The following is a 72089-nucleotide window of genomic DNA, read 5'->3' on the forward strand; positions in this document are numbered from 1 at the left end:
TATTATAAATGAAAACAAATTACATTTTTAAATGATATGTAGTAATAGAATACCATATAGACATGACATTTCAACTCTAGAATCAATCTGTATCTGTCTGTTACACAAACCCTGACAGTAAATGAGAAACTTCAAAAATAGAGAAGTTTTGCACAATGCTTCTTGTGTGGTATGGAAATACCAGCCCACTGAACTCTGTGACAACAGAAGGGTCAGGTGAATTCTCCATACAGCAGCTTAAATTATAATACACAAATTCAGCACCTTAAGCAAAAATCTGTATTTTACATAAGGTAGAATTGAATGGCAGTGGGTAGATGTCAGAAAACTAATAGGCCAAAGTATTAAGACATTAGGCTGCTTAATAAGGGTTGTCTTTCTCAATCCTCTTTTTCCTATTAGAAACAGTCATTGCCAGAATGGGATTCACTTTCAGATGCTTCTGGTTATGTTCAGCATTATGTTGCCTGTTAACTCACAGTGCTCTGATGTGAAACTATGTTCTCTGCAGGAGTTCTCTGTTTTTCCAAACCACAACTCTGTGTTGGTTTGTTGTTTTTTGTTTTGTTTTGGTTTTTTTTTTGTTTTGTTTTTTTTTTTTTTTTAATGCTGTAATGTTGCTTTATTTTAAAATAAATGCTATGTGTAGTGATCTTGGATGGGGAGTCAAAGGCTGCTTTATTCAAATGGCATTTTACCTACATGAAGCCCCAGAGAACTGATAGCTTTTGCAACTCAAGATTTGGGTGTGTGCTCAAAATGTTTTGCTAAGTAGATATGGAATAAAATAAATAATAATAAAGTTTCATTTGCACTGGAAACAGTGAAATATGTTGTTCTTTAAAGAGCTCCCTTCCATTACACAAAGGTGGGTGCTTTCTCAAAGATGTGCAATCAGCTGCACATCAAGAATGTGGAGTGAGGTGCCTCCTTTCCACTCCTTTACCCTTGAGGGGCGGAGAGGGTGAAATCATAGTGCATGTACTTTTCACACTTTTAAAAGTAATGGAGTCCTATCTCTTCTATAACTTCCTCTTAACTGAGAAATGAAGCGTTATCAGTCTCTGCAGTAACATCAGGACTTGTGACTTCAACAACCTGTGTGCTGCTGAAGAGGCTCCGCGTATGAGTGCTATAGCGTATGAGCAACCATGGGACTGTGCCAAATAACATTGAAAAACAAACTTAATGGCCTAGGAACTGTATTCTTTATTTGGACACTTAGGCTGCCTAAAAGCAATCATATCATGAAAATAGTTTTGGGGTTTATTTTAATTTTGATCAGCTCTTAATGTGGATTGTATCACTGGAAGTGTCTATAGTGAAAGACAAAGGGATACCATTCAGATTCTTTGTCTTAGAGCCTGCACTAACCATTGTTCATCCTGTCTTTACACAGGATTTAAAGCCAGTTGAGCATGTAGGAAAGAGCGACAGTGTTTTCCATGAGGTTACCTGGACTGAAATATCAGGGACTGTGGGGCATGAGTGAAAAATGCCTTTCATATAGTAAAGATATAAATATCTATGGATAGAAATCGATCATAGTAGGATGAAGTTCCTGATGGTCCTGACATGTAGAGTGCATTGATTTTATTGGGGGCTTTGTGCATGAAAGATCTGATTCTGGGAAATGACAAGCACTTAAAACTCAATGTGAAGCCAATAAGGGTTGTGAATGCTCAGTTGGCATTTCAAGCTATTCATTTCAGCTGCTCAGCACTGTAAGGTGAATACATGATCCTGAAAGTCTGTACACTAATGTGACTTCATTGATTTAAAAGCAACTGCTCTGAGTGAGTCAAATAGGATTTGTCTCTTAGTTCTTAATTTCACACTGTAGACAATACTCTGCACAATATTCTGCAAAACTAATCTTTGTAACACGTCTGTCTTTCTGATCCTCTTATCCTGCCATTTTTGGTTTTAAGTCAACAAAAGAAATGTCATCAGTACTCTTTTCTATATCTTTTTGTTACTTAGGTTGTGCTTCATTTTCATCCAAGTAACCATAAAACCAGAATGTACATTAAGCATTTTCCTTCAACTGGTGTTTGACCATCACAGTTTTCCTGAACTGATTCAACTGATTTTTAAAAAGAGCTTCCTCTTCCACAGTGGAGAAATGCTGGCTCTGTAGAGGGAAACTCTAAGAAATATTATCTTTTTCAATGGTAAAATGCAATTCAAGAGCCTCTGTAGTGACATAAAACTCTTGCCTGTCAAATGCAGCATCAGTGAAGCACTCTAGAACCTAAATGTTTTGCGATATTAGAGCTTTGTTACCTTTGAGTACACGTAGGAAGATTTTTTTAAATTATACTTTTTACTTAAAAGTAATCTTAAAAAAAATTTACTGAAGAATTAAATAAATTTTATCAATTTTATCTACAGATCTTATAGATTACATTTTTCAAATTCACCAGTGCAATTAAGCTGACAGTAAATGTTTCCGAGAGCTATAACATGAATGGCAGTTTCTCATATATACCCAGTGAATTTAATTGACATGTATTTCCACTGAAATGGCTGACAATATCAATTGCTATGCCTTATATATATACCACAGTGATTAGAAAATTAACATCATTATGTTATTTCTAGTGACACTCTGACTACCTCAAAAAGGATATATATGGAGCTCTTTTGCTTTCCATGGGAGTGTTCTAAAGTTATAAAAATTAATGGATATAGCATGCATATTTTTCAAATGTTCTAGGCTCTATGTTATCCTTAGGTATGGCCAACACAGATTGTAATATAAAAGTAGGTCTAAGAAGAATTCACAAACAAAGGGTACTGCAGTGGACAAAACAGCTAATACTATATCCTGTGAGTGCAATGCCACAACACCGAGATCCCTCACTAGTTGGATTTTGACTGTTCTAAGAAAACCCCAACCAACCAACCAATTAACTAAAATACGTAATGATAATTTGGAAAGCTGTCTATGGGCCCAGTCCAGATTCCAGTGTCTTAAATGAGTTTTAAAATACAAACATGTGGTGAGAGTTTTTAGCATTAGCAATTTGGAGAAACAGATCTTGAATGAGTGACGTGTACTCTTTGAATTAAGAGTGCACCTGTACAATAAAATTTTTGTGTGTATATTTTAAAAATTTAATAGATATTTTATGTGATTTGAGTTTTCCTTTACTTACAGTAACAGGAGGGAAAGAGTGACAAAGGTTGGCAGATTGAGCAGTTTAGTTGTGTGTTGGATTACATAGGTAAATGTATGGAAGTGAAACACCTCTCTCTGACCTGTGGGTTGTGGGTAGAACTTTTCACAAATCCTCCCCTAAAACTTTCAAATGCCTCATGTCACTGAGAATAAATTGTAAAGCACATTAACTGACTAATAGGTACAAATCCTGCTCTATTATGCCACTGTGACATGGGTTTTCAGACTCAGGGATTACAGGTTACAGGTTACCTCCCTACTGCTTTGCCCTAGGTCGCAGAGCTTTCCAAGTTTATGTACACTTTACCCTTACTGAGGCTTATGTTAGCAACTATCAAAATGGCTCACAAAGATAGGTGGAAAAACATCTTGTAAATCTTTACATACCTAGACAAATAAATATTTGAGGCACAGTCTCTATGGCTACATCTTATAAAATAAATTTTGGTTTTGTTCTTTGAAGCGCAGAGTCAGACAAAGCTCAGAGTCCTGTCTCTATACAATTAAACTCCCTTAACTATTGAAATAGGGTGTTTGAGTCAAAATGTCTACTGACAAAACAATCTTTGCTGATGCACTGATGCCTTGAAAGTACCTACAACTTGTCTGAGAGGCTTCTGATTGACAGACTAAAACCACACTGGGAAGATTTTAACATGATAACAGCATCTTTTTCAATTTACAAGTATGAGAACTATTTATAAGAACTTCCAGTATCCTATTCTTCAAGGTTTTAGCAAGGCTAATATAAAATAATTGAAAACAAAGACCATGCTTGCAGTATAACAGATAGTCTACATGCAACATCAGCTCAAATTTATTTTCATCTACCCAGTTCAGCTGACAGACCAGGCCTCTCTTCAAAGCACTCCTAGTTGAAAGCTCTGAAGCATTTTTGGAATAGACTATGAACCTAGGGAGACCTTAGTCCCATTGTGGTCCAAATCCATCTGTGTGATCAATCAGATTCAGTAACCTCTCACCACATTAATTACTATTTATTTATATAAATAACCTGGTTAGTCCTTCCTGAAAGTGCAGCTTTGTTTGTCCTATTCTGGTTTGGATATGCTGATGTCTTCTTGAAATTACTCAAACAGACAGTAGTTATCTTCCTGCTTGGCAAAGTCCTATCAGGTTCTTTACTGTGAAGCAAAATACTTTTTCTGTTTGAAAATAATCAAATTTTCACAAACTTGGAAAAACTGCTGCAAAAAAATGTAACTGGAATTACAGCATGTGGTTTATTGCTGAATCACTTGAAATCCAGCATAACCAATCATTCTGAAGTGGTAAGTAGCTAAAGAGCTGCTATACAACAAGTCTCTGATATCTTTAGAGATATACCATGATATCAGCCCATGTGAAGTTTGCATAGAATTACTTTTCCCAGTACAATAGAAGTAAGACGGCATTTCTGCAAAGCTATTCTAGTAACTCATCAGTAAAAAAAAGAGTTGTAAGTGATCTCAATATTGTGGTCTATGCCAGGGATTAAATGTCACCTACTAAGATTTTATTGACTCGTTTTCTGCCAACTCTGCTTAAAGGGATGACTTTCTAGGCAAGATTGAATGGACGGTTACTTGCAGGTTTCTCAATCTCTGAGGATTCTAACCATGGCATTTATCTTTCATAAAAAGTACTTACATAAAGTAATAGCCACAGGCAAGTTGTCTTTGTGTGCAAAATATGATCTTTATAGTTACATTCTTGCTGGAAATGACCCTATTCTTGGAAGGAATTATCAAATTCAGAGGTATGTTTTCTTTAGACTGCTTTTCAATTTTTTCCCCTATAAAGCTGTTTATCCTTGTGCTTTTACACAGTTAAAGGAGGGTTACTGTTAAGACTTACTTTAGTTCTTACTAATAACAGCTTCAACACTAAAATGTTTCTAGTAGATTTGGGCTCCTTTTAGTTATTATACTTCCAAATGTGTCTGAGGCTGTCTAACCTTCAGCCTTCTGGTTACATGTTACCTGCTGAGCATCTGAGGTATCTGACTTCTGAGATGTATTTATAGATCAACAGGCACTCAGACCCTGACCTTGAAAATATTCAGAGGTTAAATTCCACTAAGGAAGTTAAATGTTGAAGCACATAGATACTAAGCATGGTCTCAGAAAAACCTCACTTACTGAACTGGTATACACTTATTTTGAACTTTCTGAAATGTATGGTAAGCAGGCTTCAAATACCCTTTTGAGGAGACTCTGGCACAGTGTAGGGATAACCAACTTCATTGTCTTTAGCTGGCTGATTAGCATAAGATAGGCTGTCTTTGACATGGAAAAGAAGCACATTCATTGTCTTGGACAAAGTCAAGTTTCTCTAAGAGGCAAAGCAAGATACCTTAACTAAGACTCTGGTTGAAAATCACTCCTTAGAGGAGATCCTCTCTATTAGCTATGGCATGAAGCTAAGCAGAATGTCCTATCTACATTATGAATAGTTACCTAAATCATTGTTATGCTTTCACAGTTTTTATAGCAATAATAAATTACTGAATAAATTTTGATGAATTTCAGAAAGGAAAAAGTGTTTATATGGATAGATTACTTTCATGATAAATAAAATACTATATCTAACAATATGTTTGCAGCTTCAATCTGTCACAATAATGTAACTATCAGAACCATAAAAACAGGTATTGATGATATTGTCATGGCTTAGCATTGGACAAGGTAGTCTTGCTACTGATGTACACAGAGAAGCAGATCTGTGAACGTAGAAGTAATTTTGATACAATATTTAATTATGTCTTACCTCCACTGTAGTACACAATTTTCTATCCACAAAATACCACTCTTCCTTTGAACATGTTACAGAATTCAGTACTAAAGGTCTCAAGGGGGGTTATTAGCTTGGACTAGTACTTCACTAGTTATGTTTCCAAGCTTTCAGTTTGTTTCAGAGACAGCAGACCTGCATTTCTTTAAAGTGTAGATGGAGCATATTAGGTTCTCCTTTGCAAAACTGTATCTAGATAGAACCATAGATGATCACTGATTTAAGGCCATTTGTTAATTTTAAGGGCACCATTTGCAATTATATATGTGGAAAAGATAAGTACTGAGGAATCCAGATTTTTTAAGTTGATCTTCTTGTGCTCAGAACTTACTAAGGTTGCAGTCTAATTTTAGCCAAACTCAAGGTATTTGACAATCTGTGTATGATAAAGCCTAGAAGTAATTGGTAGATGAAGGAATTAATTTCAGCTCCAAGCCACTTATTTAATTTTGTGAGCCCATGCTGGTGTACTGCCATCACTTCTGCATCAGCATGATAAAGGCCTCAGGTAGACACAGAGGTAGAAAATACAGAAATCTCTGCGAACTGAATTAGATATGTGACTATAATAATTGTTTTCTGTCTTTTTTCTCAACCACAAAGACATCCCAGCTGACTGTAGAAACTGTGAATAACCATAGGAAAAGTTGAAATCTTCAAATTCCAGTAACTGGCTAAGTCTATTTTTCTTCATGAGGAAAATCACTAAATTATGCTTTTCATTTAAAAAAAAAAAAAAAAAAAAAAAAAAAAAAAAAAAAAGGAATTTTGATATTTTATCATATTTTGAGGTATTCTGTTGCAATCTAAAATGATTCAAATCTCACTAGGTGGCCACTACAAATTAAAATGTTAATATTTATTAGTGGATATTCAGTTTTTGAAATATATCAGCCATACAAAGTCAGTATTATAACAGATCAATACATACTATTTTGAAAGTGGAGTGTTTCATAAGTACATATATTCTTAGTCAAGATGGCTCAGCTGGAAGATAATGACTTGATAACTTTGGTTTATGCCACTACACCTCAGATAATGAAAGTCTAAAGATGAAACCTCACAAATATCAGACTGAAGACCAGTCTACTAAAATATGAACGCTAAAACCTAAAAATGTGTAACTTTTTTCATGGAACCATAGAATATTCTGAGTTGGAAGAGACCCACGATGATCATCAATTCCAACTCCTGACTTCATGCAGGACAACCAAAAAATTAAACCGTATATCTAAAGTTAAACCTTATATCTATTGTTGTTGCACTTCTTTAGACACATTCTAATATTTTCATATGTCTTACATCCTTTATATTTTTATATTTGTGAGCCCAAAACTGCACACAGTACTAGAGGTGAGGCTGCACCAATATTGAGTATAGTAGGACAATCACTTCTTTCAACTGCTTAGCTATACAGTGCTTAATGCACCTCAGGATATGTTTGGCCCTTTTGGCCACCAGGACACATTGTTGGGTCATATTGAGTTTACCATCAACCAAAACTCCCAGATCCCTTTCTGCAGCGCTGCATTCCAGCCTATTTTTTCCCCACTCTTCCTGTACATCCAGGATTACACAGTCCTGCATGCAAAATCCAGCATTTGTTCTTGTTAAATTTCACACGGTTGTGATTGTCTTCCTCTCTAATCTAACAGAATCTCTCAGTAAGGACTCTCTACCCTTGAAGGAATCAGTGGCTCCTCTTAATTTAGTATCATTGGCAAATGTCCTTACTGTGCACTCAACTCCTGTGTTCAGACATTTATATAAACATTGAAGAGATTTTCTTTTGCCTTTACAAAAGAACACAGTAGTAATTTGTCTTCAATGTGTCCATTCTTATATTTTTGCTTGCTTGACTCTAGCCTCCAGATCTCTCCCTCCAAAATATCTGTCAAAAGCCTAGATTCAAATATGCTTTAACTTCAAGAAAGTTCTTATACATATTTAAGCTCTTAGATTTATGTCACAGTGTGTGCTTCATCCCAGTTTGAAAGAATCAAAAGTAATGGGTAGAGAGAAGTTCTTTAAAAAGCATATTAGTACTGAGCTGCAAAGGGAGAGATGGCCAGGAGGCACAGGAGAGGGAGACTTTAGAAGGGGTGTGAATAAAGTAAAAGAGCAAAGAAAGAGTTATGGGTTTTTTTGCATCCTTTTCAATTAGATAGTGCTTTTTACAGCTGGAACTCATATCTAGTTATAGTAACAAAATCTCTGATGCAGAAAGGGACCTCTAGAGACCACTTAGTCCAAAACACTTGCTTAAGCAGGGTCAGCCAGAGCAGGCTGTCAAGGACTGTGTCCAGTTCTACAAATATGATACAAACTTAATGAGAAATTGATTATGGATCATCCCCATCACATATAGGGGTTATTTTTTTTGAACATCCTAAACAGATAACTATTATGAATGTGTGAATATATATTTCTCCTGAAGCCTATCTGAATCCGAAAATCATCTAGGTTGGAAAAGACCTTGAAGGTCATCTAGTCCAACCATTAACCTAACACTGACTGTTCTCAACTATACAATACCCTTAAGTACTATGTCAACCTGACTCTTAAACACCTCCAGAGATGGGAATTCACCACCCCCCTCGGCAGCCCATTCCAACACCTAACAACCCCTTCTGGAAAGAAATGCTTCCTAATATCTAGTCTAAACCTTCCCTGGCACAACTGGAGGACATTACCTCTTGTCCTATCACTTGTTACTTGGTTAAATAGACTCATCCCCGCTCTCTGCACCCTCCTTTCAGGGAGCTGTAGAGGGCGATGAGGTCTCCCCTCAGCCTCCACTTCTCCAGACTAAACACCCCCAGTTCCCTCAGCCGCTCCCCGTACGACCTGTGCTCCAGACCCTGCACCAGCTCCGTTGCCCTTCTCTGGACACGCTCGAGTCATTCAATGTCCTTTTTGTAGTGAGGGGCCCAAAACTGAACACAGGAATTGAGGTGCGGCCTCACCAGTGCTGAGTCCAGGGGTCAGATCCCTTCCCTGTCCCTGCTGGCCACGCTATTGCTGACACAAGCCAGGATGCCATTGGCCTTCTTGGCCCCCTGGGCACACTGCTGGCTCCTGTTCAGCCGGCTGTCAATCAACCCCCCCAGGTTCCTCTCTGACTGGCAGCTCTCCAGCCACTCTTCCCCAAGCCTGTAGGATTGTTATGGTCTAAAGCAGATAGCTTGCCATTACTAGCTTACTTCATTTTACACATAATAAAAATAAAGCAACTTACTCTGCAGATACTATATATAGGTACTTGTACTGATTTTGGTTAGAATAAGTTTTCTTTATAGTAGCTCATACAGCATTATATTTTGGATATGTGGTGAAAACAGGTTTGATAATACACCTGTGCTATCTCTGTTGCTGAGCAGTGCTTACACAGTGTAAAGTCTTCTTCTGCTTCTCACACCACCTGGTGGTTACTGGGTGGTGCACAAGAATTTGTGAGAGGTCACAGCTGGGAGAGTTGACCCCAACTGACCAAAGGGATATCCCATACCATATGATGTTGTGCTCAGGAATAAAAGCTGGAGGAAAAAGGGAAGGGTGGAGGGACACATTCAGAGTGATGGCATTTGTCTTCCCAAGTCACCGTTATGTGTAATGGAGCCCTGCTTTCCTGGAGATGGCTGAACATCTGCCTGCCGATGGGAAATAGTGAATGAATTCCTCTTCTTGCTTTGCTTGCACATTCAACTTTTGCTTTACCCATTAAACTATATTTACCTGAATCCCTGAGTTTTCTCACTTATACCCTTCCAATTCTCTCCCCATCTCACTGTGGTGGAAGTGAGTGAGGAGTTGGGTGGGGCTGATCTGCCTATGGGTGTTGACCCACAACAGTACAGTGTATGGTACACATGCAAGTATGTGTACCTAATGTTGTAATTACTATTGCAATCAAATGTCATTCTCTTTCAGCCCTAAAAGAAGAGAAAATGCTTCAGCAAGTTCTTACTTGGCCAAGGATGTGGCAAATTACATTCAATTACCTGCTTTATGACAGTCTGTCTACATGATGCTGCTCTAGTCATCAGGAGCCTCACTGAATATTTCTCTCAAAGGCTGTAATAAGGATAACAAGATGCTATTGTAAAGATGTTCCAAGAAAGCAACGATACCCAAGCTCTCATTTGTGTGAACTAATTGGTGCGATGCAAGCAATAATGTAGGCAACTGCCACTGTACAACACTGTACCTGAGCCAAAAATCCTTACTGAGAGGCAAATTGTTGTAACTTGGTCCTAAAACAATATTTATGTAGTGCCAGGTGAACTCCCAGGTGAGCTTCTAGCTAGTTCTGCTGTGTCTCTACTTTTGTGTATATATGTACCCAAAGACTTTTCTTCTCAATTACTTACCTTTAAAGAGCAATGATAGCACATTTTAGTAAATATCACTTTGTTTCCCTTGCATTTGTTCTTTTTACATTTCTTCACAACTTTGTTTCTCCTTTTCTTTTTAAAGTGATAATTTTCCAATTCTCCCCCATTTTCCATTGCCTTGCAGTTTCCAGTTTCTCCTGCTTTCCCTCAGTTGATTTGTCCTTTTTTTTTTTTTTTTTTTTTTTTTTTTTTACAAATTATAGATGGCTGTTCATTTTCTCCCTCACCAATTATACCCCAGCAGCTGTCTTTAAAAGAAAAATGACGTTAGTCACTTCCCTGTCTGTACTGAACTGTGGGCAAAAGACTGAACTTGGTGCAGGGAGGAACTGACTAATCAGCCTTCCTTTACACTCAGATTCATGTTTAAAAGAATTCAGAAAAATGAATCATTCCAAAAGCTGATAATACATTGCTTTGCACCTTGGGGGAAGTCATTTCAGACTCTGGCAGATGAGCTCTGGCATCAGCAATTTAAGACAAAATTGTGCCCAACTTTCTGCCCACCCACAGATTAACCTTCTGTAGCAGTGTGCAGAGGTTGTGTGTCACCATGCTTTACTGCTCCCACTCATTAGCTGGCTGCTCAGATTAAGTGAGACTTGAGCCTGGGGAACAGAACAACTTAAATGTGAATACGCTGTTCTTTCTCTATTGTAGATGTTATTTTTATGCCTCTGTTCCTTCTTTAAATTGTGATTATAACCTCGAACAGATGAAATTTTTGGTGAGGGTTGAGACATAAGCATATTTCTGTACACTTGGACACAACCAGGTCTTAAACGTTTCCTTTTTTTAGTTAATTAAGATCGATTTAGATTCATACTAATGACAAACACAGAGAGCAGAGGGGCAACTGATGATCTGAGAGAAAGGAACGGGGAAGAACAACCTGAGAGGAAGAAGTGAATTGTGAAGTTGTGGCGAAAATAAAATAATTTCAGTTATCTCCCTGTTTGATTGGACATATGTAGGTCTGCATATATCTTATAGAGTTCTGTAAGGTAATTGCTAATGACTTGATGATCTCATTAGTCATCGTTTATCACTCCAGATGATTTGAAAACATCTAACTCATATAAGTACACTCTATCTGTTTTTTAACTACTGTGATCTGAGGTTTTATTCTTACATCACTGTTTGTAATTGTTTCAACCATCTGACAGCAACAGTCGAGCATTTTAATGAAAACTAATGCAAAATGTCATTAAATACTTCAGCTTTCTCAGTACCATTAACCAACAATTTTCCTTTGCTGGGAAGAAGAAACATGATCCTCTATTTCTTTTCTGTCTACAATATACACTGAGAATATTTTATTACATATTTTTTACATCTTTTGCTGATGACATCTTGAACAGAGTGCCTTGACTTTCTTGATTTTGTTAATGTAAATTTATGCTGAATTTCTGTCCTCATCCTTCCTAATCTCCCCTGTTTTATATGAAGAAAATGAAGATAATTTACGCATTAGCCAAGTTCATCTCTTGCTATTCTTTCTATCTTTCTTTCTTAATTGAATTAATTGCATTTGAACCTTCTGGAACTGGCATTTCCTTAAAGAAACAATGTTGTCATCATCATCAACATCATCATCATCTTCTTCTTCACTAATATTTTCTCTTGAAGCAGCTTCCCAGAAACCCTCATCAGCCAGTTTTCTAAGGCAAATGATTTTTCCTAAATTCATTATTTTACTTTTTGTTCCTTCTCCTTATTGTCCTAAAAGTTTTGAGGACTGTTCTCATCCTTTTAGAGGGGCAGCAAGAGATCCTTCTGTACAGCACCTAAAATGCTAAATTCAGTGGCTGTGGTTAGGCATTGAATTCCACCCTGGGTCCCACAACATCTCCCTCCAAATAGATGTTTTGATTTACCTTTATGTTGAAGCCTCTGCTCTGAATGGCTTTGCATTTGTGTGTGAAATGCCCAATCCATCTGATACCTAAGTCTGGCTATGTAGGGTATTATCAGATATTTTCAGTCTCCCTCTGTGATGTACCTGAGAAGAAGTGTATACATCTCTGAAGCAGCAATTTCTTTATTCCTCCCTCTCCTTCCTGAGCAAGATATTCCATTTTTGAATTATCCTTTCTGCCTTCAATGTACCAATTTATATTTCAGGTCATGAATTAAAATTTCAAGATCCTCCTTCACTTTCCTATACTTGTATTCTATTTGGGGGACAGAGAAGACTGACATAAACACATACACTGTTTGATAAGAGTATAAAATTAGAACTGCTTTTCTTCAGTTTTTTTCCATGACCTTATATTTTCTGAAGATAAATACCTTTAGTTTGTGTATTGTCTACTGCTGATTTATGAATAAAGCAGGGCTATTGCAAATGGACTTTCTTCCTCATGAAAGAAGCAGACATAGTCTTCCTTGCTGGAAGTTTCTCTTGCTGAAATTTCTTTCAGCTACCTCTGCTGTAGATTAAAGATTCTTAATGGCACACACACACAAACATTTATAGTAATAAATATAAATTAATAAACAGGTTGAACTATAAGGAATTAGAACTTAGTAATCACTGAGGAAACCACCTGATGCATAATAAACTTTAAAAGAAAAACTGTTAAGAATATGCATAAATAATACAAATGGGAGTATGCTGACAAGACTAAATAAATTAAGGAGTCACGCTTCACAGTAAAAAAAAAAAAAAAAAAAAAAAAAAAAAAAAAAAAAAAAAAAAACACTTCAGTTTCTTTGGAAGCTATTACGTTTCAGCTGTACAAAACTGCTTTTAACTTCTGAATCTGTTTTAAATTCTGAAATTTTTAACTGGCTTTATGCCTAATACGTTAAAGTTATTATCTATAAAATCTGAAATTTCAGAAGAAGCCGAGTCCTATTAGAATGCTTTCCTTTCTTATTTCAAGAATTATCAGAAGTCTCCTATGTTATTTCCTTAATATTACATACTTTCCCTTCATCCTTATTTTCCTAATTTCTTTCCTTATTGTTTTCCTTTTTATCTTTTTCCCGCCTTATTATTTTCATTTTTTCTTTCCTTATTTCTTTTTTTTTTTCCTTATTGTAAAAGAATTTCACAGTCGAGACCAAGATTGTTGCCTCTTTCACCTTTTCTTAATAGGGCTTGCAGGGAATAATGGAATAAGTGAAGGGGAAAACAGCAAATGAAATCCAGAGGAAATCCCCCCCATCTTGAATAGCATAAAAAGAAACGTATCATGGCTCAGAATAAACTCAACCTGTTTGTGTCTGAAATCAGATGTCTAAGACTTACCATAGAGCTAAGATGAACTGAGAACATACCCTTCCCTTGCATTATGATCAATAATCCCTTGAAAAATTAATTTGATGGATTGCTTGCATTTAAAAGACTACCTTTCAAACCTGTCACAGAGTAATAGAACATCTTCACAGAATCACCACCCTTTTTCTCCTTAGGGATATCTGAAGAGGTGCTGGTTTCTGACTTCTCATTTAAGCAGCTATCATAGAAAGAAAAATTTCAAGTTAAAATATGTTTTCCTGAAAATTATATGGGGTTTTAACACATAAACAAACTGTAAGACAACTGTGTTGCAGCTCAACTCTTTCTGAAGCCTCCAAAGCAACCATAATGTATTATTCTGTATTTGACCACATCTAAATTTTATCTTTGGGATTTCTGTCCCAGCTTATTGTAGGCCCGCCACTCACTCAAAGCCAGGACATGTGCTCATCCTGGTTTCGTCCAGGATAGAGTTAACTTTCCTTGGGCTGAGAGGGAGCACAGCTAGAGAGCTGGGCCCTATTGGGAATTGGAATATTCTGTATCATGTGACGTCATGCTCAGTATATAGACGGCCACATGCTCTCTCATTTCCATTTTTCCATTGGTGTGGTGGCATTTCTGGTGCAGTCGGGATCTCTGCTGTGGGTAGGCTGTGTACTCATCGTTGGTTGGTGAGCAACTACTGTATATTACCTGTTTGGAATTACTATTTTTACTGTTGTTTTGTTACTATTACTAATTTTTTTAATTCAAAATTTATCTTTTTTCTCCCTCCCCTGTTTCACCGGGGAGGGGGTGGAGGGCGGAAAGTAAATGGCTGGCCACGTGGTGATTGGCTACCCACTGAGTTTAAATCACGACAGTGTTTTTCCAGATTTACTCCCAGTAACTGTCCTTTTCCCTGGTCACTACAGCAAAACACATTTTTTTCAGTTTCTAGTCTAAAATCCGTGGTTTTCTTTCCTTCAGTCCCATGGACATAGCTGACTGTGCTGATGCCAGGCAGCATAAAGACCGCACTTAGCTGATTGCATCCATTTCCATCCTTTCATATTTGGAGCAGGGTTGGCAGCTTGTGAAGGATCACAGCCTCTATCATCAAGTGAGAGAATATGTATTAACAAGATAGAGTTTGCTTAATATCAAAATGTAAAAATTAATTTAAATTAAAGTCTGGAGGAATAGAAGTAGACAATCTGATCTGGGTAGGATGCAAACCTTACATAAATACCTCAAATTTAAAACTTTTCAGCTCTACTTAATCTTGAGTAAGATCCAAAGTTTATCATAATATCTCTTGATAAATATTCATTTTTATTTATTCTGAAAAACCGTGAACCAATACTAACTTTTCCTCGATAGGACACAAGACAAGACCACAAAACTTATTTGTGGGCTTTGCATATAGTGGGAGTTTAGATTGGCTCTTCAGAAAGAGAATGAAAGCAGGGATCTAATCCATCAGTCACATGAATATTCCACTTTTGCATCCTTTAACAGATGTGTCATTGAGAACTTGTGCAAAATGATAGGGTATAACTATAAAAAGAAACAGCAATACAAAACTGTATTGAATGTAGTGTTAAAATTTACATCCCAAAAGAAGAACAGTCATCATGATAACCACCCAAGAAATTTATACTTCTCTTGAATTTATTCTATCTCTACTTCTACGGATTCCTAAGAGTCAGTTTACTTAGCAGAGGGGGATTAAAAGTAGCCACAGTATATGCCTTTTTCTGTGCATATGTAAATCATTCTAGGCTTAATGGAGGTTCTGCAGACATACCAAAAAAATACACAGTGTCTTATGCCAGAAAGCTTGGAGCAAAACATAAGTGTATTAGTAAAATGTACAGTAAAATGAGCCGATTTATTACAAGCTTAATCTTAACTGCAATCATTTATTAACAATCATGAAATTTAAAAGTGGCAGAACTAAAGCCACCCTAACATTCACACATTAAAAAAAGTTCAAAAACAGAGATAAGGATGAATATAAACTTTGAGACAATAAAGCAAATAACAATTAATTGAACTTGTGAGACACATGTGGACCATGAGCAATCCATAAAAGTTTAGATCTGAGCAGATCACAAAATAATACTAAGGACCAAACTTACTGTCTTGCTCAGTTTCATGTGACTATGAGGGCTGACTTGTGAACTGACCTAGAAGTTGGTAAGTGGTGACTTAGAGAGAAGACCCAAAATTCAAAATGGCTTTTTTTGTCTGCTTGAAAACATATCACTGACTCGCTTTTCAAGAAGTACTGAAAGTCTGCATTTTCCATTAAATTCATAGCTATGTGAAGACATAGACCAGCTGACTGCAGACACAGCCACTTTTCCTTCTTAACAGGTCACTTATTTCTTCTACACACCAGCCTCTTAGGGTTGAAATTAACTCTAAATAATGTAGAATTCTATAGTCACTGAGTCTCCTCAGATTTAAGTATTAAGATTTCTCCCAAGATTAGTGTCTTATTCACTCCTTCCCTCTGGTATACTATAAAATTCTCCCAGCATGTGATAATTCCTCAAATATGTCCTAGAATTTCCTTAACCAAAGAGAGTGACAGGAAACATAGGTTTTTTTTCTTAGTGGATCATGAGAAGGAAATATACAGTTTTTCCTCTCTCAGAAAACATTGTTTCATTTTTTCTTAAACATCTCAAATACTTCTACATCAACCACACCTCCAAAAAAAAACCCAAAGCCAAACCCAAATGTCTGAAAAAAATATAATGAAGCCTCAAAAAAAGGTCAGTGCTGTGATTCTATTTTTTGGGGTATTCTTTCCTAAGTATTGTATCTTCTGAAGTATTTTTTCTCTTTATGACAACCTGAAGGCATTACATATCCCTACACTTTGCTTATTTGCAGTAATAGCTGAACATTTTGATCTGCATTAGAATGGATTCTATAGGCTCAGGCATGTGATGATGCTATTTCATTTGCTACAGTGGAATATGTTTTAAAACTAATCTGGTTAGATTAAATTTTTAAGAATTTACAATTCTCAATGTATTTGAAATTACCTCAGAAAACCCCCTACCTTAAATAAGAAAAACATACCTGCAGTTGTCCTTACATCAGCTAGTAGCACCTCAGTGAATGAGGTGAATATGGATCAAATAAAGTAGATACTCTTTTACCATTCTAGTACTTGAGAGATTACCAGGGAAAATAAATGTTTCTCAAACTTATGGTGCTTAAATGTATTCACATATTAAAAAAAAAAAAAAAAAAAAATCAGGCAAACTGGCCTAGAATATTAATAAAAAGAGGTATAAATTTGATAACAGCTCTTGAAATTCATCATATCTCTGTCTATTTCTTTGCAATTTAGCAAGCTACTAAATGAAAAGCTCTCACTGCAGCCTTTTGGGGATATACTGAAAAGTAGTGATTTTATCTTCATAGATAAATGCTCTGTAAACGGCACTGACATCTTCTTGCAGCTAAACACAAAATTAAGCAAGGGTGGTGTTGGTAGTAGTGGTGGAAGGGGACAAAAGCAAAATAACTCAAACTCTCAACCCATTATTGAAATCTGTATGCCTCTGGGTCCAGTATTTATAAAGAATCTTTGGCTGATCCAGTAGAAATGTTCTTAAATGAAGGCTGCATGGGGCAGTTGTCTTCTTTATATCATTATAACCAGTATTACAAGAAAAAGAACAAAACATAGATAGTGAGATATATACAGAAATCACAATTTGGAAATAAATCTTCTCCATCTGCCCTCAGAGTACTTAGAAATTTAATCTGAATACCAAATTCTCTTGCCTTTGTGGCAGAATTGGAATTTCTGCTACTTCATCCTGTTCCTGAATATTCTGTGAAAAAGTTGCACATAATGACATTATTTGTAAGCTATGCCACAAAAATCACCTTATAAACCCCATTTCTGACAATATTTATATGTAACCCTCTGTCTGGCAATTTATCCCTAACATAACATATTATTTATATAGCACCAATAGCCTGCAGGATTTATTACAGGCATGCAGGAAGACATATGGGTAGATTCTTCTCTCATTTATTCTAGCATAAATCAGAACTACTACTACTGAAGTCACTGGAGTTCCACTTGTTTAAAAACACTCAGAACCAACTCCAAACTTACCAGTATGTTTTCTTCCTTAATGGGGGTCATGTCAAGCAGGTTCCATTGTTTAAACTCATGCTTTTACCCAGCCTCAGTAGGGTTATTTAAACGTTTTAAACAGCAGCAAGGCTTTGTGCCATTGTCTTGCCATCTTTGGCTCAGCCATTATCCAAATTTCTCCCTTGAAGCCATACTTATGTCTTTGGAGTAGTGCCAAAGAGTATTCATTGTGTCATTTTTTTGAATTTAGGGACAATATTTAAAAACCTTGAAATATTTATGGCACTTGCACATTACTTAGTACCACAGTTTGGATGTAGTCGCATCTGTTCAGAACTTTAGATGTTCAAGGACATTTTAGAAACTGAAAAGCTGCCATTGTGATAGCATTCGGTAGGATGTAGTAGGTTGATAATATAGAGCTATGTCACAGCTGTTCACTAACACATTTGATTCACAGAAATAAGGAATACAGGCCTTCCAAGAACTTCAGTTCAGAAATGGTTAATACAAAATAATATTTATCAAAATTATTAAAAACTAAAATGACATACAAGCTCAGCATATCAATTTATTATTTGAACCTATAAGGTCTCTGTCCTGTAAAGTATTTTTTGTGCCTATGTGTTACCCAGGAAGTAATTATAGTTACGTGTTCAACAGGGAGACTTGAATCATTGGCTTGTACTAACCAGAAGGTGAACAGGTGCTCCTCACATATCCCCACTTAACTCAAAAATTAATTTCTAATCTGCATTATCCTGTTCTGTCACTTTTTTTTTCCAAATCAAACCATGGCTTTAGTGAAGGAAACCTATCACAAAGGCTCTATGCCTGCTTCACTGGTTACTAATACTGCAAGATGAAAGAGGATCTGGCCTCAGAGGTTTGTAGCATTTTAAGGTGACACCTTTCTTATAGTGGCTAAAAATTATTTATTTTTTTTTTTTCAGAAATTCTTTACTAAGGAAGAGGGAGGGAAAAAAAGTAATCTCCCCAGTCTCAAAAAAAGATGTAAAAACCAGGCAAATCCTGAGCTGTTTTAGCCTCTGTTCTTGTGCTTTCTGAAAGAAAGAAAAGAAAGGATAATGTTAATAGCAGTAAGTATTTCAAGACCTCATTCAGTATTTTTGAGCTATCATTGTGTACTCATCTATGAGTTAAGTATATAGGTATTCATTACCTTGATAAATGCATACATGTAAAGATGGAATGGATACTTAATCTTAACAGCTAGATTGTTTCTTTTGGATCTGCTGACTGAACAGCAGTGGTGAGTGACAAATGACTGGATGGATGTAAGTGGAGACTGAATAGAGGGGGCAAGAAAAGGCCACTTGATTTCCAAGAGCCCCACTGACCTCAGTGGAGTTTTGATCTGCTTCTGTAGTGAATCTTCACACAGAGAATAACAAGTTCTTACATTTAGTGACAGTAAGAACTGAAATAGAATGGAATTCATTTTATAATTACAAGACTGAAAATCCTACATATGCTTAAATAACATTGAACAGGACATAGAAATGAGAAACGTATTTAAAACAAATTAACCTGTTGAGAGCTTGGTTGTCTTATATAACTGCTACATTTCGCACACCTCCATGTCTGGCATTTATGCAAATTTTTTTCAGGAAACAATTTGCATAATTGACTAATTTGCATATGCTCACCTTAAGCAGAAGGATAGACTTCATGCTGGAGAATGTGTCAACCAATTTGACAGCTTGGAAGCATGAAGCCTACAGGCTAGCAAGACTGTAAGCTTATGAAAGGGCTCAAACAAATGAATTTCTGACAATCATTGATTAAGACTGAACTGTGATGCATGAAAGCTTTGCTTGTGTTTTGCTTTGTTTGTTTCCCAAGGACTCCTTAACTGTTTCCCTAAGCCTCTTTGTCTGTTTAGACAAGAGTAAAATGTTCCCTATGTAAATCACTGATAGCAGCCTCCAAGCCTTCAGTGGGCACTCGGGCAACTACTAGAATGGGCAAACTAAGATAAGGGGGACTTGAACAAAAGGACACAGAGATCCTACCTAGGGAGTATGATTTTGCTGTTTTAGAAAAACAGCACCCAGACTTTACTTCACAGCCATGCTCTGGAAAGAAGGTCAACTAGCGAACACCAAGAAGACTACTTACTTGTTCCCTTCACCACTGAAGACCCTCACTCTATTTTTACTACATATGCTCAGATTATGTAAATGAATTCCTGGAACATATTATTGTAAGACACATCTTTCCAGGAATTCTAATGGATATGTATGATCTGTGTGTATGTAAACTGATGTCCCTTGCTAGTTCTTGGAAGTCCTTATGATAGAGAATCCCCAGGGTAACCCCAGCACTGCTAATAAATATACCTGCTTAACAGTAAAAAAACCTTTACTGTTGAGTCAATGTCTTTGTTTCACTTGTGTTCATTGTGCCTTTCACCATTTCTCATTGTATTTGTAATGATGAAAAGGGGATAGCAAGGCAATGTGAACCTGAAAGCACAGGGAATCTGGAAATCTATTTTGATTTCTGTTCCCTCTCTGTGATAATTGTAGGTGCTGCTTTTTCACATTCCTTAAATATTCTCTCTTCCTCATACTTGTCCTTATGAACAGTTGTCACCCTGTTCTTCACAACTTAGTTACCATGCACAATATTAGTTAGCTCAGTCAAAAATCATTCTAACAATCAAGCTGGCATGGATTACTAAATATTTGAAGTGTATAGAGCAGCTTTTCCTCTTTGCACTCTGAACAAAATTTGCCCCTCACAGAAGATCCAGGAAATGGCCTTGCATTAGTTTTGGGTCTCATATTTAAAAGGTACTTGCAGTGAACCAAGACACTGTGTTGGCCTTCAGCACAGTTATGAAGTCTTATCTTAGTATTACCTTAGAATTTGATGCTCCTGGTAAAAATGAAATAAGCATTATTACTTATGTAAAAGTGGGTATGAGCTAATAGACATCGATTCACACCATGAATTCTCATTTTTGGATACCAACATTTGTGCTATAATCCATTAAATTTTCACTACATTTAGAATAAAATTTGAGATCAATGTACCCTTGCAAGTATAGAGAGATGTAGACTGTTCATGGGGACTTTCCTTCATGCCACCCATCCCATACTGGAGAAAAAAAAGTAATCCCAAGATTCCTTGTCATTCTACATATCCAACAGAAATCCATAGGAGGATCTTGCATAGAAGGATCTTGCAGGGCCCAAAGAATTGTGATGAAAGGAACTAAATCCAGTTGGCGGCCGGTCACAAGTGGTGTCCCCCAGGGCTGGGTTTTGAGGCCACTCATGTTTAACATCTCTATTGATGATCTGGATGAGGGGATCGAGTGCACCCTCAGTCAGTTTGCAGATGACCCCAAGTTGGGTGGGAGTGTTGATCTGCTCGAGGGTAGGGAGGCTCTGCAGAGAGACCTGGACAGGCTGGAGCCATGGGCTGAGCCCAACTGCAGGAGTTTCCATAAGGCTAAATGCCGGGGGCTGCCCTTGGGCCACAACAACCCCCATCAGGGCTACAGGCTTGGGGAGGAGTGGCTGGAGAGCTGCCAGTCAGAGAGGGACCTGGGGGTGCTGACTGACAGCCGGCTGAACAGGAGCCAGCAGTGTGCCCAGGGGGCCAAGAAGGCCAATGGCATCCTGGCTTGTGTCAGCAATAGCGTGGCCAGCAGGGACAGGGAAGGGATCTGACCCCTGGACTCGGCACTGGTGAGTCCACATCTCGATTCCTGTGTTCAGTTTTGGGCCCCTCACTACAAAAAGGACATTGAATGACTCGAGCGTGTCCAGAGAAGGGCAAAGGAGCTGGTGCAGGGTCTGGAGCACAGGTCGTACAGGGAGCGGCTGAGGGAACTGGGGGTGTTTAGTCTGGAGAAGAGGAGGCTGAGGGGAGACCTCATTGCCCTCTACAGCTCCCTGAGAGGAGGGTGCAGAGAGCTGGGGATGAGCCTCTTTAACCAAGTAGTAAGTGACAGTACAAGAGTTAATAGCCTCCAGTTGTGCCAGGGAAGGTTTAGACTGGATATTGGGAAGCATTTCTTTCCAGAGGGCATTGTTAGGCGTTGGAATGGGCTGCCCAGGGAGGTGGTGGAGTCCCCATCCCTGGAGGTGTTTGAGTTGAGTCGACATAGCACTGAAGGATATGGTGTACTTTAGGGATATGGTGTAGTTGGAAACTGTCAGTGTTAAGTTAATGGTCAGACTGGATGATCTTCAAGGTCTTTTCCAACCTAGGCGATTGTCTGATTCTGTAATAAGTGTGTGGATGCAGTGGACAAAATATACACTATCTTTAGGTTTTATTTTACTGAATTGTACTGTCATGCTTTCACTGGTATTTTTGATCAAATTGTCTGAGAACAAAACATTGAAACCACTAACATGGCAGGAGGTTCAAATACAAATTATTAGATGCATTTCACTGTTTCTTGTACAGCTGGATTCTAGTATTTTGTAGCAGTTTGAATTTTGTTCAGAAGTTACTAAGCTTCTGAACCTTGAAAATTTCATGAATAGCAGAAAAGGAAGTTGCTAGTCTTTATTATTCATTTTTGCAGTATTCCAGCTGTGCCATTAATGAAAACAATTATTACAAAACAAAGAACTGTGCTGCAAGTATTCTTACACTTAATCATTTAAATTTCAGTGGTGCAGAATGGAAACCTAAACATCAGTGTCTACCTTTAGATGCTCCAACCTTATTGTTTCCTTTTACAGTCATTGTCATGGTGCAATTCCTCCAGGCCTCCTGCACCTCTCCGTGATTAGTGTGATTCCAACCCCATCCTGGGACACATACCAACCTGCAGAGGTAAGTACTGCTAATGGCTGTAAACAGAGAGTTAAGGCACCCCTTTGACTAGCCTGGCTCTTCCCTCTCTATCACTTGGAAAAAATTATAACAGCACATCACCTCCTAACAGCCTGGTATACTTGTATCTGGGATGTGGTCGAGGGAGAACAATAAAAGAATTGCACATCCATAGAGTTCTTGCACAATTGATGGAATATACCAGAATACTTTATTGTTTGAGGCCTGAGCGAGCACCTGACAAAAGTCACCTTATCTTGGACTGTAAATATTAACTGCAAGTGAGTCTCTCTGAACTCTCCTGGATCACAGTGGGCCTGTGACCAGCATCTACCCTGAAATGGGAATGCCTCTGAGGTTAATATTTCCATCCACAACAATCATACATACCAAATCTAGGAAGTTTCTGCTGCTTATTTCAAAAGCCTAACAATGTCCCCAGAAATATTTATGCTTTCGTTTTTTGGGACTCTTTCCTGGGAAATCATATTGAAGGTTGGCAAAAACGTATCTATATTAAGAAAAAAGAAAAAAGAAAAAAATATCTCTACTTTTGATGATTCTAAAGCATATGCCTAGAAAACGTGTTTTTCTAAGTCTTTCATATTTTTAATAGCATCTCAGTGTTTCACTGACTGAAACAACTTGCTGTCTGAATAGTGTTCAGACCACTTTAATTTTTTACACTGTAAATCTTGCTATTTTTTAAAATTCTGTAGAAATGCACTGACTTTTTTTTTTTTCTGTTGAAGTATCATCTCCTTAAAAAAGAAATAAAAGAGCAAGAAACATAGTAAAACCCCACCATTTTTATTCTGTGCTCATAAAGAAATTTTCAGAGCCAATTATAGCTTTGGACAGAAGCATGTGAATCACAATTGTTTTGTTTTATTTAATCCAATTAATACCATTTCAGTCACTGTAACATGCACTCAGCTTTAAACACATATCTCTGCCAACAATCAAAGACAGGTTACTAGTTAAGCTGTGTTCCCTGTCTTGTATGGAATCAATGAAACTGTTCCTATACCCCAGGAAGTTCTGCAACACAATACAAATTGTCTGTCTCTGGGAACAAAGTTATCCCATGTGTGTTAGTTCTTGCCCAGATTAGAAAATCTTTCTCTGACAAACGAATCATTAGCCACTGTCAACAAACTGGAAATTTTCTCAACACCAGCAAGGCCAGGGTGAGGATGGACTGCAAGAAATGTTGACTTACGCTGCTGTGCAAAGAGAAAGACAGAGGACAGGCAAGAATACACAATGCAAAAACACCGCAGTGCATGCCTACAGTTATTCTTATGAACTTTAATCAACTGTATACAAGTAAATGACAACCTACACCCCAAAAAATACCTTTAAAATTTTTCCAAGATTTAATCTTGACAATTGTTGATAACAATGATGATATATAGAATATTTCTGCCTAAGAATGCTCATTTTTTTTCTGAGACTGGAAAAGCAAACAGCTTTCCTCCAGGGAGGTATGGCCTTTGTCTTAACTTGAATTAGATCAAAGATAGAGTCCAAATTGAAACTAAGAACAATTATCTTGGAAGTTCAAGATGAATTTGGCTGAGATAAAAAAGGAATGTTATCTGGGAGATAGGTAATTATGATGTGAAATAAGTAATTAAATGTTTCTTCTAGCCTGACCCAGAATAAAACACTTCCTACAGGAAAGTCATAGTTAATTTAGGTGAAACAGGTCACCTGTTTTAAATACTTAAATTAGTGAATTTTTAATGTATTCCTCTTTTATCCACCCTTTAAATTTCTAATGTTAAATCTGAATCAAGACATATGACTGTCTTCATACTGTAATGATTTAAAAGTAAAATGGAAGTGCTGTAGGAACTTAAAAGTCAAGTCCTGAAATAATTTGATGAGATAGACATGATGAGAAGATTCAGATAACATTATCTGTTGAAAGACTCTTAAACCAAATAATTACATTAAAAATATTAGCCTTTCAACCAGATCTGTAAAACATACGTGAAGGCATGCATCAGAGTAACTAAAAGAACAGACTTCAACACGGTCTTCTCAGGTGCTAGCTAAGAAAATGGTCTTGACTCAGGACTGCTTTCATAAACTGCCGTGGGATGCTAGTGTACACTAATAGCATGCATTCAGTGGTCCCCTCAGCTGGGCAAGAAACCTGCCATGTAGAACCAGGGGTTCTGAGAGGCGGAGGTGCTCTGTCCTGCTAGAAGGCTCACCACCTCAAGTTGGGAGGCAGCATTACACATGAAATGGTGAATCTTGCTCCCACTGAGCATGTAGAGTGTACTCAAGAGCTAAGTGAGGTATAAGAATGACACTTGGGTTTCTTCTAGAGTTTTACTTGTGGTTTAACTGTCTCTTTGGGCTTGTGTGCACACTTGCTGCTCTTAAGCTGCGGTTAACCCTCTGAGTGAACAAGCAGCTCCCCAGCTACTTGTACGCACAGCCAACATAACAGGCCTGGTTTGAAAGAGAGGACCGACTTGAAACTGCATGATAGCATGAGCTTCCAGCACCTTAAATGTGCTGGTCAACGCCCTTGGTGGAGTGAGCTGGAGAGTTCTAGACAGTTCTTGTCATGGAAATGTTAAAATTGTAAATAGTTAAGATATTTATATCAGGTGCGCGGGTCTGCCGGGGGGTGCCGCGGGGCGGGAGTGCGGGGAGGCCGGGGCTGCCCCGTGCCGGACACAGCCGGTTCCAGCCGGCTCCGACCGACCCAGCGCAGGGCGCGGCTGAGCCCCGCGGGCACGATGGCGGCGCCTCGGGGAAAGCCTGGGGAAGGGACCGCAAAGCGCTGCCCTGCAGCCAGCGCTGAGAAAAAAAACAGCCCAGTGAGCACCAAGGTGGAAGAAGGATGGCAGGAGGTGCTCCAGGCACCCCAACCGGGATTCTCTGCAGCCCCTGGAGAGAACACAGTGCAGCAGATATGCACACTGCAACCTGTGGATGTGCTCTGAAGGAAGCTGCAGCCTGTGGAGAAACCACACTGGAGCAGGTTTATCCTGAATGACTACAGCCTGTGGGAAGACTCGGGCTGGAGCAGAGGAAAAGTGTGAGAATGAAGGAGTGTTGGAGAGAAGCTGTTATGGGCTGAATATAACTCCTGCTCCCCATCTCCCTGCCCCGATTGGCAGGGACAGGCAAGGTAGAGGAGTGAAATTAAACCTGGGACAAAGGAGCTTTCTGTCTCTTAATTTTTGTCTTTCTTTCTCACCATCCAACACGATTCTAACTGGCAATAAATTAAATTAATTTTTTCAAGTCAAGACTGATTGCCCATGACAATAATTGGTAGGTGATCTCCCTGTCCTTACCTCAAACCATGTGGATTTTAATCTTGGTTTCCCTCCATCCCGTCCTGTTGAGGAGGGGGAGTGAGAGAGCACCTGTGCAGACATGTGCCACAATGAACAGTAGAAATGATTCGGGCAGATGCAGAAATGGTTGCAGATAATTTTCTTATGTGCACAGCTGAGATACGTAAGAGATATTTTAAATGTAAGATAATTAAGAGATGGATAGTACATGTACTGGGGTGCTTAATAGGACCATGGTCAACTGGAGAATAAGAGGAAAACAGCAGGTTTGGAGAGTCTTAGGCAATCGAGATGAAGATGCTGTAGTCATAATAGGAGACACCCATCTCCACTGAACAGTGAGTGACCGTCCTGTTCAGATTAGACTCCCCATGTGACCATTATCCTATGCTAAAATCTCAATAAATTGATCTACCTTTTTAACAAACACTCTGTCCCCAAGGGTCCATGCAGTGAGAATTATTATCTACAGCACTAAAGGAGCCTACAGAAGCCTAAATGTTTTTTTTTCCTAATCAGCATCTGAGGTTAAAATAATCACTTCTGTCAATGTTTAGAGAGGGAATGTACAGAACTGAAATAGCATACCCTAGCTGATCCTCTGCTCTGTATTTTTTTGTTTTGTTTTACTGATTTACTTCCATTTTTCTGATGTGTATAAAATGAAGGAGTTCACTGACTTATTTTACATTTTTTCAGTTATAATTACTGAGTGGTAAATTTTTGTTAAAAACACAACAAAACAACCTACCACACCACTACCAGCATGTACTATTCTACCATTAAGCAAATATTTTTAAAATGTTCTGGAAATACCAGAGAGTGTTTCATTGTCTACTTTACCTATCTTTCCATTCTCAGATTTTTATTTTATTTTTTTTTTTTTTTAATTGAGAAAACATAATGCAAGGTGTGGAGAAGTAAATTGAACTTCTCCAGGGAACTTGGCAGAATCTCTCAGTATTACCAGGTACTGGACACTGCATGATCTGTGGGAAGATCAATTAATTTTTCTTGGTCTTTTGCTCCTATGCCCTCCCCTGCCCATAATCTGTCTCACATTAAAACTATAGGCTAAGAGAGAACTATCCCATACATGTTAAATGCTTAGCAGAGGGAAGCTGTAATTTAAGACAGAACCTAAAAGCTTAACTGTAATAAACATTTATCTAAAATTGTAGCGATTCATGTCCTACACAACCCTTGCTGTGTAATGTATCAATATAATGTTTAGATATTGACAGAAAACATGTTTGCATTTCTCCTGATATTTACTTTTAAAATAGATCAATAGTTTCTTAGAATATTTCTTTTTAATGTTTGGAATTAAGAATACAGATATAAAAGTCTTACTTTGAAAGCAAAGAGTTTAATATTCATTATTTTGTATGAAATTCCAAAGAAAGAATTTTCCTACTAATTCTATATTCTAAAGTATTCTTCTAGTATTGGCAGCAGTTTAATAAAAAGCAAAATATAATTTGAAGAAGCACAAAGGGTTTGAGGTTTTTTGATGAAAAACAGGGGTAGTGGAGGATATGGAGAAATAATTATATGGTAAGAAAATATAAAGACTGCAGGTTTGTGTGTCTTCATCTAACTCTACTGAGTATGAGATCTGATGTTTGTTAATTAAAGACTTTTCTATTTCCACTAGATGGCTGCTTCTGAAAGACTAGCTCCTTAGCATAAAATTAATTAACCTTCAGAAGACAGTTCGAGGTACTTCAGTGACCCCACTGCTGCCAAAAAATAAATCACATTACAGGATCTTTCACAAATCTTTTAAAGGCTTTCTGCGATATGTGTGGTGAAAGAGTATAAAATATTAGATACCCTTTTATTTTACATTATGTTCTAGAAGAACACAGAAGGCAATTATTTCTGCACCATATATCAGAACAGTGTCTCTTCTCACATTTTAAGAGGTATGGGGACATTAGGAAGACACATGTAAAGGATATCATATCAGTTTCACTCTCCTTTTTCTTTATCCTATACATCTAATGTTCAACTTTCTGACCTCCTTCCCCTCCCACCAGAAAAAATGTATTATTCAGGTTCTAAATATCACTAACCATTGGAGCAGGCCTGTTTTTAATTCATATCTGAAAACCATCGTAACTTTGGTTCACATTTCAAGTAATCTGAAAATATGTTATTTGCATCCTCATTTTGAAAACAAGGAAAGTGAAAGATGCATCCTAATATGGTACCAAAGCTGAAAGAAGGGAAAAGATTTAATTTCTAAATCCTCCTGCATTTTGACCAGGAACTTTTTGGATGGTTAAAGAAAAACACTGAACATCACCAATAACCCTGTTGAAATGCCATTTTAGAAACTGTTTTTATTTAAACAGCCTTAGTGAATTAATTTAGGAATGAAGTATCTTCTCAAACAATAGAATTTATCATGGTTATTGATGCGAAGTTACTCAGTTGTCTGACCTACATGCATCAGATTTTTTATCATATACTTTAGAGTACTATAGAGCCCTTAAGTGTAGGTAATTGTGCATTGAAGTATGAGCTTCCCTGCAGCCTCTGTGCTTCATTTCCTCTATGACTTTTGATAAATTATTCTGGCTCTGTGATTTTAGTTTCCCCATCTGTAAACTGAGAATAACAATGTTGCTTCTCCTAAAAAAAAAAAATAAAAAAAATCTTAAGAACAGAATATTTAAAAGTAGGCTGTATTATTGTACTACATGTGCTATATAAAGAAAATCACATGCTTACATGAAGGAAAAGATATTTCCATATGTACTGCACTTAACATTGTCATACTCTAGTTCTACATCTGTTGCTGCCAGACATTTTCAAGCTTTCTAAGATGTTGCTACTTAAACTCAGATGAAAGAAAAATGGAAAGCAGAGAATGATGGGATTTGATCAAGTCTTGTGTGCCAAGGCTAGTCCTTTTTTGTCTAGTGCCAAGTCTAATAAACAACAGTAGCTACCTCTTGTAAAATTCAAAAATTCTTGAACTATTTTAACATTCCTTATGATAAGAGAAAGACCCATTTGCTTGTTCTATCCTTACTATATTTTGGTTTTAATGGAAACTTTTAATGTTTTTTTGATAAAGCTAACCGATTTAACTATAATGAATTTCATGGTGAGGGCGCCTGCATAGCCCTTTCCTTCCTGAATCACTGTAATTTCTTCTCACCCAAACAGGGAATTCTGCATCTGTCTTTCAAGGATCCAAGGCCCAGTACTGATGCTGTGGCTCAGAGATCAGAAAAATTTGCTTACATTTTAAGAAAGAGCAGTGAGAAAGTCTGGGTAGTGGGGCCATGCAAGACAAGAAATGTAGACAGAAATAGAACCTACAGAGATAAAGATTATTAGTACCTCAAAACTTCAAGGTGGAAAACCAATGAAATTGACAGGTTTAAAACTCTGAAGGAAACATGGAGATAAGTGTTAGTGTCAGAGAATTTGCAAGACAGCAAACTGCCAACACTGAGGACTCATTCTTGCCTGATTGGTGCCTCACTGGCCAGCAAAGGCTCTTCATATGTCTTACTGCGCTGCTGAGCTCACTTCTGCTTAGTCTAGCAGTTCCTTAAATCTTTGTGATCTTGTGTGTATATTAGCCAATACGTAATTGCCTTATACCTTTATTTATTTGTATGTGTGTGTGTGTATGTGTATGCACATATATAAACATAGATGTATGCATGTATCTATTGATACTCTACTTGAAAAGACTCTTCCTGCTCCGCTGAGACATGACCAATTACAGTGACCGCAAAAGAGAGAGAAATATCAGTAAACATTCAAAATATTTAAAAAATAAAATGTAAATCTAAGAGGTCACACAGTCTCTTTTTAAATATTACAAAGTAGGACATTTAACACCATTAATATAAAATCACATCTATTCAAGTAAGTAAATACTATGCTTCTCAGCTCCCCTGGGGAGACTTATTGAAACTCCGGGACAGTTTAAAATAAACATAATTAATAGTTCTCCATCTATTCTCAGTCATTCTGACACTCTAAAATTTCAATATGAAAGGCTGACTTTGCTGAAGGATAATGCTGGTATTCTAAGTCACCAATTAGGATGCAAACCTGAATGCTACCTATTGCTAAAATAGAGTCCATTTACATACAAAAATGAGAGTCAGACAAATAAGAATGTTGCTTCTGGAATCTAAAGTAACTGAGACATAAACCCGGCTTTAAGCCAAGAAAATAATATTAAAAAAAAAAAAAAAAAAAGGACGTGAGAAAATTTTCATATTCAATGAAATAAAGTCTTTCATAATATCAGGTCAATCCCTAGATTTTTGTATCCCAAACTGAAAATTTATTTCATAGACCTTATTTCATTATAAGAATCACAGAATTTAAATAAAAAACCCCAAGCAAACCCCAACATAGTTGGTGACTTAGAGTGATCTAACTGTATTTTGAGTCTCTTATACCAAAACTTCTGTCAGCAGCCATCTAAAGCCAGAAGAGTTTACAGGGCTCAAATCACCTCAATTCTTTTCTCTTAAAAGTAATTCAATTTATTATTATTAAAATTATTGTTCTCTGCCTTGTAACAATAAGATATGCAGATAACAGAAGCATAAATACAGTCAAGATCTAAAAGCTGAGTTTTGTTTACAGTTATCCTTAAGATAAAAAAATAATTGGTGAATCTGTGTTCCATAAACAGTTTCCCAGATTTTTATATCATCCCAGCAGAGTACTCTAGTCACCACTTTCTGTGTTGTAAATCATACATGGGCGGAAGTAGCTCACCTGTAGGTATTGAATCTACTGAATTTCCTGTCATTGTTTTAAGCATCTTTAGCTAAGCAAAACCAATGTTTTCCAATCGAACCCTACTCTACTTTTGAAGTGTCTGAAATAAACTCCTTCTGGAGTTCACAAGTGAGAGGAAAACGCCATAGTGGCATGCCACATCTACATGTTTATACAAACAAAGTTATTAATAAAATACTGGTGCTGCAAATACAAGCACTACAAAGTAGGAAATGACAGAGATAAATTTATTATCTGTGACTAACATTCCTTTTCATGACGTGTTCATTACGATATAGGATCTAATTACATAATCATATAATACTTTTAAGTTTCCTCCTGAAATCTGTATAGGTTACTTGAGAAATAATTTGCAATGATAATAAAACAGAGGGAAAAAAGACTTTTGTCGCATGTCATTCAGACAAATCACCTCAAAAATCAAAACTGTACTCCTAAATGGACTGATTAAAGTAAATGCAGTAAGTATATTTATTCTGCTGAAATGATATGACTGTCTTCTGTATAAATGCAATTGTTGGGGTTTTTTTGTTACTTAAGTGAAAAAAGAAATTTAGTTATTTCTCAAGGATTTCCAGTCATATATGATGGTCAAACATGCACTTGGATACGTCTTTGCTAACACTGAAAAAGATAGACTGAGATCCTGTGGGTGGTTCAAAATCCAGTAATGAGATTTACCTCTCCCCTAAGCATTTAAAATCCTGCTCCTAGCTTGCTTCAGTTTATGTCAGCAAGTAACAGCCCTTAATTGCAAAATTAGATATAAATTACATGAAGAAAAGAAAGAAGGATCCTTCTTTGCAACATTTAGCATGATGAAACCAAAACATGGTGGGGTTTGTTTTTTGTTTTGTTTTTTTGTTTTTTTTTTTTTTCTCAGTAGCTGTTTGGCATACTATATATATCTGATTCCACATTCAGAGACTCAATTCTGTTCCATGCCCTGTGTGATAGCTGTTAGAGAAAAGAAAAATCTTTCCTGTCACAGTCAGCAAACACATCGATTTTAGCACTTTCCAAAGGGTTCAATTTGATTCTTCCTCCCTTATCTGCTCCAAAATTAGTATTCTTGAATTCCGGACTCTTAAATTCCTCCAGGCACAACCAAATGTCCTCTTGGTTTTGTAAATCCTAACAACCCTAAGGATGATTGTATGCTCTCTCTTGGACTTGTTAAACTATTACTGAATTGACTGCTTACTGAAAAGTAAAACCACAAAGATGATGGGAGGTTCTCAGTGTAAAATTTTTCTCTGATTTTTTTTTTTTTATTTTATATTAATAATTATAGGGACAATCATTAAGTAATGCATGTAGGTACATGGGATTGGTACATGTTTGATTTTGACCAAGTTCTTAACTGGATCTCAATTAAGAGCCCCAGAAATCACAGTGCAACTCAGTCTCACGTCTATTTTTGATCACTGTGCAATCAGAAAAGTATTTAAAGAAGAATTTTTATAGTAGATATAGCACCAAAAGAAAATAATGTATAGAACAAAGGAACTAGAAAGACTGAGAGGAAACAAGCTCGACTGGATAATTATAAACTAAAACTTGATTAGCTATTCTTTACAAGACCTTCTTCTACCACTGGTTATTTCATCTGAGTAGACTTCAGAAACCCTATTCACTGTTAGTATTTATGAATATAGCCATTTGCTTCTGGGACACAATTGATTAGGCTAGGGTTTCCTAAACCCAGCAATCAAGCTCACAGTGTTTCCCAACAATTATTATTTTCTGAGAAATAATAATACAAACTTCAAATCAGAAGGCAGGCAGAGGATATAATTTTCTAAATTGGTTTTGAATATTTAGCAAATCATAGACTGACCTTGGTTCTTATATTGGTATTAACCTTTATGGCCTTTAAAACCCCCTCTTTCTTCAATACTTTAGAAAACACAGCAAAATGCATGTCCTACATTCATGTGGGCACATAGTGAATGAAATGAGGGAAAAAAGACATCTATTTAATGCAGAATTAGTACCTAAAGCTAGATGAAAAGTATATAATCTGATGGAATTCTTTAAAATTTAAATAAAGTTCTCCTGGAGTCTGCAAAGGAATAGAGTATAACTTGCCAATTTATAGATCAGTAAAAGGTCTGCCTGAAACATCAGAGACTTTCTTCAAAGATGTTTTTCAGCCAATGAAGAGGTAATGTCCTTTTGCACTTGTCCAAAGAGGCATTAAAAGTAGTAAATATTTCTTTATTGTAATTGATTTCTACTAGAGTAACAGTTACTTTCAAGCAATGTACTAATATCATCATGGTGGCTTGACCCTGGCTGGATGCCAGGTGCCCACCAAAGCCACTCTGTCACTCCCCTTCCTCAGCTGGACAGAGGAGAGAATAAAATGAAAGGCTTGTCGGTTGAGATAAGGACAGGGGGAGATCACTCACCAGTTACTGTCATGGGCAAACCAGACTTGACTTAGGGAAATTAGTTTAATTTATTACCAATGAAATCAAAGTAGGGTAATGCAAAATAAAACAAATCTTAAAATAACTTCCCCCCACCCCTCACTTCTTCCTGGGCTCAATTTCCTTCACAATTTCTCTACTTCCCCCCGCAACAGTGGCACGGGGGGAGGCAGGGGATGGGGGTTGTTGTCAGTTCATCACCCATTGTTTCTGCCACAACTTCCTCCTCAGGGGGGGACTCCTCACAGTCTTCCCCTGTTCCAGTGTGGGGTCCCTCCATGGGAGACAGACCTCCACAAATTTCAACATGAGTCCTTCCCATGGGCTGCAGCTCTTCATGAACTGCTCCATTGTGCTTCTGTCCTTCTGTGGGGTGCAGTCCTTCAGGAACAGACTGCTCCAGTGCAGGGCACAGCTGCCTCACCACGGGCTGCACCACGGGCTGCAGGGGAATCTCTGCTCCAGCACCTGGAGCACCTCCTCCCCTCCTTCCTCACTGACCTTGGTGTCAGTTTCTCCCACACATTCTCACTCCTCTCTTTGGCTACAATTACCATCATGCAGCAACTTTTTCCCCTTCTTAAATATGTTATCCCAGAGGCACTACCACCATCACTGTTGGTCTCGGCCTTGGCCAGCGGTGGGTCCATCATGTAGCCGGGTGGCATTGGCTCTGTCGAACTTGGGGGAAGCTTCCAGTAGCTTCCTACAAAAGCCACCCGTGTGCTGGCACGTAAGTTTTGGACACGACTTATATGATCAATGTGATCAAGTTAATGCCACTTTATTAAAAGATACACAGAAATTTATAGACTAGCGTAAAGCACACACGTGGCTACTTGATTGCTAATAGGCAAAAACTACTTGTCCATGTGCCCTTATGCCCTCTATGATTGGTCCCATTGTGGTGTCCATGTGCAGTTCTTCTGTTAGGCAAACATCTTGTTTTCCACAGTCCAGCTTGCTTATCTTTTTGCAACCCGTACAGTTTCTCAGCCCCTTGGCCATGCAGGTGTTCTTCACAACAGCTACAGCCTGATTACAGTGGGGCCACTCAGTCTGGATCGCTCATAACGTGTCCGTTGTTTCCCAGCCATTCCACATCCCTGTAAATCCCACACTACCAAAACCTTGTCATGAAAACCCAGTGCAATCATAAACTTAATCAGCTTTTCCCTCAACTTCTTAACCTTCAGAAATCTTAGTGTTAACTGGTAAAATGTCATTTTCTTTTCTACTAATTTCTAACTCATATTTCCTTCACTAACATTTCATTCAGCCCACTACACTTTAACAACTCTTAGTAAAGCAAAAAGAGTTTCATATGAAAACAAATATTGTAATACATATTCGACTTACATATTGTGCTGGTTTAGGCCCTGTCGGGACCTGAGAGCACATTGCTGTTGCCCCTCCCCCACCCTCAGCCGGTCGGGCTGGAAGTTAAGCACAGACCCGGGCTGAAATAAGAAGAAATTTAATACAACAGTGTGATGAACAATCTGAACAACAGTGGCAATGGTAACAACAATAAACAGCAATAACAGTGAACAAGACAAAAGATATACAGAGAAATATCGCAAAATGGTCATGGAACAATCCCGCCGCATGAGTCACAACCCCCAAAACCAAAAGTGAAAGTAAAAAGGCTCTGCCCCTGGACCTGATGTCAGCATGGTATGAATAACCCGGTTGGAGTTCCCTTCCCCCTCTCTCTCTACTGGGGAAAACTTGACCCTATCCTAGTTGAACCAGAACATAATCTACCCCTTTATTCTATACCATCTACGTCATGTCTAGCAGCCATTTAGCAGTTAACAATAACAAAGTAATAATTTACAAAGGCACAGCATCATTCACGGCATGTTCTCACCCAGAATCAAGTCCCCCTGTGGTACGCATCGGACCTCTCCATTGTCCTGCATCACTCACCAGGTGCACCCAGGTCCTTGGGCAAAAGCAATCCCGTGGATGGGTTTGCCTTTGCCTTTGCCTGGCGCAGGACTAAACCAGACCATTTTCCCCAATATATTCCTCATGCGCTCCACAGGGACTTTATCCCCATCTCCAGCACGTGGAGGTCTCGACTGAGGCAGGCCAGCTCGACTGGCAGATCCTCTCGTGTTGACTAGCCAGGTGGCCTTTGCTAGATGCATGTCCCAGTGTTTGAAGGTCCCACCTCCCAGTGCTTTCAATGTGGTTTTTACCAGTCCATTGTAGCGCTCAATCTTCCCAGAGGCTGGTGCGTGGTAGGGGGTATGGTAGACCCACTGGATGCCGTGTTCTCCTGCCCAGGCATTTATGAGGTTGTTTCGGAAGCGGGTCCTGTTGTCTGACTCAATTCTCTCTGGGGTGCCGTGTCGCCACAGGACTTGTGTCTCAAGGCCCAGGATGGTGTTCCGGGCGGTGGCGTGGGGCGCTGGGTAAGCTTCCAGCCACCCAGTGGTTACTTCCACCATTGTGAGCACGTGGTGCTTCCTGTGGCGGGTCTGTGGCAGTGTGATGTAGTCGATCTGCCAGGCCTCTCCATATCTATATTTCAGCCATCGCTCTCCATTTCACTGGGGCTTCACCCGCTTGGCATGTTTGATTGCAGCACACGTCTCACATCCGTGGATGATCTCTGCAATGGTGTCAATGGTGAGGTCCACCCCTCGATCTCGAGCCCACTGATATGTTGCATTCCGACCTTGGTGGCCCGAGGTCTCATGGGCCCACCGGGCTATGAACAGTTCACTTTGCGCTGCCAGTCCAAGTCCACCTGAGCCACTCTGATCTTAGCAGCTTGGTCTGCCTGCTGGTTGTGTCGATGTTCATCAGTGGCCCGACTCTTGGGTACATGGGCATCCACATGGCGCACCTTCACAACGAGGTTTTCCACACTGGCTGCAATGTCCTGCCATACTTCAGCAGCCCAGACGGTTTTACCCTTACATTGCCAGTTGTTCTGCTTCCGTGGCTGCAACCATTTCTACAGGGTATTCGCCACTGCCCACGAGTCGGTGTAGAGGTAGAGCCTTGGCCACTTTTCCAGCTCAGCAATATCCAAAGCAAGCTGGATGGCTTTCACCTCTGCGAACTGGCTCGATTCACCCTGCCCCTCAGCAGCTTCAGTGACCCGTCGTGTGGGACTCCACACAGCAGCCTTCCACCATCGATGTTTTCCCACAATGCGAGAAGACCCATCAGTGAACAGGGCATATCGCTTCTCCTCATCCGGCAGCTCGTTATATGGTGGGGCCTCCTCAGCACGTGTCACCTCCTGTTCTGGTGACATCCCAGAATCTTTGCTCTCTGGCCAGTTCGTAATCAACTCTAGTATCCCTGGGTGGCCAGGGTTCCCTATTCGAGCCCGTTGTGTTATCAGCACAACCCATTTACTCCACATGGCATCGGTTGCATGATGCATGGAGAAGGCCCTTCCTTTGAGCATCCACCCCAGCACCGGCAGTCAGGGTGCCAGGAGGAGCTGTGTTTCAGTGCCGACCACTTCTGAGGCAGCCCGAACTCCTTCGTACGCTGCCAGTATCTCCTTCTCAGTTGGTGTGTAATTAGCTTCAGAGCCTTTGTATCCCCGGCTCCAAAAGCCCAGAGGTCGGCCTCGGGTCTCCCCAGGTGCTCTCTGCCAGAGGCTCCAGGTAGGGCCATTCTCCCCGGCTGCGGTGTAGAGCATGTTCTTAACCTCCTGCCCTTCCTGGACTGGCCCGAGGGCTACTGCTTGGGCAATCTCTTGTTTAATCTGTTCAAAGGATTGTTGTTGCTCAGGGCCCCATTCAAAATTGTTCTTCTGACGGGTTACGTGGTAGAGAGGGCTCACAATCAGGCTGTAGTTCGGGATGTGCATCCTCCAGAACCCCACGGTGCCCAGGAAAGACTGAGTCTCCTTTTTAGAGGTTGGTGGGGCCATGGCTGTGATCTTGTTTATCACCTCCATTGGGATGTGGCGACACCCATCTTGCCATTTTATCCCTAGGAATTGAATTTCCCTTGCAGGCCCCTTGACTTTCTTCTGCTTAATGGCAAAGCCGGCCTTCAGGAGATCCCTTCCCCCTCTCACTCTGCTGGGGAAAACTTGACCCTATCCTAGTTGAACCAGAACACATATGCATCAATAAAATAAAATTAATCCAACCTTTCATCAGATTTTATTTAGTCTTTTTCACCTACTTAGTCTGTCTCGTTTAACACATTGTACTATTATATCCAGTGAGCCTTAACATACATACAGACGGCGTAGCTACAATGCCAGATTGCTCTTTCCTTGGTGTCTGAAAATTGTCTAAATGTGCCTTTTCTGAACTATTTTAAAATTTGGTGATATAGCACTGGACAGCTGTTTGGTCCTGTAACATTTTTATTACTTCTTGCACATTTCCAAGTGTCTCAGTTCTTTCCTTGCATTTAATGTCCATAAATTTGGCTATTTTTGTAGTGCCAGGTCATGACTCTTTTAGTTATTATTAAAAATTGTCTCTTTTTTTTTTTTTTTTTTTTTTTTTTTTTTTTTGTGGGTAACATAATTAGAGACTGAGAATCACTGTCAACAGCCATCTATTGGAAATGCTGACTGCCACAGTGAGATAAAAGACCCCTAATTCGATTTGATGAGTGATCAAAATGCCTTAAATAACTACATACAGTGGTGAAACTATGAAATATTGATCAGTTCTTTCAAGTAATTCTGAAATATCTCACTTAAAACCTTAGAGATACAAAAGGTTTTTATCTTAATCATCTAAAACTGCTAAAATTTTTTTTTTTGTTAATTACTGAATTGATTAATCAATATTTGCGAAAAAAAAATCTTAATATTTTTGATACTTAATTAGTAAGCTATTTATTTCCAAGACTACAAAGATACTTGAAGGAGTTTTAGGTTAATTAGATAGCCAATATTTTTTTTTTTAATATATTTTCTTTCTTCTGAATATCAGGAAGATTAAATAAAATTACTGATCTGCCTTTTTATTAAAAATACAGCTCTTTTTATTACCAATTACCATAATAATACTACTTAGCCTTCATAATACACATATCATGTTCAAAAGACAGTAGCAAGGTTAAGTAATTAATCCTTCCCAGCCTGTTTGTGAATGAAGGGAAAAAACATTGTCAACTTGATTTAATGTTGATGATGCAGAGGTGAACAAGTGGAATGGTTTGCCCAAGACAATGCAAAGGGGAAGGCATAGCACCAACATTATGAACTGAGGCCACTTTTATTCCAAAATTACACTTTCTTCCCATGATAAACTAATTTTTACATATACTAAACCAATGTCTCTCTTCCTCCACCCCAATTTTAACGGATCATCCCTTAACAAAAATGTTTCCATCTATAGCAATATCTTCCTGCAACGATTTTGCTCAAGGTTACATTTCATTATTGTAAATCATATAATAATTTTTTAATTTCACCCCTATAACATTTTCTGTATCTTTTCCTGTAAAGCCCATCATCCCACAGGAACAATGGAAACAATTTCACCTACTGCCTTTGAAAACAATGTTTTTGTGCTTAGCTATGTACTGTGTAGTTCTGTATTCATGCACCTCGACGCATAGTATCAACGCTGACTGTCACTTGGGAATACATGACACCATTTTTGGACTGTTTGTACACTCCAGAGCAGTTATGCTGGATTTTAGAAGGCTGTGAATTCTCTATGTTTTTCCCCCTTATGCCATAGTATAGGATCACAAAGAGTGAGAATCAGCTCATCACTGAGGTCACTGGATCCCTAATATCATCTTTCCACCTCTGCAGCCCTTGGTGCCCACCTGGAACTGGTACTAGCCTACTGTATTCATATTTTTATATCCCATCTGTCACCTTAGCTTCTCACAGTCTTACTTTCTTGTCATGCTGTAAACTGTACTCTCAGTTACAGGAATGATTAAAACATGGAAAAGCTGATGAAACAAGCTACCTGATTTGTATACTATTTGTTGTTTTGTGATACTCATATGGCAAATACTGACAAATCCTCAACTGCATGGAAAGAACCCTTACTTATTGAGTAATACTGCAAGAGATCAAATAGCCCAGCTTTTCTACTGAGTAGCTCCATAACTTTGGTATATTCATACAGTAAAAGTGAGTCACCATACAACCACATGATAGACATTAATTCTAGTTTAAGTGGAGTTTTGATAGAGGATGACATTGGAAAGAAAAAAAAAATACAAAAGAAAAAAAAAAGAGCTTTAAACCTTAATTTTTGTCTGGTTTGTAATTGCAAGAAATTACAAATAGAAGTAGTTTGCACCAGTGTCTGCATGGTGTCAACATAAGAGGCCGACATACAGAGCAGAGGAAAACTTGTTTTCTTAGCTTCTATGTGCTATGGCTGAAAAGGAGGTAACATCAACTTTGCAAGGTTATTATTTGTCCTCAGCCAGATATGAGTTGTATATGCTGACAATATCAGTCTATAATGTTTAATATCTTGAAATGGCTTGCAAGGTTGATAAAAATTCATGATTCATTTTTTAAATCTCTAAATATGCAGAATTAAGATGAGACATTTATATATGATAAATTACCTCACATCCACTTGCTGCATGATTCTTTCCTTTTATGTAAAATATTTGGTTACTATTGGTTACACTTGGAGATAGGATAGATAATTCAGAAGATAGACTTTTATTCAGTATAGCAAATACTATTTTTATAATGCATAGTGCAGTAGTTAGGATTCCTGAAATGAAAGCTGTTAAAATAATTTTTTTTTTTTTTGGGGGGGGTGGGGTTGGGGGAAGGGCTTCCATCACACACAAAATTTAAAGTAAGTTTAATTCCATTGATTTCAGTGTAATTTTTTTTTTTTTTTTTTTTAGAATTATGTGATTAAGTATTTTAAGTCTGGTCTGATCATGTATCTTCTATGGTGCCATGACATTCCTACCAAATCTGTATCAATGAGGAGGGAAATTATCCTTTCACTTACATCCATGTAAACCTGTTATCTTGTAAGTTAAAAGAAAGCACTGAAAAATATACACCTAAATTTTGTGACAGGATGATAACATAGATACAGTAACTACTATTACAAAGCCAACCCAAAAGCTGACTGTGCTGAAGCTGAAAGGGAACCGATTACATCCCTACTGCAAATCAGAATCTGAAAAAAGTTCTTTCACATCAACGTCAAGGCTTTTTCACTAGTATAGAAGATAAATAGAAGCAGATTTGTTGTACAAATTTCCATTGTACTTCTTTGTTGTTTCAGTATTGACATGTGTAGTTCTTAGGTGTAGTATCATTGCCGTGTAGAAGGCTTAACAGGAAAGATAAGGATGCTTTTGTGACTAAGAGTCACAAAAAACCAAGGGTTTTGCTTGACAGGGAGTAATACATCTTATTTTGCATGGGAAACAACAAAAGTTGTATTGGTTTCAGTTTAAGATAAACAGTCAGAACGTCTATATATGGAAGGAATACTTCATAGTATTAGTGCATTATCTCTGCTTCGGAGACAGAATGGTCTCAGTTAATAAAGTGTAATTATTTTCTAGTAGTTTAATTGGAGTTTATGTGATATTTAACAACAGAAGGGTAGACTCTCTATGTGAACAAGATAGACTTAGTTCAGTTCCAATGAAGTGATCCACTTTAAACCAAGTGAAGTGATTGATAGTATACCAAATGCAACTTTACATATCACTTCAGAAAATTATTTTGAGATCCTCTGCTAAAAGACTACTAGAACACATAATTCTAACTTTCATGACAGGAAATAAAGCAGTTAGGTTTAAAACCTCTGAAACAGTTTTGTTTTACTCACTTGCCATTACAGATTAAATCCTTGCTTTTTTTTTTTTTTTCTCTGACGTGGTCATAATCAGTAAAGGTAATCCAGAGGAAATGAGGATTTTAAAATTATTTTAAATAACCACATCATTAATTTGAATCATGGTTTATCCAGATTTAAACAAAACAAACCAAAACAAAACAACAAAAAACCCAAACAAAATGAAAACCAACAACAACAAAATAAAAAACACCCCCAGGAAGAAAATTGGACTAAACCAGCATTAATAATTTCACCAAGAAAAGCTGTAGGCTGGATTTAGGGTTGCATGCCCCAAGTGCCCATTGTAGTTTGGGGACTTCATTTCTCTCTGGACTTCAAATAGAATAAGTATGTTGAATATGGGTAACATTACACAGGAGACAGAATGCTGCAGTTCTCTCTTAAAGTATTAGAAGTTATCCATAGCAGACATCTGATATCTTTTTGCAAAATCATACTGTTAGCATACTTTCACCCTGTCTGCCCTATGGGCTTTGAAGAGACCTGGAGTTAACCAGAGCTTTGAGGTAGATCTGCCTAGCCTGTCTCCTATTCTAATTTTCCCAAATAAGAACAAAGATGACCTTTAAAATACCTCTCCCTCCCTCTCCTCTTCCCCAAACACCCAACCCAACCCAATCCAAAATCCCACACAATAAAAAGGACGGGTTCTATCAGACTACATACCAATGCAGCTTCATTTTTTTAAGTAGACCCAAGTGAAAATGACGAGGTCAGACACAGTGGAAACAATATTACTATTATCTCCAATTCCAGGCCAGCTGCTCTCTCTTTTTCTCAGCTAAGTATCCTGATACTCCCAGCTCCCCCAGCATTTTACTGGCTCTTCTGCCTGGTATATCTTATATTCTGTGAAATCTGTCTCCCCTGAGCATGGCAAATAGCTCCCTGAGGAAAGCACATTCTCACTCATGTGAGAAACATGACTTCCAGCATGCTATGAAAAAAAACATTACTTTTTTATCAGATGATCCATACACCATGATATTGCATCATATTTGTAGAAAAATAATTATCCAGTAATTTAGTATATTCACACCTGACACTTAGCATACATAGTGACATATTTTCAGCAGATTATGTTTATAATTTCATAGTGCACAGAGGTTTCACACTGCTCCACTCCCTTAATGGAACATAACATAAAGAGATAGCAAATAAAATACATGATGTCTGTCTAGCACAATGAAGCATCCCAGAAATATATCTAAGTGCTTACATCTATCTAGCCTTCTATAATATAACAAAGGAAGAAAGTATGCATAGTTGCATTATAGGAAAAGGTCCATCCAAAGTATTAACTCAAGAGTTAAGACGTAATATGTATGTAAATATGTAAATAGATCTGAGTGAGAGAGATTCTTTTTACTGACTGTAAGACAAGATCCTCCCCTGTGTTAGAGACAGAAGTTTAAACAGAGTATAACAAGACCAGAATTCCACAGTTAAGTGTAAGACTTATTTATAAATTGACCAATTTAGCCTAGTGATGGTAAGATTTATCATCCCTAGTAGGGAATGATCCATCCCCATCATTCACATTATGAACTATCTTGTTTACACAGTACAGAAGATTAAGTCATATTTCCAAGCTTTCTTTCTCTCCTAGAAACACAGTATAATTATTTGCAGCATTTTGAGAAGTCACAAGCAAAAATTGCATTAATTTAACCTGGATCAGAAGAGGACTCTATCACTTCATGATCAAAAGATATAAAGACTGATAATTTATTTTTCAAAGGTTCATGTTCATCTAATATTTATTCAATTTTCATAAAAATAGTAATAAACACATTGTTTAATAACAATCAAAGAAATGCAAATTCTTATTTTGAGAAAAGAAAGCAAGGTATTAAAACATAATTGCAACATATCATGAAATATGCAACATTACTATTATACCAGTTCATATATCAGCAGTTCTTGCATATTTATATATAAAATTTCATTAAAAATTATAGTTTAGCATGCTCTTTATATTTATTTCCATTTGTTTATTCTAAAAAGAAAACAATTGATTTTTACATCATAAAATATTTGTGATTTTATGTAAGATAGTATCTTTCTGCAGTCAAACTGTATTACCCCAGACAGATTACAAATGGCATTTTGCTACTATCTGTTATTTGTTCAAAGTCCTGTATATCATTTGCTAATATAGTCACATCAGGAGAACAACAGCTTTGTGTTCATGCATGCACAGATAGTCACATATACGTTACTGAAATTCACTGAATATTATAATCAATGGTACTAGTAGACTTTAATACTATATGTTATATGAGTTGTGACTATCTCACCTATACAAAATGTATTAAATTCATATTTCATCATCAGAGGTCTGGTTATTTTTTTGTGTCCTAGAGAGAGTAAGGCAGTGTACAAAATTAGATCAGGTACTGGTACAGGCTAGTAGAATGGTGTCATTAGGTGAAGAAGCTGCAGAAAGAGGCAAACTGATTATGCACCATCAGGGTAGCTGAGCAAGATTGCCATTGTCTTTGGAGAAACTGTGCAGAGCCAAGAGACTGAGACCCATAGTTTAAGGAAAGATCTAGAAAATAACCTCAGATGTGCAGTGGATGGAAATTCCCACAGAAAGAAAGGCTAGAAACTTATGCAGATCTGTAACTTCAGAGGAGGTATAGTGCCCTGGGGAGCCAGAACCAAGTGTCTGCGTGAGGAGGAAAATGTGGGTGATAGCTGTTGGAGATTGCTTGCTGCAAGAATGGAAATACCCATCTGATGGGCTCTAGCTTGCATGTCTCAGGAGGCTTGTTTCTTGCTGGGCACCCTTTTGTGGGTTAATTTTGTCTGGCTACCTCAGGAAGACAGGGGAGAAAAAGAGATGAAAGATTTTGTGGGTGAAGATAAAGACAGGGAGATCACTCTGGAATTACTGTCATGGGCAAAACAGACGACCTGGGGAAGATTATTGTAATATTTTGCCAATTAATAACAGAGTAGGATAGTGAGAAATAAAAACAAAACTGAAAACACCTTGTCTCTCACTCTCCCTATTTCTTCCTAGGCTCGACCTTACTCCTGACCCCTCTATCTCCTCCCCACCAAGCTGTGCAGGGGGATGGGGAATGGGAATTTCAGACACTTCCTCTCTGTCTCTCCTTTCTCCTCACACATTTCCCTTGGTCCAGCATGGGTCTTTCCTACAGGATGCAGTCCTTCAGAATAAACCTGCTCTAGCCTGGGGTATTCCAGGGCCTGCGCAGTGGATATGTCCTCCAGTGTGGTCCTCCATGGGCCGCTGAGGGACAACCTGCTTGCTTCACCATGGTCTTCTCCATGGGCTTCAGGGGAATCTCATCTCTGGCACCTGGAGCACCTCATCATCATCCTTCTCTGACCTTGCTGCCTACATAGTTGTTTCTCTCACATTTTTTTCATTAGTCTTTCTTACAGCTGCTGCACAGCTTATTTTACCCTTTCTTAAATCTCTTATCACAGAGGCACCACCAGCACTGCTGGTAAAATAATCTTTGGACAGCAGTGTATCTGTTTTAGATCCTGCTGAAACTGTCTCTCTCAGACATGCTCCTGGTCTCTTCTCACAGAACTCATGCCTGCAGTCCTGCCCACTACCAAAACCTTGCCATGTAAACCCAGTACACACTCAAATCTGGGTTGTTATGTAGAGAATATCAAGTCTTACCTTACCCTTGGGCTATTAAGCTGTGCTGTTCATACATCTGGACACCAATGATACTGCTGGGTCAACCCCAAACATGTCAAGGGAGATTGGCTATGGAGCTCTGGAATAGAAGGTCAAGGGACTGAGGGACAGGGGACTCAGTCCTGCCAGTTAAGGGAGAAAGAACTGGATATATACCATGGGTCAAGACCTGGCTGTGGGGGTGATGCCACAGGGGGAGCTTTGGCTAAAACAAGAATTTGCCTTGTAGTACCATTTGGTGGTGGTGTACCAGTCCTTTGACCTATCATGTGATTGTATATATATTGATAGACCAGGACAGATTTTCAAATGTGTAATGAGATACGCTTATAGGCAAATAACTGGGGACAGGAATAGGCTCAGTCAGGTAGCTCATTAGAGATGAGGCAGTGCTCTTCCAAGCAACAGAAATACAGAGGTTCTTCCCAGACAGAAACTGCCGAGCTCTGAACTGCTGAGTTCATAATCATCAATAGGGCAGCAAGAACATTAATGTGCATGGGATGGAATATCCACAGAGTGTTTGCCACTATTACACTCAGTTGTAATCCTTGGCATGGTAACTACATATAATTGTTACCTGAACTGGTCATTATGACATGGCTGAGCAAAATATCTGACCTTTATGCAGTGTCTCTGCTGAGCTACTTTTGTCAGACAACTGCAGTTATCTTCAATATATTTCATAACTCTTTGGGGATGAAAAATCTGTGAGGATGTGCACACTCAGTGTGCTGAATTTCTGACTCACTGTATTTGACATCTTTAGAACCTCCTCTAAATGTGATTGCAGAGGGAGAACGGTGCTTCATGTACCTCGACCTCCTGCTTTCACTGCTTTTTTTATCAGCTCAGCAGACTAGCAGCAGTTACAGCATTCTGTGGCATCATCTGATTAAAGCAGGGGACTTTCTCTAATGGAAGGTGCAATTATTTCCTCTACATGCTTGTGTTGATTAATTTTGTCAGCCATTACCTAAACTCAAAGCCAGTTTGTACTGACAATATAATAACATATTGATCCACCCAATTTGTCTACACTGGTGAAATTCTTAGCAGCTCATTATATAGGCTACATTAAAACTAATGGATTTGACACACACATGGAAGAAATATATATGTTGGTTTTCTGCTCTCAAAGACAAGCCCACTCCACACTTTTGACAACTATTTGTCATTAATTGCAGGTGCAGTTTGCCTGTTCTTGAGTTCAGACATTATAGCCCTGTCACAATTCTGAAACATGGAGAAGCACAATTCAAGGGCTCTACAGTCTACCTTGTTAATTCATTGTCTGAGGGAAGAGAGTGAGCCACTGCCTAAAATGGTTTATCACACAATGGAAGAGCAACAGTAACACAGTAGCTATCGCTACTATAGGGCTGCTAGAGACCAGTATCACTTAACATTTCATTCTAGCTTTTATGTAAAATTCCTATTTGTGTTTAGCTAAATTTGAACTCAAAGTTACTGCATATGGTTTCAACATATTTATACAGACAAGCTTACAAATTGTGGATATTTTAATTCAAAATTTTCTGGCTTTGGCAATCTATCCTTCTCGGCCTGTCCTAGAATACATTTCATTTGATAATTAAAATATTAAAGTAGTAAGCCTTCATGTTTAATCCTTGCAACTTTAGCTGTTTCAGGATCATATTTACAGACTTAGGTGCCATTTCTGTAAATACTGAGGTCAGTGAGAAAGTTCATGAGCTAAAATTACTTGGCAGTTTAACAATACTGTCCACCTTGGACTGGATTGAGTAACAAAAGAAACAAACACTGCAAGGTATTATAGTAAACCTACCTATATAAAGCATGCTCTATCAGCCTCTCCTTAGTAAAAAATTCTACTTACCTAAAAATTAAATTTAACACTTTAAGGCAACTGCCATTCTTAGATGTAGGCCGCTATATATGTTATCCTTTCTGAGGAAAAATTAATCCTTCTGAATTTTGTTGCATACGGGTTTCTTCAAGATTCATAGATAAATCTCTCAATGAAGCTTCACTTGAGAATTTAGCTAGAGGAAAAGAAATCAAAGATATATTCAAAATCGATTAGATGTCTAATTTATATTAACATTTTTAGAAGCTAGATATATATATGAAATAACAAATTAGCTGTGAAAAATATTTTTTTTACACCCTCAATATATGAAGTGGTAAAGTTAGATATCGGGATTAACAATTTACTGAGTTAAAAATCTTGGTAAAACAAAACAAAATTAAACAAAACCTAGCAGTACAATACTATTACTTCAGAGGTACTCCCTGTTATTTTTTTTTTTTTAATTTCATGTGTTCTTTATGTATGCATCTGTGTGCATATATACATACATAGAGTTAGTAAGAGAAAAGCTGAAGAAGAATCAATATATGATATATCACATTACAATCATTCCTAGAGCTGCCATATTCTATTTTCCCAGGAAATAATGATCCATATTAAACAACTTATTTAGCCCTTTCTGTGTTATGGGATATTTTTCAGATGTAATTTTTGTGCTGGCATCAGTTCTAGACATTTTTGTTTGACTTAGCCTCTCACCTTAAGGAGCTAATAAAGAAGCTCCTTGTGGAGCTGCTGAAGGAAAGCAATTCCACACTGCCAGCTCTAATCCATTGGCTACAGTCACCTCCTGGACACACCTGGTGAGACAGTGCACTGATGTTGAAGCCTTTCAGGCTAAGCACAAATTTTACTTAAAGGCTAGCCTTTAATTGATTTAACTTAATCTTCTGTTTAGGAAATCTGCATGACAATGCTCAAAGAAGATGCATATTGTGTTATTCTTCTCCCTTCAGTCTTCTTTCTTATATTCACATCAATATAGTATGAAAACTTATGAGACTGGCCCTCCTGTGAAATGTATAAATATCTTCAGAACAATTTCACAAATATTTTTGCAAATAATAAAAGATATGCACTTTAATGTGCATTCTCTGATTTACTGTGTTCACTTTCATTAATATGCTATGAACACTGAATATTAAATGTATACTGGGTTTCTTATTAATATTCTCAATGCATCCATCATATAATGAATATATGACTATAATACTCTCAATAGATACCAACGAGAAATGTAACCGCAAGGGTATTGCTGAATGACAATTTTTATTTTATAAATATGTATTTTGCACTTTTAATCTGAGACATAAAGATGGTTTCAGTGAAACTTCTGAATGTTGTTCATCAAATTAGAATCAAGTCGCATGACTTACAGCTTGCATTTTACCAGACGTTGTGATGTAATTTAGGTAATAATTTTGAAAGATTGTGATGAACTATGTACAGACAATATACTGAAGATGATATACACAGAAGAGAGTAAGCCCATAAATGCTCTGGAGGAGATGTATACGCCTTGTGGACAGAAAACCCAATAAGATAAAAAGGTCTAAACCAATTAAAAGTTTCAGGAAATAGGGAATTCTCTTTGGGAAACTTGTTTTCATTGTTCTTTCTGAATCTTATCACTTAACCTGGGTTGTTTCTCAGTGTTCCCTGTGTAATAAGATAATTAGCATATATACATGTTGTCCATTTCTCTTGTAAATAAACTTAGGAAAGACTTCCACTTATTGTGTCTATATGCAATGATTAAAGCAATGGTAAGATAGGACCTTGAGATACTAGTACAGTGCATTATTTGTTAGTAATATTATCATTAATCTTTATTTCAGCTGACATTTGAAAAATTTCAATCCATAAATTGATAAATTAGACTTCTAAATAAAAAGGTGCTTTAAATATTTCTTTCAAAAGAATTTAGTATAGAGTTTGAAATCGAAATAAATTATTCTAGCTTTCTAGAATTATTTTTTTTTTTAAAAATAAAAGAAGCTTGATGAAACAATGGAAGAGAAGAAAAAATGGAGTAGACAAATTTTAGAAGTTGAAATACATTGAATACACATTCTGAGTGTCTCTTGACAGTTGTGGTGTATAAGCAGAAGGAAGTTAAATGTTTAAATGTTACTATTTCTGCTTAATATTTCAGTGTGATTTAATCTATCATGATTAGTACTGAAGGCACAAAAACTTGGCCACCACATTGACAGCCTCTTTTTTTTTCTTTTTTTCTTTTTTTTTTTTTTTTAATATGAAGTCAACCTGAAATCCCAAATGTTCAGTTTGAAATATAAATGATGATGCTATGGAGTTTGATAAAAGATATAGTGAGATATCCCCTCTCCCAAACACAATAACATGAGGAAACAATAAACAGAAGTTGAGATAATTCTTGCAGTTTTACTCCTCTGCACATTGCAGAAAGACTTCTTTAACAAAAAGCATTAAACATATTTGCATGTTTCCACACTGAGCATCCTCATATCCAATTTCTACTTGATACAAGGGGTGTGTATTCCTCATATGTCTTTCCTAAATTTTAGTTATCACTTGCAGAGAAGAAATTTGCCTTTTAAAAGCAGAATGTGAATAACAGATGGTTTTTAGCAACTAACACAATGATAAATTTTTACCTGAAACTATACATGGTTTAGGTCACAACATTAATGGAAGGACATTCAAAAGAGAGATTAAAAGATGTGCAGCAGAATACAACAAGAATTACTTGGAAGTTTGGTGACTGAAGCTAGGATGAAAGACCAGTCAGGCATAGTCAACAGAGTTTAGAAGCAGAAGACTTCAGAGGAAGCTTACTGAAGTACATTCAACATGCTTTTAAGGTTAACTTCAAGGCTGCATGGATTTTAAGATGCATAAATTAAATTCATTAACTATATACATCTCTTTTTTAAGCAATGCAGTTTAGCTGAATGTTTAACTTGAATACTTCCATTTAGTCATAAATGTGCTAATGAAACCTGGAATATAGGTTAATTGCTGATTTGTTACTTAACCTTTTAGCAGCTGACATTCTTGGGCATTCACTGTAACTGCTCAGGAGCATTGTTTTTGGCATTGCTATCCTGATGTTGTATAAGAAAAATAGAAACTCTCCTGAAAATTCTTTTCCACCATAAAAGTATTTTAAAATGCAATTTCTCTGAGGATCTTCTAAGCACTTCCTATATTTCAGTTTCTACACACATACTTTGATTTGTTTTCTCACCTATTTCCTGTCATTGGTGAAAAAGTCTATAATGTCTGAGAAAACTTTTGTCTTTACTAAAAAACATTTAAACTTTTTTTTTTTTTCCACATCATATTGGAATTTGAATTTTGCCCTGCACAAATCTGAACCAGACATTATCAAGAAGCTTCAAAATCTCAGCCAGTAATGCTAAAAGGTTTGGTTTTGTGGGGTTTTTTTTGTTTGTTTTTTTGTTTTGTTTTGTTTTGTTTTGTTTTTTGTTTTTTGTTTTGTGGGGGTTTTTTTTGGGGGGGAAGTCTAGAGATTCTAGTTACTTTTGAATTAATAGATAAGAATAAAATGGAGCTTAACTACTAGGTATAAATTATCACAAACCATAGGTAGACATCTTTCATATTTTTACTCATGTTGGTCTCAGAATTTACATTCACTTACTATGGATCAACAAAGAGTAGTGTCATGTTTGTTTCTTCACAAGCAGAGTTTTATATGGCTAAAACCACAGTTTAAAAAAATCTTTGTAATATCTGTTATGCTGTGGAACAGAACAGTTTTGCAAATATTAATAATTTTGGCAACTTTGATTTTATTTAAAAATTAATTTTCCTTTATTAAAGGCTGTTCTCATGTCAAATGAGGATTTCCTAGCCTCTGATTTTACCCCTGCAAAGTTATGCAGAAAACCAGTATTTTCATGAGAAATGTGTAACTTTGTCATAGTTAAAAACCTGATTATTTGTTAAAGCTTGAGGGTCTATAGCAAATAGAAACCTTTCAATCACTATTCTGGAGAGTGCTAACAAAAGGGTAAAACAGATGGATAGTCAAGAATACTTTTAAAAAAGTGTCTGAGTATAAGATTATATGCAGCTTTAACTATTTTGTTCTGTATTTCTTCTATTTTACTAACACTGAGAAAAATTAGGTCACATAGTGCTTGAGAATGTGCTTATTACTGTAAAGTACAATGCAATATATCATCCTAGCTAATGTCCTCTCCCAGAGACAAAGTAATAGAACATCAGCAGAATTTTGTTGCAAATCCTCTTTACTGAGTACGTTTTTTGTCCTGTTCAAGTAAAGTATTTGTTGACTCTTACTATCACATTAAAAAAAGTTAAGAATTTTCTTTTTATCTCTTTCTAATTCTGTGTAAATGAAGGTTTAGGGAAATATAAGAGCTCTCCAACTAAGCAATATTTTAAAGTATTGTTTACATCTTTATTTTCTTTCTTCAGTTATCACCCATACTTTGTTAAATAGAAAACAAAAAGAAGGGAAAACAAAAAGGGCTGTTTTCTTCTGTCTAGCATGCTAAGGACTGACAGAATTCTCAAACTGGTGAAGACTTCTGACCCTTCAAATGAGAAATTGCAGAGCTGACCATGTCAGGTGCTCTAGTGGGTGATAATGTGCTGCAATTCCAGCTCATTATTCCTTCACCACAGTCAGCAAAGCAAGATCCTGTTTTCTATTCATTGATATCACCTTGAAATCCTCAAAAAGCAAAGATTCCTTCTAGATTGGCAATAAAGTTTGATATGATTCTACAATTAGTAAAATGCGAGTAGATCCATGAAATATGCTTATTAGTAATAGAACTGAACCTATTTAGACTTAAAAGGACACAGTATGAAAAGAAGCTATTTAGTTTATAAGCCCTACTCAACAAGAATTAGGACTTAACAGAAGGATTTAAAATTCAAATTGGCCTCTGTGGGTTGACATTAAATATAGGATCTGACATACTTCATTGTATTTTCCAAGATCTCTGTTTCTTAGTTTAGACATTTGTGATTTTTGATGAAGTAGCAATAGTTTTTAATACTTGTCAAACAATGAAAGAATTAAGTATAATTTATAAATTTTCCTATTTTCAAGGTTTATAGGTGTTGTAATACTTAATTCATATATTGATTAAATCTCATAAACCTTTATCTAAGGCAACAGAGCTTTTAGTCTACTTTCCATAGGAAAAGCAAGAGAGACAAAGAAAATCTCCTGAACTTTTGTTATTTTGAATTGAGATTTTTCAACCCCACTTCCTTTATTTAGACTTTCCTCTAGTATCTTCAGTTTTTCTAATGAGCATTTGTGCACACTAGAATAATGAATGACATTTCTAAAGATAAGCACAGATGTTGATACTCAAGTCACAAAGACATAAACTGGTAAAAATCCTGGTTTAGAATTGAAAAACTGAAATGTTTCAATCAAAGAATTCAAAACAGAACAAAGTCCCTCTTTTCTCTCGATCAAAACCACTTGTCAATTTGAAAATGTTTTTAATACCTTGAATCTTCTGTAAATAAAATGCTCACTTCTAAATTGTACAGCTGAAATTATACTTTTTAAAAGCATTCTCCCTGTGGCTGACTGAGGAATATCTGAGAATGTACATTATGGAAATTATGATCTAATGTTTTAAAGAAAAAATTTCTAAGGTACAGTGTACTGGAAAACAAGTAGTCAGTGTTTCTTGTTCATTCAAGAACTCTCCATATTTCCCTAATTGGGAACAGGCAAATCACTCATGACAGTGGGAAGAATTGTGGCTAAGAAAGTTTCTAACAGACAAACAGAAATAAGACATCCTGCTGTAAGAAGCAGCTGTTAGCAGATAATAACGTTATTAAGAATTTGTAGTATTCTTGAGAAAGATGAAAAAAATCAGACAAAATGAATAGGAATTATCTGAACAAAAGCCCTATGACATGTGGTCCAATTTTCTAGGCCTGGAAGTCTTCAATCAAAGATGATATATTTGGGTGTACAATTTTTTTTTTCATTTTTTCTTTTTTGGTTTGCCTGTTTTAAAGTTAACTTATCTGTGATTTCATCCTAAGTAGTGGTGTTTGAAGCTTCCTCTTTATTTGTTCTTTCAAGCAAATTATTAGTTCCTGTCCAGTGAGGACAGATGGGATATGATTACAGATTGGAAATAGCAACCATAATCTGATGTTACCTAATGTTTCACACAGAGGAAATGTGAGCAATCATCAAAATAAGAAAGGATTTTATTAGTGACCTTTTTCACACTTAGAAATATACCTAGACCTCTAAGGCCACAGACTAAAAAATACCAATTTAGATGCTTTCTAGAGTTTCTGAATGTACAATCTTTTTCAGAGGAGCTGAGAACTTGTCTTCCTACAGGGACATACTATATTCCCAATCAGAAAGCAGTTGATCCACTTCTTAGTGCCTTTCCTGGCCTCCCAACCACTGACTAGTTGTGGGAGGCTCATAAATCCAGTCTGTCTCAGATCTTGAAGACCTACAAGCAACAGACCTAGAAATACTTTTATTTTTAAGACCACATTACTATCTTCAAACTGACTATTGCTCTTAAAATTTTTCACAGATAGTTATATTTTATATAGTTTCTATGGATACTGAAAATCCCAAAGCTTTCTAGGAGAATAGTTTGCCAGACTACTTGCAGAATTCATCTGTTCATTTCTGCAAACATTTATACAAGTAAATTTTTGTTTGCAAAAATGTTTGCAGAAGAAACAGTTGTGACTACATATTTGCACAAATGTTCACTTGAGTATTTACCTTGATGACCCTTATGGATTTCTGTCTGCACATCACTAGGGAAAAAGTAAGAGTTTGTAGTTTAACTCCTACCTGTTTTCTGTATTTATTTCACATATTTGGAAACTGGCCAGAAATCCCTGAGGTATCTAACTCATTTTAACTTCAATACCAAGACAGATATATTACAAAAGTTTATTAATAAAAATACAGAAATCTGTTTTATGGGGTTTTTTTGTTTGTTTGTTTGTTTGTTTTTGTGGTTTTTGTGGTTTTTTTAAGAAAACCTTAACTCAAAAAAAAAAGGATAGGGATTTCAGAGACACCTTAAAACATTATTTATAGGAATAAACTTCGGTACCATTAAGCAAAACTGGAATTTACTGAATATTGTTTGTATTGGCTTGATGTAATTCACAAGAGCTTGGAGACTGAGTAGGAAAATATGAATAAAGTCTTCTTTTTTGTCTTTCACTTCCACACATCTCTCAGCTCCTGTCTTAAATATATAGATTTATCCATACACATATATGGATATACATATGCACACATAAGCAGTTCCAACCAGTCTCACATTGCTTTAATTTCTTGTCAAGGTTTAATCTAGCAATTCTATTTTTGCGGAGAAATTTCACTGAAAGTAAAAGAAACACACCTGACAGTATTGGAATGTGAAGCCCATGAAAGCTACATCTGTCAATGAATTTGTTTTATTACAAATGTTCAAAGATTAAGTCAGCTAATTTTTGAGATATACAATGTAAATGAAAAAAAGAAGGCCGGTTCTTTGTGGGGGGTGTGTGCATTCTGGAGTGTTACTACCATAATTACTAAATAAAAGTGGAAAAGTATTCTTAATATATCCTCAAAGATGAGCCAGGGACTAAAGTAATGTAAAATCACAGGAGACAGTCAAGAACTTGGACATTAAATGTTATTAGTGACTGTATAATTCAGATGGAGCAAATATTACGTATTTTGGATGGTTATTTAATAATTAAAATATTTAATAATTAAACTCCTCTAATTTCGCTCTATCTGTTCTTTGCCTGTATCATATTTTTACTTATTTTTATTGAAATAGCATAGTAATAATGTGAAATAGAACAATAAAGTAGGCAGAATAAGTCTAGATCTAAATAACAGCCTAATATCCGCTACCAAAATACATATATATGTGTCTTTAAAGACTTGATTTTTTTCTGAGATTTCAAAAGAATTGTTTACTGACTGAAGAGATGAACATACTTCAGTGTCGATGAGGGTCAGGGCCCCAGTCTTTCCAGTAATTCTTTGGATAATGAAGTTCAACAAAATCATTTAGTTTTCTTCCTGATCTGTTGAGCTGTTTTGTAGTGGAAGTCAGTTAGGACAACGTCCTAGGAAAAGGTAGGTTATGACCGAGTCTGGGTAAGTAACAGGAATACTCTGATAAGCAAGCATACCGGGAAACATACTTAAAAAGGGGTTCCCATCATATAGAGATTACAAAACCCTAGTTAGGAACTGGAACTTTGGAGTGAGAATATTTATCTCTTCACAATCAGCAAACTGGAGAATGTAGCTATTTTTGACATATGTAACTAATAAAAAATAATTAGGTCTGGAGCTAACTGTGAATACTGTATGCTAGTGAATAAATTACTTCTGAATAACAGGAATAACAATAATGGATTAAGCTATATATTTTTTCCTAGGATGTTGACAAATACCAAGTAAGAACTTTCATTAAGACTGTGGTGTTGTTTTGGGATTTTGGTTTTGATTTTTTTGTATGGGGGGGGGGCAGGTAGTTGTTTTTTGATTGAGTCTTGCTCTTAAAGGCTTTCACATTTAGAAACAAAGTCATAGAATCATAGAATCGTTTGGGTTGGAAGGAACAAGAAGGGCAACGAAGCTGGTGCAGGGTCTGGAGCACAGGTCGTACAGGGAGCGGCTGAGGGAACTGGGGGTGTTTAGTCTGGAGAAGAGGAGGCTGAGGGGAGACCTCATCGCCCTCTACAGCTCCCTGAAAGGAGGTTGCAGAGAGCTGGGGATGAGCCTCTTTAACCTAGTAGTAAGTGACGGGACAAGAGGGAATGGCCTCCAGTTGTGCCAGGGAAGATTTAGACTAGATGTCAGGAAGTATTTATTTCCAGAACTTGTTGTTAAGCATTGGAATGAGCTGCCCAGGGAGGTGGTGGAGTCCCCATCCCTGGAGGTGTTTAAGAGTAGGGTCGACAGTGCTTAAGGATATGCTGGAGTTGGGAACTGTAAGTGCTAGGTGAACGGTTGGACTAGATGATCTTCAAGGTCCTTTTTAACCTAGATGATTCTGTGATTCTGTGAACCTCTAGAGAACATCTAGTCCAACCCCTCCTGTAATGAGCAAATTAAATTCAATCAGGTTGCTCAGACCCTCATGCAACCTGACCTTGAATGTCTCCAGGGATGGGACATCTACCACCTCTTTTGGCAACTTGTTCCAGTGTTTCACCACCCTCACCATAAAGAATTTATCCCTTATGTTCAATCTAAGCCTACCCTCTTTCACTTTAAAACCATTATCCCTTGTTCTATCACTACAGGCCTTACTAAAAAGTCTGTCCCCTTCTTTCCTATAAGCCACATATAAGAATTGAAAGGCTGCAATAAGGTATACCCAGAGCTTTTTCTTCTTCAGGCTAAACAACTCTCTCAGCCTGTACTCACAGGAGAGATATTCCATCTGATCATTTTTGTGGGTCCCCTCTGGACACCCTCCAACAGATTCCTGTCTTTCCTGTGCTGAGGGCTTCAAAACTGGATGCAGTACATACAGAGGAAATATATTTCATACAGAGGTACATTTGAGCATTTGTATAACTCATTACATTAAATGATAATGCTTCTCAAAAAATGGGTTTTTTTAATATGCAGTAAAAAGAAAATGATGGGGGGAAAAGAAAAAGGAAAGCCTACCCAAGTATATTTTTATGAAAAAAATCACAATATCACCCTAAAGAAACTAGATTATCACAGTTTGATATAACTGAAAAGTCACCCTTTTTTCCCTGTTAGAAATATATCTTTTTAAGTTTACATTATCTTTCTTACCTGTTAGAATAATAATTTATTACTACTGCTTCATAGGTTTCTTTTTGGCTATGTTTGCAGTCTGTCAAAGAAAATCTTAAGAAACTGTGTTGTTTTGAGTCCGAACCACACTTTTTAAAGAGTAGGACTATATTTGCATTTGGCCAAAATTTACTTCCCCTTTGTCTCCCTTTGGACAGCTTTCTGTGTTTGTGCCTGTCGTTAATCAAAAGCATTCTTTATGATTCGGGACAAAAGTCCTTTTGAAGATTGATGAAATGGAGGGTAGATTCACAACAGTGGATTATAAAGTTCTAAGGAGATAGGTATCAATAAAACTTTTTTTAAAGAATTCTTACTGATAAGATAAAGTTTTTCATTGTTGGGATTTTTTTTGATTCATTGTGTTATATAACTGTTATTAAATACAAATAATTAGTGTGAAAATCTTGTCAGTACATTTAGGACTCACTGTTGATTGATATTTTTACTTAGAGAGTTAGGCATCTGTTTAATCTCAGTCTTACAGACCAGTATAGAAGAGGAAACATACTGTGAAAATTTCACTCAGATCATCAAAGTTCCCACGTAACTATAGAAAAAAAAAAAAAAAGCTCAGAGCAGAGGCGGGAAGTAAACTCATCTGAAATGCTGAACTTCGTGCAGCAATGGCTACATAATTATCATAACTGAGCCAGATATCTAGAGGTACCTTTGGGACCTCTGCTCTGGCTGAAAACATACTTTTCACTGCTGTGCTACTGTATGCTCTTGAGTATATTGAACAAAAAGTGCTGCTCATTATTCCTGGATTTATACCGGGACCAGGAGGTAAACAGAAACATACACGCAGAACAAAACAGAAGTTAAATGAGCCTACAGAAAACCAGGGTGCATTAACTTGCTTTTGGAACAAATTAATGTGGCCTCGTAGTTTCTGATCATGGTGGATCACATGCACATGCACATACACAAATGCTCACAGAAGTTCACACAGTTTTACTGAATCTAGGGCACAAGCTAGCTCATCCATGGTCAGGCACAAAATGCCCCTGGGCACTGCACTAGTGTTTAGGCAAAGCCTAACTCACAATGTCTCATGTCAGTGCCCCGTATTAGAGTCAGCATCCCTAAAATTCTGGTCGATAGCTTAGCATTTAAACTGCCTTTTCTCTCTTTTAGTCAGCTTTTGTTTAGGAAATGAAATAGTTTTTAACAATGGAGATGAGAAGAAAAATACTGTTCTTACTTTGGGCAGCCTGAACCCCAGGTTCTTTAAACAAGCAAACAAACAAACCCTTCGTGGCATAATTTTCATTCCTCAAAAGATTTTTAGTTTTCTCAAACATGAGGCCATTTGAATCAGTGCCTCTTTCTTTTTATTCTGTTCCATTTTTCAATTTCTTTAAACATTGATACTTTGGTGAAATAAGTTGCGTGACATAGAGAATCTGCTGCGAGAATTATGTGGCACGATAAGACTTACGCAACTGTTTTTTTTCTGTTCCCATAGCATTATCACAGGGATTTTAGATTAGAAAGCCAACAAGAGAGGATATCTAAAAACACTAAATCCAACACTTTCCTAAACAAGAAGAATTCTATACATTTTTCCTGTTAGGTCATTTCCAAATAAAGTGTTAAAAACACACATGTAATCAACAGAGATAGAGTGAAATGCTGCAGAGGAGGAAATCTCTTCAGCAGAAATTTTCAGGCTCAGGAGAACAATACAGGCTTGCAGAAATAAGATATGTAATCTAAGAATAGCTGAAATTATCCTGTTTAAGGGGCTTAAACTGTACAAGAATTAACTGTGGCTGCTATGACTTCAGAAGCTCCCGAGGAAGGATGGCAAATGTTTCTAGTACTGAAGGAGTGGCCGGGGGTGACAAAGAAGCACTCCCTTCTCCAAACACTGCCAGAGGAAGGCAGTTGCTGACAGGTGTTGAGGGCTGAAGGTGGGACTAACCTTCTGCCCAAGGACTCAGCTGTCTGTGTCCCCAGGCTGAGTTTGGTGCATTATCAAGTCTTCCATCAGCCAGTGATGGTTTACGTAGTAGCTTTGTGTAGTAGCTTCTTAGTCCAAGTTACCTACTGTTTATGTATTAGCCAATAATTATGATGCACTTTCACACTGTACGTATATTTACAAATCTCCTGACCTAAGTGAATCAGAGAATAAACAGGAAGGAAGGTTACTGAACATGGAAGTAGAGAGGTATCTGAGGTAGTACTGACAGCAGGCAGGAGAAAATTTTGTCCATTCCCCTAACACAACTGAGAATGAAACAGCAGCATTAAAAGGGAAATTAGCATTTGGCCTAAGCCATACTTTCATGTTTCCGCTTATTTTCTTTAATATAAAATCATGATATAAAAGACATTTATTACTGGAAATCTGTAAGTACAAAAATCTCAGGACTGCTAATAGTGTTCTCTCCCTTCCAAAGAGACTTTATAAAAATATATGTAATGAGAGTGTCAAGAAGAAAGAGGAAGAATAATTAAGAAAGGCAAAAGAAGAAAAGGATGAAAGGGAAAAGAGATAAGAAGCAGTAGCAGAAAAGGGAAAGTAGAAAAAGAAATAGGCAGTAGGAGAAAATTATGTATTTCAAGAAAAAATAATGTAGAAAACGAATGTTTTTACATTTTTAGTTGTTGGCTGCTATACTGCCATGTCATTCTTGATTCACTGTAGGTTACTAAAATCACATTCTCTGAATATTTTGCAGTACAGAAGATTATAAATGCATAAAAAGCCTCATTGCAGCTATCTGCAATTGACTGAGCCTTATGAATTCTGACAAATGACTCTGTAGTAATCATACAAATAAGTGAGTGCTCTAAAAATATTAATCTCCAGGAATTCCATAAAGTATATTTCAGACAGACGTGCAAGCATATCCTATTGTGCTTATGGAACCCTTTTCTGAAACTTCTTTCAGAACAACCTAGTTCTTTTATTATTTATCATTCTATTGTCTCTGATCTATAATTCAAAAAGAAAAATCCTCTGATTAGCATATATGCAATGTATTTCTAAATCAGTGCTGAAAATTTCAGCTACTAGGTGTCCATTATTGTTATCAGACATGAAAATGTGAAGGTGGAGAACAAGTCATTCTGCCCAAATTCCTGCCAATTAAGGACATACTCTGCCTATTTTTGCTGCTGTTGTTATGATAAAATAACAAGGATTGCAAGAATTGCTCTACTTTCTCACTACACAGCTGTAAGTACTAAAATGAAAAAGTTTTACTCTCCCTCCGTAAACTTGTCCTGTCCTGCCCGAAACATGAAATATATCACAATTCGCTCCAGGGTCAGTCTGCAATCAAGTATTTCTTTCAGTCTTCTCAGTGATTACATCCATCCATTAAATTAAAAAAAATCCATAAAAATGAAGATAAGTATTCGTAAGTATACTACTGATGAGTTGAGCTCTAACATTCTAATAGGTATCATTATATTAGATTATGATATATTGTCTCATGTTTCTCATTAAGATTTCATTGCAAGTTTCTAATTATAATAGTGCTCCCTAATGCTACTTAAGGAAAGCATGTGCTATAGCTAAAAAGCTAAGTTTCTATATGGTAAGAATTTGCAAAGGCACAGATGTGCCTAACTTGCATTGAAATTCAGTAAGAGTTCACCTAACTACTAGTTATCCCTTAAGAGTATAACTGAAACATAAATATTCTTTGTAGTTTCATAGCTTGGGAGGGGGGAAGACAATGTTTTTTAATTTTTATTTTTAAAAAATGTACAGAAAAAAAGATTGCCTAACAATTATATGACAATAGGCAATGATATATTAACCCATTTTCTAATTACAGAGCACAAAATTTTTGTCTTTCATTACGATTCTAACTTCATATATGTATGTAAACTATACGTGTTTGGGAATATATAGTTGTTTATATAGAAGTAATTGTATACACATAGATATCTAAATACATATACACATATAACTATGAAATAAGTCTATTATAAAATGTGCATGACTCTCAAATTCCTAATATTATATCTGAAGCTCTCTTCTTCTACACAACAGTCTAGGAAAGAAAGGCTTATGTCTCCTCAACTGTGTTACTCTTAACTCACATTACTCTTCAAAGGGGGATGGTGAAAGAAATCTATTCTGGAGAGATAAAGAATATGAAAAGAAGGTATTAATACATGACTGATTGATAGGAAGGTTCTTGTGAGTATTGTGCTTTCCCACCAAGATTTAAAAAAATATAAAATTAAAAAAAAAAATCTACAATGACATAGGCTCACCCTGTCACAAAACATGGTAAGTCAGAAGTGATAAGAAGAATGAACAAAAGTACTGGGAGGCTTAAAATCAAGGAGAAATATGAACTTTGGCTTCATTTGACATAGAAGTAACATGCAGCTGGTGGAAACAACAGCTGTGTGAGAGCAGTAAAATAGCAATGATCATTGTGTGCCACAGTATAAGGCTGTGACCAAGCACGCTAACCCAGACACCCTAGGAAATATTGATGTCCTCTATCCTGTAAGGTTAGTCTAGATAGGAATAGAATGGTCTAAGTCATCTTGCATAAAGGATGTAGTTTAGATTTCAGCCTTAAATTGCTCTTCCTTTTCTGTCAATAGACACTCTTGTGCTTCTGTTTGATATATGTGAGATGATTTATACCAAGTTAGAAAATCTTGATAATTTTACAGGAGAAAATCTGACAGATAGTAAGGCAGGCTGCTGCTGCTGCTGCTGCTGCTGCTGGATTCTATCCTACAGGCTTTTGGGCAGCAAGAGAAAAATGTAAGCCCTTTAACAAATAACTGGGAAAAATATTATTAATTTAATCTGTATTTTTAAAGAGAGATGTAAAGTGCTTAATATATATATTTTTTTATACTTTAATATTAAAAATTTTGAAACTGCCTAAGGCTGCTTTTCAAGTGTTCTTCTAGATGAAATGAGACAATTCCTTTCCATTTTGCATTACCCACCTTTCTTTGGCTAGAGAACAACAGCATACAGATAGATTCATCAGTTTTGCACAGCATGTATGTTTGTTTCATTTCTACCATTATTTCACTGAATAACTGAAATGAAAGTGATGATGTTAGAAAACTTATGCCTGCAAATACATTTCTTGCTAAAATCTCTGTCAGAATACTTGTTAAAAATGCTAATGAATGATCACTTTTTTTTTTTTCCCCAGAATAAGTGGTTTAAGCATATGCATACAACATATATACTATATAGCATAGCATATAGTATACTTATAGCATAACTGCTGTCCCAGTGGAATCTAGTTCACTGAGAAAATAGTTTTATAATTAAAAAAAAAAAAAAAAAAGCATTAAAATCGTGGGTATCCTCAAATTCTGGAAAAAAAATATTTAAGATATTTTATATGTATATGAAATTATGCATAAGAATATACATATGTACAGTTACATGACAAAGTTGCAGGTATCAAAGTCACAATTTTACTGCTAAGAACAATATGATATCTTAGGGTAACCAATGTACTAGTTTAAATTCAAAAGATTTTTCAAAATTTTATTGATACATACTAATAGAATTAGGCTTTAGTGTTGCATATCCTTATATGATATAGATGGGGATGGGGGTGCTATTTTAAAATGGATGTTTATCTTTAGAAGTCTCTTAAAAATTAAAGGACACAACAGCAAACATCCTAACTTGAAATACCTATTATATTCCTTGCTTATGCAATTCTTCATTGCATATTTTTCTTCTCATTTCTCTGTGCTGAAATTACTGAAGATTTTAGGAAAAGCTTTCAGACAATAATGCTAAATTGTGAGTGTGTATCCTGGTAATAAATTAAATCAAATAATAATAATTTTTAAAAAAAGCTTAGTTCCTTGGGAGTTTTTTAAAGCATGTGTCATGCCACAGTCTTTAATTATTTTGCTTCAGAGAAGCATCATGGTTTATTGAACAAATGACTGAGTGATGACTCAGGAGATCTGTAATCTAGTTTTCTTACTACTCCTGGATGACCTTAGGCAGTCAATGCACCTCTCCATATCTTCATCACTGACAAAATGCTGTAGAACACTCAAACACTGTTGAATCAGTATCCTAGTAAAACTCTCTTGGCATAGTTGCTTTGTTGTACTTTCTCTGGATAATGTTCACAGCGTGCAAAGATCCTATTCCTGGTACAGAAACACTTGCTAAAGGAGGCTAGTTTGAGCTCTACCAGCAGAGGCAACAGGGTTGTGCTGTAGCTCCCTCTCTGCACCTAGTCCTTTGGGGATAAACCTGCAAAGAAAGGAGAAAGGACACAGGTGTCTGAACCAAAATATCTCCATATGAAGTGAGCAGCCACCGCAGAAGCCCTAAGAGGTATAAGAAAGAGATGGCAGTGGCAATCCCAGAGGGGTAAATAAAGAAAGCAGATGAAAGTAGTGATGTGCACAAATGGTTGTATTGAGCTGTTTTCTGGTGTACAGTCTCCTCATGCTTTGGGGGGAATAGATAGACATTCACCTTGTGACAGTTTAGGTACTATACTCTGAGATCTTTGTACTACATAAGGTATTTTTTAATTAATTGGATGGTTAGAACATTCTCAAAATCTGTCATAGGATAAAACTGGTGTGATGTTGAGGATAGCTTGATTAGGAATTCATCTGACTGAAGGTCAAAGATGGGCAGCTAGCTGCATCTCAGACTATAGTCCCCTTTATGATCTGATATATTTTAGGTTTCTGTTTTAGGTTGTGATTGTCTTTTTCTCACCGCAGACCTTAAATGGAGGCAGGGGTGGCTAGCTCAACAATAGATTACTGTAATTCCTGATATTTTAACCCCCTGAAAATGGGTGCCGTGCTGTAACCCATCACTGTGAGTGCTCTCTCCTTTATGTCACAGTTCAAGGTACATGAAACTAGACTCTAAAATACAATTTAGGGTTTTTACTCTTAAACCAGCATAGATGACAACTGAAGAGCATCAGACTGTTTTAATCCAGCACTTTCACAAACCCATTCATTCCAATCAGAGATAAGGCCTCTCTATAAATAGGATAAGAAATAGGATGCGCAGCTTGCAGATAGAGCAGTTAAGGTAGAGGACTAAGGCATGCATGAAACTGTAATATATATGAAGCTGTCTGCACGGTAAAAGCAAAATGAACAAAAAAAACACAAACCAGAGTGATATTTTTACCACATTTATCCTAACATTTTCCTCATAGCTTTTCCTAACATGAACAAAATTTATTTTTGTTAAAGATCACAGTAATTAAGAAGATAGCCGACACAAGTATAAAACATAAATAAAATTTCTGAAATAAACTTTTTGGAAGAAATTAAATTTGTTTCCCAATTACATTTAGCTGCAGTCTTCCCTACTTCTGTGTTCTCCCCATGAGTCCAAACCTGCTGAATATTTTACAGTCCAAGGTAAGAATCCACAGGTTTTTATATTCTTTTTCCTTCACCTAATATCATAAAAACTTGTAAATCCAAACCAACATTAAAGAGACAGATTGATAATATAATTAATTATACACAAAGCTGCCGTTAAGTTAGACTAATTATGTTCAGATGTAAATTCTGTCATAAGGGTGCCCATGGGAGCCATGCTAACACATAGAGCAGAATAATTTTGTGCTTTGCAGTAGAACTATATTATGTCTCTGTTTATGTAGATTTAAAGGTATTTTACCTGAAGTGCATTATTGCTATGATTTGAGGTGGTATTCTTTGAGGTAAATGATTGTTGTCAAGGTATTTCCCCATCCTGCCATTATTTAAATACTACTGACTGACTGTGGTGGTTGACCCTGACTGGACACAATGTGCCCACCAAAGCTGCTTTGTCACCTCCCCTTCTCAGCTGAACAGGGAAGAGAAAATACAACAAAAAGCTCATGGGTCAGGATAAGAGCAGGAGAGATCACCCAGCGGTTACAGTCATGGGAAAAACAGACTAAACCTCGGAAATTAATTTCATTTATTACCAATCAAATTACAGTAGGTTAAAGAGAAATAAAAACTAAATTTTAAAACATCTTCCCCCCACCCCTCCCTTCTTGCTGGGCTCAACTTTACTCCCAATTTCTCTACCCCCTCCTCTCCATAGAACAGGGGGATGGAGAATGGGGGTTGTTAGTTCATCACAGTATCACCCAATACAATGTTATATTGGAGAGTCTTGAGACCAAGGCATCTATAAAATTATAATTAAGAAAAGAGGTAGAGATAGATGAATTATAATAAAATATTTGAGACTTTAGACATTTTTTTTTAAGTTAACCCAAGACTTACCTGTAGAGAAACAGAAAATGTGCACACAAAAGCATAATAAATATTGAAGCAGATACTCAACAATGAAAGCATTATTATGGCTACAAGTGTAATATGAAAGAACTAGGAATAGTGTGCATGTAATATATAAAAGTCTGTTTCACAAGTATGATTATTTTTCAAAAATATGATAGATGCAAAAAGAAGGTTTAAGATTATTTCTGAGGAAAGATTATTACATTCAACTGGAGCACATAATGGAACAAAAAGCACACATTCACAGAGCCATCTTTCTAAATTAAATAAGAATATCTAAATTGAAATGGAAAAAATGCTTAAAAAAGTGGAGATATAGACACAGTTCACTACAAGTGGTTAGGTTTTACCAGAGATCAGAAAGAAAGAAACAAATGAAAGGACTAAGGGACCAGTTTATGTTCTGAAACCAGAGAAGAAAAGCAAAAAACCTTTTGAAGGCAAAATGCACTAATGTAAATGTACATAATATTTTTTCCCCCTCTGGAGAATGCTGTAATTCTGAAGGAAAAGTGTTTTTAAATGAAAAATATTAGAAAATTTTTTCTTCAGTATATGTTATCAAGTAAATCTCAGATTAATGTAAAGAATGTATAAATGGATAAAACCACAACCGTTCCAAACTCTGAATTTTAAACAAGAACAATTTAAAAAATAATGTTTATAAAAGAACATTTAAAATTAACAAATCTGTAACAATTTCAAAATTTGAAAAAAATCTTTACAATTTCATCAAAATTAACCCTGAAATATGTTTTCACAAATCAACATTTTCAAAGGAAATTTTGTCCCTTCCGTAATTTTCTACTGTAAAATCTCTAGCACAAGAACTTCAGAAATTGTGATTTTACAAAAGGGTCAAATTACTGGATTTCAATCATCTAGACACTAATGGAGCATACAGAATAATTTTAGTATGGTATTTGTTAGAATTATTTGAAGCAAGAATTTTAAATAAAATATTGCATGTATACAGGATATGGTTAAAGATCAGCTTTTACATACACATATATGAAATGGAAGCAATTTCTTTAGTTGATTATTTCAAGATAACCTTGGCCAATATTCCAGGTTTGGTAAGAAACACAGCACAGTGTACTGGCTGTAATGTAAAAAAAAAAAAAAAAAAAAAAAAAGAAGTACTAAATAACTAAATTTAGAAAGACACAAGCATAGTCAATCTCCTCTCCAATTGGGATAAATTAAACAAAAAATTGGAGAGAGATTGGGGAATTAAAAATTAATATTTTTTGTTGTGGTCAAATGCAGACTGTAGAGGTTTCCAGTAATAACTTGCATCTCATACTTAAATGTTCTATCAAAATACCCTGTGATCAACTTCTACCAAAGCATAATCACAAGCAGGTGTTTCAAATTTGTTTCGGTCTGACAAGGATTGTTGTCCTAACAGTGCAAAAATTTTGAAGAACTTTGAAAAATAATCAAGATAGAAGGTACAAGAAGCATCACAATAACTGACAACAGGAAACAAGGTGCTGCAAATAGAAAATACTGAAGAAATGCATGAGATGACCTAAATATGCCAGCAAAGTCTTCCATGATAGTTTTTGAAGAAGTGATAATTTTATACATGATCCACATTTTACAGATATTCACAAAGTACCGAGAAGTAGTGCAGCCAGCATTACATCGCCGACAACCTTCTTCGGCATGACAGCCATGACAGTTGCTATCCATATTTAGCTTTATTGAACTTGCTTTTATCACAAGAATAGACTCATCAGCTCATCTGGGGGAAGAGCTAGAAATCTTTCTCTGAAAATTCTTATTACTGTTATAATCTGTGATCACTGATTATAAAGCATAAGCACTAATTTCTTCCTAAGGCATTGCAGTTTGAACAGTTAATTTTTACAGTTTGTGTTAGCTTGAAGGAAAAATCTCTGAAGAGGGGGAGAGCTGACATGTGCTCACAAAAATTCATGTGATTTTACACAATTCAAAAATTTGCAGAAGATTTTAAAACCACATATTCCTAGAGCATAGGAAGGTTATAATGCTCATAGACTGCATTTTGCTTAGGGCACAGCATTCAACAGTTCATTGAGAAAAGGTGGAGACCAATATGGCTGTTTTGTTGTTTGTCTGACTGCTAATATATTCCAACTATTTAACAAGATGATTGTCATGTGCAGGTTCTCCCTTTTTTGACAGACGGAAGAGTTAATATTCTGTAGGAAATGAAAAAAAACTACAAAAAATTCCTGGCAGATAAAAAAGAACTTATCCTTAAGCAGTTTATCTTAGAAGTTACCACCAGATCATCATGTGGCTAGAATGTGTTCTCATAAATCTGGATCTGCTTAAACTCTGACTATGTTTCTTTAATTAGTGGTAAATAAAAACAAAACAAAACAAAACCACACACACACACACACACAAAAGAAAAAAAAAAAACAAACAACAAAAACCAAACCAAAACCAAAACAACAACACGGAAAAAACAGCTAATAGTATGCTAATTAAAAATTTGATTTTTGATTAATGACAGGACAGGGAACAATTGCGGTGCTCAGGAACACAAAGAACTCTGTCAAGTTTCAAAAGGAACATTTGAAGAATAAATACATGTATTTTTAAAAACAGGCAAAGAAAACCTAGCAGCCATGTCTTCAGAATTAAGGCTTGCTGAGATTAAGGATGATAACCTTGTAGCTAAAATAAACTTACATATAGACTTACTTTGTTTTAAAGCTACATTTTTAATGATTTTTATATAATGTTATGATTTTTTTGATGCAGATCTACATAAAGGTCATTGCTTTTTGACAGGAAAAAAGCTGCAACAAACACATTTTAACTTGCTGCATAAGATTCATTGGTGCAAGGTGTCTGGTACTTGAGTGAGGTTAAGGCATAAAGCCTGACTTGTAAGAGAATGAATTTTATGAAGATGGAAAGAGGGAGGCTCCCTGAAGAGTTCTAAGATTTTTATTTTTTTTTTAACTTACACCTTGTTTTGGAGTATAGAAATAAATGCCTAGGAATTTATTTTTATGAAATAGTAATATTTTCTTATGAAGTGAAACTGCAAAACTACTGACACACAGAATTATAAATTGAAACATATATATATACTTGAAGATATATGAGCTTCCCTACATAAGAACAAGCATGATCTGCCAACAAAATATGAATCACTCTTTTGTCTTACAATGTTTTAACTATATAGATTTTTATTTATCGCCATTGCACCCCCCACTTCACCTATTTTTATGTATTTCAAGAAATTCAAGCTGATACTGGGTTTAGAGGTGAAGGTTTCACTTAACATCATTACTTAGGAAAATAGATAATATCAGGCATGTGCTTACTGAAATGAGTGGGAAGTACAATACAGTCTTGATGCATGACTATAAAGTTTAAATACACATCTTTTCTAAACTCTAGACTGTCTTTGAAAATTATGAACAATACCTATCAGCAGTATTTATAAAATATCCTTCCTGTTTTGTTTTGTTTTGTTTTGTTTTTAAAGTACAGCTACCTGATGAAATGGATTGCAGTGTATACTGTAATGCATCTAAAGAACTCATTATATATATGTGTATAACTCACAAATTTAAATCTTCAACTAAATAATAAAAGAGACAACTGAAATTAAACAGAGGCCAAGTAATAGTTAAGTCATTTGCAAAAATCAACTCTGACTGCTTTTTATCTCAAATAAAATCAAAATATGTAATTAATATGATTTATTCTTTTTGCACCAAGGAATTGCTTGTACACAATGAAACTTTATGAAGAATGTGTTAACCTTTATGTATCCACATTCTTCAAGGTCTGACAGAAAAAAATGAACAACAGATCCTGGTCTGGGGAAAGTCTTGACAAAATCAAAAATTCAAAAAGTGCTTCATTTAAAAAATCATTTTTACAACCCAAACCGTCTAATTCATATATTAACCCATGTTAAACATGTATCCTATAATGTATATGTATCATATTCTTTTGGATACTTATATAATTTCCACAATAAGAACATATTTATATCACATCAAAATCTTTGTGGTTAAAATATTGTATTCTCATGGGTTCTTTTCAAGGTGTTCTTATTACATAGAGCCCAAACATACTCAACTATCATTTCTCTAAATATATTCCAATCCCCCAAATACACACATTTCAAAGTTTATTGCCCACTGTGAAAATAATAATAATAAAACAATCACTCTTTTGCCTCAAAGGCAGCTCATTCTTATTCACATATCTGTCATGCCAAACAAAAATGCTCTCATTATCCCCCTCTGGGAACTAGTTCCTTTCTCTGTCCACCACTGCAACTTTCTGCAATCAAAAAATGTCATAGACTTTATTACAGAACAAGATAAATTCCCTCAAATTGCTCTTGGTAAAAATGTGCCCCATGCTGCAGAGTTCACAATTTTATTTCTTTGTTATTATTTAACAGTTTACCAGCTTTGGTAGTAGCAGCATGTAGTCACCAACTTTGGACCCTGGCTCTGTCAGGCTAAGTATCACTCAAAATTCTTTTGTGCACCACAAGCACTGACAGGGAAGGTGGGTGGGAATGCTCATATGAGCCAAATATGTTGTCATTTGTGGATTAACTGCTAGCATGAATCTGGCTTTGTCTGTAACTGTATGGTTAATTATACACAGCATTAGTAGCACCTTCTGTCATGTCTAAAGTATACGCTGCAGTGATTTATGCTTTGGCTAATATATTCTTTCAGTGTCAGACATCTTAATGACAAGGGAATGTAGCACTGGAAGTATAGACCAAAATATATTGCATATATAACATATAATTCACAATGTAACATTTAATGAATGATTTGTTGTATATTTAGAGGAAAATGGTCATTCTCTTTCAACACGAAAACACCTTATCTGCATATTAAATTTAGACACAATTATAATTATACTGTAATTCTGAAAGTGTTTGATTTTTTTTTTTGGTGAATTTAATCTAGAAATCTATTTAAATAGAGAAAAAATAAATAAGGAGAGAAAACTCCTAAAATATCTCGGTCAGAAAATCCTTCTTGTCAGAAAGGAAATTCATCTCATATAACGTTAACTGCAGCTGCTGGAATTAGAAATGTAATTTGAAAATCTAGATCAACCCAAACAGAAAACATGCAAGTCTGCAAGAATTTCACATACAATACCCCATACCTCTGCCTCATGTCAAATCATTCCTATCTAGGGCATAAATATTCAATATGCAGATGAAAGTATTCCATGTATATAAAAATTTGGTGTTTTGCTGGTATTTTTCTTTTCACAGAGTTGCTTCTTTACAGCCGTCATCTTCAGCTTTTACCTTTTTTCTTCAGATCACCTTTAAAACCACCCATGTTCTCCACTCCATGTGCAGATAACCTTCGGCTGTGCCTGGCATGTACATCAGCACAATTCTTCCCATAGGTTACTTACTGCAGATACTTATTATATTGTCCCGTGGCTGTTCACTCCTCCTGAGCCAAGTTCTTTCATCAGTGATACTCCATGTCTTGCCTCCTGCCCTTGTTCCCCAAGCGCCAATTCAAAAGCACATCCAAAATGACTGTAACCCCAAGGTGTTTACATGTACTTTCACTCAAAGAACCTCTGATTTTTGTCTAACTTCATTATGCCATCTAAACTGAATTATAAAATAACCATAAATCCAAGGAATTATAATTCAACCATAAATCCAGGAGAGCTTTTTCTTTAGATTCTCTGCTTTCATAAAAAGCCATATAAAAAAAGTGGTAGCTGTTAAAAATTATGAGGTAAGAAAATAACTATTGAAATAAATTGATTCAGGGACTCAAATGCTGTGTAGATTGCTTTCTGTTTGGTTGGTTTTAAAGTGCAAGGGTTTAATTTCTTCTGTTTTCAGATTATGAAAATGACCTATAAACAAGTGCAAAACACAATGTTTTCTCAAATACATGTGAGAAACGACCATTGGAAATCAATTTAAGATTCCTAGTCGTTTGCAAAAACATTTCTACTGCCTGATATACTTCTACGTGCATTCCAATACCTTGAAATCTATAAAAATTGTTATATTAAGTTTGCTTCTCCATTTCTCACTCTGTCCCAATATTTTTAAACTTCTTTTTATCAAAGAGAATATTTAAAGGTTTCTTGCCTCATGTGGATTCTTTTTCCTATATATTGTCAGAATCTAGAGGAAATATGCGAACAGAAAAGCTGCTTATCATTCCGGTCTTAAACAAGAATTGTATAAAGAACTTGCAGAGAAGAACATTTCTGTCATTTATTTATTTCATAAATAATAATACTAAGAAGAGAAAAACACTCCATCTCTGAAATGAAAATGGAATCTGATTGAAAAGCAATCTCTTTTTAATGTAAACCGAAGGTAGAAATGATTTTATCTAATTACAGCTATTTAAGACTCATGATCAAAGCTAGCCATTAGGTTGACTAGTGGCTAGTCTAAGGCATCCTCTATAGTCAGTGGGGAGAGCTACCATTTTTAGTTTAGCCGCTACCATAGGTGGAACAGAATATCCTTTGCAGATATCCTCCTATGTACACAAGAAGCTTGGATGACTTGAGTAGCTACAAACTTATAGTGAGAGGCAGGATGAAGTGAAATGACCACATCAAAGTCTATAAAGCAATTCATTAATATAGTGCAACATCATGAAATCTCTCCTACGGGTTTACTCACTTTGTTACTCTGTAGTTTGTACTTACAAAAATTCGAAATGTTTACTAATGTTATTTACAGGGAACCCCCAATTTAGAACTTGGGAATAGAATTGAAGGTCCTGAGGTGCTTATACAAAACATGTTTGAAGGAATATCTATATAGTTGTTAGGTATCAGTACATTACATTATGCCTGTCTATTTAAAGAAGACAGGTTTATACTGTTTCACGTAATGTTAGACTGTTTGTCCAACCTGTTAAACAAGTTAGCGTGTCATTAATTGTACTCACGTGTCGTAGTGAAACTAAGCCATATCTTTGTGCATGGCCAAAAAAAAAAAAAAAATCAAACCCTTAAAATAGTTCATTAAGCTTTTATTTTTTTAATGGTTTTTAACACAGAAGCAGAAGAAAATGTTGTACAGTGCTTTGTTTCCAAAATTTATCAGAAATTTTGAAAATATACTGGATTTAGCTGAGGAGACAACTGAAGACATAGTTGAAAACTTAGTAATTATGCATTCTTCTAATAAATACATCAACATAACTACTAACGTTACATTCTGGGATAGTGTTACGAAGGCTCTCAAATAAACAACCAACCACCAAAATTTTTTAAAAAAAATATTATTAACACGATCAACTAGCTCTCCGTAAATTACAGATTTGAAAGTCTGTGAGAGGAGAATAGAACAACTTTCTAGGGCTAGAACAAAGCACCACTCCCTAGGATTTAATGGTAACCCAAAATGCTTTACAAAGCCCCACTATCTTGGGTTTAACAGCAACCCAAAACGATTGACAAAGCCCCACTCCCTAGAGTTTAACAACAACCCAAAACGCTTTA

Source organism: Athene cunicularia (genome assembly GCF_003259725.1).
Source record: "Athene cunicularia isolate RWA chromosome 1 unlocalized genomic scaffold, athCun1 chr1_part1, whole genome shotgun sequence".
NCBI lineage: Eukaryota > Metazoa > Chordata > Aves > Strigiformes > Strigidae > Athene > Athene cunicularia.